The sequence below is a fragment of the Castor canadensis genome, chromosome 16 (assembly GCF_047511655.1).
Source record: "Castor canadensis chromosome 16, mCasCan1.hap1v2, whole genome shotgun sequence".
NCBI classification, from domain to species: Eukaryota; Metazoa; Chordata; class Mammalia; order Rodentia; family Castoridae; genus Castor; species Castor canadensis.
The window spans coordinates 20,078,675-20,150,763 of NC_133401.1; the positions used below are offsets into that span (position 1 = coordinate 20,078,675).

General features: G+C 38.1%; 1 protein-coding gene, 1 non-coding gene and 1 pseudogene across 2 annotated transcripts; all 3 read left to right on the plus strand.

Moving 5' to 3' along the window:
• Positions 1 to 12,223: 12,223 nt before the first annotated feature.
• On the plus strand, positions 12,224 to 38,066 carry LOC109702824 (vomeronasal type-1 receptor 40-like). Its single transcript, XM_020188081.1, has 2 exons — positions 12,224 to 13,096; positions 37,995 to 38,066. Exons 1-2 carry the CDS (start codon positions 12,224 to 12,226, stop codon positions 38,064 to 38,066), a joined length of 945 nt encoding a protein of 314 aa, XP_020043670.1.
• LOC141418262 (U6 spliceosomal RNA) lies at positions 19,108 to 19,214 on the plus strand. Its single transcript, XR_012442946.1, has one exon. It is a non-coding gene; the product is annotated as a U6 spliceosomal RNA (small nuclear RNA).
• Positions 38,067 to 68,053: 29,987 nt separating the features above from the next.
• On the plus strand, positions 68,054 to 69,013 carry LOC141417893 (vomeronasal type-1 receptor 3-like; annotated as a pseudogene).
• Positions 69,014 to 72,089: the final 3,076 nt, after the last annotated feature.

The following is a 72,089-nucleotide window of genomic DNA, read 5'->3' on the forward strand; positions in this document are numbered from 1 at the left end:
TGTGGGACTTCATAGTGCAGAACACGCACACCCAACAAGAGACAGAGAGAGACAGAGAGAGAAACTGTACCCTGAGGATGGGGAAAGAACCACTCAAAAGGATTAGAGGGAGCCAAACCAGAACTTGTCCAAGGCAAGGAAAGTTAATTTGATTTCTGCACCCAACTCAATAAAACCCAGTCATGAGGCCTGTGATTGGCGGCTGGGAAATGAAACAAACTAGCTGTGCAGGACATGCTGCTCGAGCTCCAACTCACAAACTAAAGATAAAAACAGGCAAGGATCAAATAATTTCCCACTCAAAACAAAATTCAGGAATAATTGTAACAATTGACTATATTTTCAGAATAACGGAAAAACACATAATCAATGTGATATCTCAATAGGTGCCTGAACTGGAAGTGAAAAATTCCTGTACTCTGTCCTCTTCATGTTTCTGTGGGAAGAAGGGATGGGGCTCCTTCAAATTCCAAACAAGATGCTATCACAAGAGCCTTCCCTTAATTCTTGGAACTCAGCATAATGATAGACAGCAGGAAGTTTCTGGTTTTCTCCAATAAGTTTTGAATTTAAAAACCACTATCATTAACTAGAAAAGAATGCTAGACACAACTCTCAGTAATGTGATTATTGGTAATTTTTTCAATTGAATGAAGTATCTGTGAAGCTTGTTTACAAATATTTGTAATTTTTATAAAGACAAATTCAGAAAATGAATATTATAACTTTCTACTCTTTACCATATCTTCCCTTAGATTGTAAATGTATTTATTCTTGACAATATGCTTGAATTTTTAAACTTGGCAACCACAGATACAGGATAAATAAATATATTACTATAAATAATCTATATTACTCAACATCTTGTGTTTGAATCTCCTTTATGGTACTTGATAAAATGATAGCCCTTCAATAGGCCAGAGAACTCAGTGCATTTCAGCCTACTGATACATAGACCCTAGCTAGAATTCTGAATTTGTATTAATGTTTTGAAATATTCTTTACTAAACACACACACACATATGGTGTATACAGTGGGGACAGAGAAGCACTGAGGTCTGACTGATGATGAGTTGTTGTTAAGTAACTGTCCAGGCTGTTTTCACCCTGAGGTCATCAGAAGTTCCCCTCAATAGAGTTCTCGGCTCCATTCCTCACACAGGCTCCCGGCAACTCAAGCATTCCCTGGAGTTTCAAAATTCTATTAGCATATATCAATTGTACAGAATACTGCACCTCATTAAGACATATTCACGCATGTATATAATGGATTTGAACCTATTCCCCTACCTCTTTTTCCCCTCTTATTCCTCTCCCTGGTCCAGTTCTTCATATATACTCTGCTTGTACCTTCGCGTCTTTTTCTCTTAAGTCTAGGTTCTGCATATTTAAAACATGCAAAATTTTCTTTCAGGATCTGGCTTGTGTTGCTTAACATGACCTCAGCCACATATATCCATTTTCCTGAAAATGATATTTGTTCTTGTTTATGGTTGAGTAATACTCCATGTGAGTGCATACATGTGGATAAACGTGTGTGTGTGTGTGTGTGTGTGTGTGTCTGTGCTTACACCCTTAGCAAATTCTGCTGAGCGAAGTGGTCTTTCTCTCCTGCTCCTCTCTCCAAATTCTCTATATTTCTGATGAAGTTTTATCTGTCCAATATTGAACCTTCAGTGTCATTCCACTGGGGGAGTTCTCTCTCGCTGCTCTGTCTCTACCCCAGAGGTGCAGCAATAAGTTAGCACCACCAGTGTGCCATCTTCCCTTTTCATTCACTGGAATTTCTTATGGAAGAATTTTTGCTGTGGAAATTTCTGGATGTTTCAATTTTATCATGAATAATGAATGAATTATTTTCACTCATTTTTCCTTTTGCAAGATCAGTCTTCTAGCAATTTGCTCACATCTACTAAATTTCCAAAACCTGACATAATTAACTGTATTATATTCTTATTTTTATATTTGCACTTCTCTGTGGATCTCCTGCCACCTTTCTTAATGCAAATAGTATTTCTGTATTCATTTGAGGGGGATGGTAAAGTCTCTGTAGATTTCTGAATTTTAATATTTCTTTCAAGGAAAGATGGCATATAATTTCTGTTTCCCTTTTATTCTGAGGCTTGCTTTTATTAATTTCCGTTTGCCTGCATAAGTTCCATTATTCAAATTTTAACATTCATTTTCTATCTCTTTTCTAACGCAATCCTTTCTTCTATGGGTTTCTCTAGTTTTCACAGTCGTGTCTCCAGTGAATTTTCCATGATGGATTTCCACCGAGGAGATTTTTTTCCTACAAATTGATCAACTCTTCCCTCTGTGTTGCTCAGACTGGGTACTGCTTCATCACCCATCTTCCAACAAACTGAAATAATCAGTTTGCATCTGTTCTTATCCAGTTTTTAGTTTTGGCTCTTGTATTTTTCAGTTCTAAAATGTCCCTTTGCATTTTCATTATATTACATATAATCCTTTCTTCATATTTGTGTGAAGTATTTAAATTGCTTTCCTGAATTACTTTAACTTATTTAAGCATTTAATAATATCACCTTTACCTTCTTTGCTAGATATTCCAACCCACTAATGACCTATCATTTGGTGTGTATTGGTTATGTTTGTTCAACAGGTGGGGATTTTAGGGCTCCATTTGTCCCCAGTGTTCATGGAGCTCCTTCTGTGTCCCTTCTCAACCACAGTCTTCATCAGTGAGACCACAGGGCCTCCCATCCTTGAAGTCTGGCTTGAGACCTGCCCACTTTCCATAGACATCAGTAGCAGGCCACCGCCTGACCACAGAGGCCTACGACTGGGCAATATAGATTCAATCACACTATGTTGTAGTCCTAGAATGGTTAGTCTATACCACTTTTAATGCTAGTACAAAATTCAGCTTGATTTTCTGAGTAATATTGGTTTTGATGCTGGTCGTATGGATGTTATTTTTCAAGACCCTATGTCTAATTGATCTCCAATAAAGGACATGGATTTTTTTTCTGTACCTCTTCTATTATCTTCGGTTACAAAGTCCCTTCAAAGTCCACGTGTGTGCATGTGGGATTGGACATGAGCTCAGTTCTCACATTCTGCAGTAGACTTTGTAAGATCAGAGTCTTCATGCACTAATTGGGGTTAAGCACAGGAGTCTATAAATGACTTCACAGCATCCTGCTTGGCGCTACCCCATCTCCACCTATGGCATATTTGTGATTTTTGATATCTTACCATTAAGCAGAATCAAACTTTTAAATTTGAAGGTAGATGATTCCATTTTACCAGAGCTCAAATTCCTGATATGCTAAAACAAGACAGAAGAACAAATGATGAAGAGTAAGAGAAATAAACTGAGTTCATTAAGATTACAATAAAATTCTGTACACATGAATGTAAATGGAAAATACACTTGTAAAAACTATTCCAGGAATGGGGGGAATAAAGGAGAAAGGTGGAGGAGGTGAATTCAACTTGATATATTGTAAGAAATTTTGTAAGTGTCAGAATGTATGCCCAGTATAAAAATAATATCAATAAAGTATAAAGAAGAAAGATTAAATTATTAAGTGTCATTTTTAAAAAATGCCATACACAATTTTCAAATTGCAAGTGATGTTTAAACACACAATGAACTACTTAGCATCACTATAAAAGTAAAACCCCATGGTTAAACTGGGCAGTAGTTGACAGAACTTTCCACAGTATCACTCTGAATAGACAGTGAACAAGTTAAATTTTCAGCTTATAGCAATCAGGCACTTTATGAAAGGCCTTACAAAATAGAATAACTCAATTCTTACCAGCTGAAGAATGGAGGGAAACTACTGACGTGTTCATAAAATGGAATATGATGCACTGTGAAAAATGAATTCACTATAATCTCAAAACTGGTTTCCACAAGTACTAATACATGTTTTACAAGATGAATATTTAAATTGGGGAAATTTTTACATTTACTATGTCATTCACACATAGGAAAATCCAAACAGTGTACACAGGCATTAAATCTAGGAAGTAAAGAATATATGAAATATTCAGGAATGTTCATCCCTAGAGGAAAGGAGGTGCAATTCTATGGGCTTGGAGTTATTGGCAATATTTTGTTATCCTGTATTGTGTGTGAGTGTAAGTTTATTTTATTACATTTTAAATTACATCACATGCTGTTTTGGAAATGTTTAACAGGACAATTCTCGTAGTGATTTGAGTTTATACCATAGCAAGCACATTTAACATGAGAAACAGGTTCCACAGCAAACCGTGTGTTACAACCATGGCAGACCCCTGGGCTGGGCGTCACTCACTCTCACAGCCCTGCATGACTCTGTGCTCTGTGGATAGTGAAGGAAATTTCAGCACTGTAAGAGCAGCAGGCACATGGTCTCAGTGGACGGTGAGCTTGGTGTCTGGAGTCCTGCTTTGTGCTCAGGTTGTACCAAAGACTGTGGTGATGTCCACCAACTTGTGAAAACTTTTAATGACTTTCTGGATCCCAAAGTTTACTTTTTGATGTATTTCAACTTGGGAAAATGTTTAGCCTCAAATGCAGATGCTGCACCCTTATAATTAGCACTAACACAGTTGTAAGGTTTATTTTGCATGTGGGAGAGTGAATTATCGCTCCTATGGGTGCACGGAAATAATGCACAATACAAAGGCCATTGAAACAGCAGGTGACGAGGCGATCGATGCCCACTGGGAGAAGTGCTGACGTCTTGCCCCTAATATACAGCCATGGCTGGGCAGATGCAGAATTTCTGAGATGCCTTACTGTTTCAAAGAAGCCACCTACAGAGTAAGGACCTTATCACACTCAGCCTGAGATGGAGAGAGAGGTAAAAATCCTTGACAGCAAGCTCACTCTCCACAGAGAACTCATGGGTTTTTTTCATGTTTGCCTTTCCAGGTTTTTTGTTGTTGTTGTTGTTATATTGTTTCTTTCTCTGTTGCTTTATTGTCACTGTTTGTCTTTTCTTCCATAGAAGTGACTTTATGATTGCTTTCCTCCATTTCTTTTATATTATCTCTTAGTGCTCTGCAAAGCTGCCATCAGCTTCAGTCACCTTAGATTTCTTTAAAGTGTCATATTTTCTTCATTACATTTCTTATTTTTCAATTGGTTGTTAGCACATGCTTGAAAATTCCTCCCGACACCGTAGAGTAAGTTATTATCTCTCAGGTTGTTTACATTTCTTTCACTTTGTCCTCTCTATCCTCAAAGCCTGAATCTGAATTTAATCATATTTGAGAACATTCAGCTCTGCCTTTGCTTTTCTTGCTCTTTAACTGCATTTTTGTTTTTCTCACCTTATTTTTAGACAATCATGCTATTATTACAACTAACATTCTTTATTTCAAATTGTCCTCTACTCCTTTCATCATGAAAGCTTCAATCCCATGGCAAACAAAATCAGGATTACAGTGTTCAAAGACAGCAATTGAAACATGCAAGTATTTAAAAGAATGATACTGTAAGTAATAATTACAAAAATTCTGCAATTTGAGAGATTGAGTAAAAATACCAGAATGATGGAGAACATCATTCTGAGTGAGGTTAGCCTGGCCCAAAAGACCAAAAATCGTATGTTCTCCCTCATATGTGGACGTTAGATCAAGGGCAAACACAACAATAGGATTGGACTATGAGCACATGATAAAAGCAAGAGCACACAAGGGAGGGGTGAGGATAGGTAAGACACCTAAAAAATTACCTAGCATTTGTTGCCCATAATGCAGAGAAACTAAAGCAGATACCTTAAAAGCAACTGAGGCCAATAGGAAAAGGGAACCAGGAACTAGAGAAAAGGTTAGATCAAAAAGAATTAACCTAGAAGGTAACACCCACGCACAGGAAATCAATGTGAGTCAATGCCCTGTATAACTATCCTTATCTCAACCAGCAAAAACCCTTGTTCCTTCTTCTTATTGCTTATACTCTCTCTACAACAAAATTAGAAATAAGGGCAAAATAGTTTCTACTGGGTATTGAGGGGGTGGGGGGTAGAGGGAGGGGGCGGAGTGGGTGGTAAGGGAGGGGGTGGGGGCAGGGGGGAGAAATGACCCAAGCCTTGTAAGCACATATGAATAATAAAAGAAAAAAAATAAAAATTAAAAAAAAATACCAGATGACTCAACTCACCAAATTAGTTGTGACAATGATGGACAGACACACTGGTGCAATGATCCCCATGACAAAATATACATTTTAGCATACACTATGTTTTAGGTTTAATTATATGAAATCAAAAGGGGTCATTCTTTAAATTGACTTGCAAAGGTATTTTTGTGCTTGAATACACAAGGCCACATGTTTTCTCTACTGATTTCATTGCAGTAACCTTGAAAATATTTCCTTGTAATCCTGATAATTTAATTCCTGTGCACATACTTTCTGAGAATTAAAGTTTCTTGGAGACTAGAGATGCACTTCTCTGATGGAGAACTATCCTAGCCTATATGAGTCTCTGCTGTCTATCCCACACTCCTTAGGTTTTTTTTAATTGCCTATAATTTACATACTGATCAGTGATAAAATGTACATTTACACAGTGAAGGACAGGAATGTAAAGCAGGTCCTTAGTTGGAGGGGGCAGATGAAGAGTGTAAAGGAGAGTGAGCATGGTCGATGTACTTTCTGTACAGGTATGGATATGGAACATGAAACCTGCTGAAGAAGGGTGGTGGGGGAAACCCTTTAAAAAGGGTAGGGGGGAAAGGGAGAACAATGGAGGGGATGAACCAAACTGGGACATGTATATATGTATATATGAATATGTCACCTTGAAACCCTGCACAACTATCATATACTAAGAAAGATGATTTTAAATGTAATGTTACCTCTCTCCAGTTTTACAATTTTTTTCATTACAGAAAATCCTACTTTCTCCAAAAATATAAGGATTAGGAGTCTTGTTGGCAGACACTATGAGGTATAGCCAATCTGAAGGGAACAATTTACAATATGATATGATACTATTGTCAATGTAGCTTAACAGTAAAGTAAATTCAGTGTTCTCAGACATCACTGTTACTATGCTCACAGTGAGTGTGGAAGGATCCCTTTTCACAGCATTCCTATCACCTTTATCATTTCAGTTTTAATGCTATGAACACTTACATTGCTTCAGACTAAAGACTAATCATTCATAAATGTTGACTTTTGTCACATGATTATACATCTGTTAGGCAATCCTATTTCCTTGCTCCGATAATCTGCCCAGATAGTAGCAATCAAAATGGTGAGGTGTCTGAGGTGAAATTTAGCTCACGTCTTTAGACTCTTTCTCTTAATCAATTGTTTGAGTGTTTTACATATAATAGAATCTGTTTTATCAAAAATTGTGTATGGGATGATTGCATTTGGCTCATAGAATAGTCTTGGGATTATGGTTTTTCACACTACCTTTGCTATGTTTTATCACAAAGGAAATAGTAAACTCAGGATGGGGTTAATAGAATTTTCCCCTTCTCCTGTCCTTAGGATGAGGTCATACATTTTTTTAACTTGTGTGTCTGGCAGACTTCATGATTAAAGCACTCATTGAGATTGAAGGACTGATACCTCCAATTGATTTTGTCATGGGGAGCATTGCACCTGTGTGTCTTTCCACCATTGTCAACTAATTTGGTAAGTTGACTCATCTGGTATTTTTACTCAATCTCTCAAATTCCAGAATTTTTGTAATTAATACCTACAATATCATTCTTTTAAATGCTTGGATGTTTTCAATTGCTGTCTTTGAACATTATAATCCTGATTTTGTTTGTCATGGGACTTTTGTTTTAAATTTTTTGATGGCTCCATGATAGGTCTGTCTTTTTTCACTTGACATAATCTCCAGTTCTATTCATTTTCCAGGAAGTGATGTAATTTCCTTCTTCTTTATTGCTAAGTAAACTTCTATTGTGAATATATGCATCTCACATTTTCTTCATCAGTCTTCTGAGGATGCTCACCTCAGCTGATTCCATGCATTGGTTATCAAGAACACTGTGATAAACATGCACGCAAGTAAACATGCTGAGCTGATTTCACGGTTTGGGGTATATACACACAAGTGGTTTGCTTTGATCATGTGGGAGTTCTATGTTTAATTTTGGGGGGAAACTCCATCCAGATTTTCATAGTGTCTATGAATAAGAGGTTCTTTATCCACACTCCCTCTCCAGAATTTGTTCTACAGTTCTTGACAGCCTTTCTAACTTTTGTGAGATGGAGTCTCAATGTACTTCTGATTTGCATTTCCTTTATGGATACGTATGTTGACCATTTTTTTCAAGCATATATGTGCCATTTGTATTTCTTCATTTGAAAGGTATCTGTTCAGTTCATTGACCCATTTTTTGTCTTTATGAGGATAGTTTGTGGACATTCTTTTGTAATTTCATTGTATTTTGAAATTAGCACACATTAACAATATGAGGGGATTCCATTGTGATAATTCCATACATTCATACAGCATACCTTGAACAGGTTCAACCCCTACATTATCTTTCCATTCCCCTCTTTCTTCTCCCCACTTTTTCAAACAGTGTTTGGTGGGATTCATATGCGTGTATTGATTGGATTATTTGTTAGAGTGGCCTTTCATTTTACATTGATAAATATCACATGAATAGCTGGTGAAGATTTCTTCCATTCTGCAGGCTGACTTCTACTCTATTGACTATTTACTTCTAGTCTATGCAGTAGTTTTTAATTTGATGTAATCCCATTTGTCAATTCTTTCTCTTATTTCCTGAGCTATTGGATTCCTACTCAGAACATCTTTGCCTAGCCCTGTGTCTTTAACTATTTCCCTATCCTTTACTGTCATAGTTTCAAAGTTCACGTCTTATATTGATATCTTTGACACAGTCAGGATCTGGTGACTCATGCCTGTAATCCTAGCTACTCAGGAGATAGAGATCAGGAGAATCGCAGTTCGAAGACAACCCAGGCAAATTGTCCCACAAGACCCTATCTTAAAAACTCCTTCACAAAAATAAGGCTGGTGGAGTGGCTCCAGGTGAAGTTCAAGCCCCAGTACCACAAAAAAAGATCTTTGATCCAGTGTGAATTGAATTTTGTGCAAGGCGGGAGACAGAGATATAGCTTCAGGCTTCTGCATGTAAATATCCAGATTACCCAGCACCACATTTCTTTTTGTTCTATATCTTCCATTCCATTCACATGGGTGTCTGCTATGTGCCTGCACATATGTTTCTACATCTCTGCAGTGTAGATTGAAAGAATATATTACAACACCTCCAGAATTGCATTTTGCTCAGGATTACTTGAGCTACTCAGCATCTTTAATGTTTCCACATGAATGTTAAGATTTTTTTCTATTTCTGTGAAAAATATCTAGATTTTGATAAGGATTGCATTGAATTTGTATGGCACTCCTATTAATATGGTGATTTTAACAACATTAGTTCTGACAATCCATGAACTTGGGAGGTGGTTCCATCTTCTAGAGTATTCTACACATCATTTACTCAGTGTTTTATAGTTATCATTAGAAAGCAAGTTAACTTCTTTGGTTAAGTTTATGTCTAGATGGTTTTAGTGGAGACCATTATAAATGGCATTGCTGTCAGTCTACTTTTCTCAGCAAAGTCATTGTTCATGCACAGAAAAGCTACTGGTTTTCATATGTGGATTTTGTACCCTGCTAATTTGCTGAAAGTACTAATCTGATTTAAGTTTCTTCAGGTTCATTCTTGGGTCATATAATATAGGATCACATCATGCTTGCTCATCACTGATCTTATCAATATTGATCACATCAATAATTGTTCATTATTGAACTCTTTATTTGTATCTTCTTGTGTCACTTTTGGTGGCTCGTTTGTACCTAGAAATTTACCTGTTTCCTCCAGATTATTCAGTTTACTGGGGTATAAGTTTTCAAAATTTTACTGATGATCCTCTGGATTTCAGAGGTATGTGTTGTGATGTCATCTTTCTTGTCTCTAATTTATTAATTTTGGTCTAGTCTTTCATTCTTTCGTTTACTTTGGCAAAGGAGTTGCCTGTCTGGTATATCATTCAAAGCCCAACTCTTTATTAAGTCATTCTATTGCTCCTTTAGCTTGTGCTTTGTTCATTTCAGCTCTGATTTTATTAATGCTTTCCTAATTCTTACTTTGGAATTCGGTTTATATTGAATTTCTAAAACCATGAGGTCCATCATTAGAAAATTTATTTGAGAGCCCTCTGTTAGCATAAGCATTCAAAGCTGTGAACTTCCCTTTTAGAGCTGGTTTCATTATATCCCACATTCTCTGGCTTGTTGGGTTCATTTGCTTCTAGGAATTTTTTCTCTTCCCACTCACCATTTCCCTGAGGACCCACTGGTCATTCAAGACTACTGTTTCATCTCCTTGTGTTTGTATATTTTCTGTGGTTTCTTCTCTTGATGTCAATTTCTAGTTGATTTGCATTTTATTCCATTTTCTCATTGCTCCATTGTGTACATCCTGTAAGGTTACTGACAGCTGATGCACTCAGTTTAACCTCTCCTTTCTGTCTGCATCTTTGCTCCATCTTAAACCTACATACATGGGAGCCAAAATTTCAATTCTTCCACCATGCTTAACCACCTGCTTTTATCTCTGTTACATAATTCCCTTTATGGAACCTGATAGAATTTGAAATGATGGGAAATCTGTGTGAATTTCTCCCTAAATTAAATTCTTAGAAGGGCAGTAGTTCAAGGTAAATTTCCTATAAAATTTCAAAAATTCTTCCAGGATATCATTGAGTTTGATCATGAAATCTTCATAAGTAGTTTCCTTTACTATGTTCTTCATTTTCTGTGAGCCAAGACCCATGAAGTAGAGCAGAGAGAAGCAAGGAGCTGTGTGCAGCATGGAGCTCTGTGAAGCATGGAGCTCTGTGAAGCATGAAGCTCTGTGCAGCATGGGGCTGTGTGCAATGTGGACAGCTGCTGCTCCTCCTGTTCCCACAAAGTATTCTAGAAAGTCCCTGGGATTTTTTAATGTAACAATGTTGACATTTGTCACATGAGTTTCTGCATTTGAGAGATTATCATATATTTTAGTCCTTCACTCTGCATAAAGAGGGAGTAGAAAAGGTCTCTTCAGGACCTCGTATGGGATGGTTTGTTGACTCAGGTAAATGCACATCTGTTAGCAGGTCCTGCACAGAGGGAGAGTTTCCCAACTGCAGTCTGAGAGTGTGGAGCTGACACTGGGCCTTCAAATCATCTGAGATGGAGAATGCAGGTCCATCACAGAGGCTCAGACAGATGGGAAAATTAGGGCTGGAGAGATATGGGTGATTTTCATTATGGGTCCTTGTGCAAGCAGTGTTAACCTTATGAGGGTCTGAGTTTCAGGACAATTTTCAGGTCCACTGGTAATACCAATACTAGTTGTTAGAGACATCTTTCTGTCAAATCAAAGAAGAAAACAGCTCTTCATATTCTTGGTGGACATGGCTTTGGTTGCAGGCTGAATGCCAAAGGTGTAATAACTACAGACATTGGGTAATGGGACCATTTCCACGTTTGAAACTCTGAGCACTGTAATATCCCACCTGGTTCAGACCTGCACCCTCAAAATGACCCACCTGCATCTGCACTCCATCTGGACTTCTCAGTTACCTGAACCCCAAAACTCCTGAATAGATATGTTTCCTTTCTATCTGAATAGATATTTTTCCTTTCTATTGTTTCCTTTCTAGGATTGGATGACTTCCTTACTCTACCATATTACTAACACCATTGGATGGATGTTTAAAGTGCTCAGGGTCTTGATACTTTATACAATACAGCACAAACTAAAAAAGGAAGTTCAAATACCTGTCATACTCTTCATAGAAATATGATGTTGCATAAGACATGATATGAAAAAATGGTTTACAGAAAGAAGACAGTCTAATACTCAAAAGAAACAAAACGTATTATGCATGGTCTGCAGCTGTAATAGTGGAAATGCATATTCAGGTGATAGATAACAAAGCACATTAACATTGAAATTTCACTTACTTTATCACTGCTGTTTCTCTAAGGTTCTGAAGAATTCATAAACACAAGTCCTGTAATGCCCCACCTGATGCTGAAGTATAGACAGTTTGGACATTTGAATGGCCTCTCATCTTTCTGAACCCTTAATCATTACCCTATCCACACGCTCCATCATTTATGACTTAGCTACACAATCTAAGTACGTGTTATGGATGCCTGGCTTGCTTAATTAAATCACAATATACATCACTAGAATAATGTTACAAACTGACGTCATCTTTGGTATTTTCTTCATATCTGAATGTTTCGTTGGGTTCATTGGGAACTCCTTGCTCTTCATATTATACATGTACATCTTCTTAACCCAACCTCATCTGAAGAAGCCCATAGATGTAATTTTCATATACCTCACTCTGTTCAATTTTTTAACCATCATGATCAAGCTCATTACAAATATCACATTGTTCTTTGGAGGAAGACTTTTTTTGGATGACATTGGTTGTAAAGCCATTTGGTACACATACAGAGTTACCCGGGGTCTTTCCACCTGCACAACTGTACTGCTGAGTGTATTTCAAGCCATCACTGTCAGTTCTACTAATGCTAAGTGGGCCTGGCTTAAACCTAAACTAACTAGCTGCATTTCTCCCTCCTTCCTTTTCTTCTGGATCACCAACTTTCTAATAACTATCCAAACCATCCTATTGACACGAGCCAATAGCAATTCCACTGCTCATCTTTATGGGTTTTCTCAAACTTCCTGTCAAATTCAACAGTTGGGACACAGCCATTCAATAGCATTGACAAATATCGTGGTGATTCGAGATGTGCTCTTTGTGGCCCTCATGATGTGCACCAGCCTTTACATGGTTCAGCTCCTCTACAGACACCACAGGAGAGCCCAGCATGTCCACAGCCCTAGCCTCTCCTCCCAATCATCTCCTGAAAACAGAGCCACTCACACCATCCTTTTGCTACTGAGTTCCTTTGTGTTCTTTTATTTTTTACACAATGTTATTGCCTTGTATAGGTTTCATAGACCTGAAGAAAACCCACATTTGGAGAAAGTTATTGGAATTCTTTCCTTATGCTATCCAACCATCTGCCCTTTTGTACTGATGAAAAATAATAAATTCTGCCCACTGTCATTTCTTCTCTTTCAAAAATGAGTGTTAACCTTTCCTCAATGAGCATTCAGCAGCTGAATGACAGCCACGGAATTCTTGAGCCACAGAGGCATCTGAAAAGGGATTTTTTGGAGGAGAAATGCCATCTGACTGAGAAGAACATAAAAGTGCTTGGCAGGACACATGTGTGTTCAACATGTAAATTAGACAAGGAGCCATACCTTACCATGAACAATGCAACATAGAGCTCAATAAATACCAAGGTTATGGATTGCATGTTTTACAAAAGTATATTTTTTACAAAGTGTATGTGAGAGGAGGCTCCAAGATGGTGACTGGGACACAGCCGTAGATTGCATGAGCTCTGTGAATCAGGGATCTTGCTGAGATGCTGGAGACACGCGTGGCTGAGGTAAAGCACCAGGGAGAGCTGAAACTTCGACACTCCAAAACCCTAGCTCATGGAAGGCTTATATATCCCAAGTGATATGTTAAAGCTAGGGTATGTATCCATGACCATAATAGAGAAAAAATAACTAAGGATATTACATACAATGTTTGTTCTATAGAATTAGTCTAAGTACACGATAAGAACTTTAAGTTTACATCAATTAAAGAATATTGGGGCAAATGGTGGTTGAAAATCCTGAGTTTCAGGTTATTCCACACACAAAAAAACAGGTGTATTAATCTCAGTGACAGTGTGAAGCCGTCCAAGATTATAAAATCCCACTCATGCTGTGCTGATTTGTAAAGAGACACTCTGCTATGATAATCTCAAATAAATGCAAACCTTCACAAGCAATGATTTTTCATTTGAAATGGCAGGAAATTTTCCCAGGCTATTTTGTGCATTTGGTTTTACTATATTTAGTCACAACATTTTTGCTCATCACCTTTCCTCCAATTCTCATATTCCCATAATGAAACAAATCTATTAGGATCAATTCATTGTTTAATTAATGTCTTAGAATTCTGATCCAATTGATGCGTAGTTCAAATGCACACTTTATCCTCCATGTGAATGAGGATTGTACCATGACTGGCCAAATATTGAAGATTTTGGTCCTATTTCTACAATAGTTAACTTTTTGGTCATTCAGATAAGACATTTAAGACTAGAGACTTTGACTTTCCCAATGGGATTTTCAGCATGCTCTGTGGGTTCCAGTATGTGAAACACCAGTGCACTTGCCTAGTGCTGCTCTTCTATGGCCACAGAGGACCTGGCTCACCATAGACTGGAGATGCATTTTGAGTAAAGGCATGATGTCACCACACTCTCCACTGCTCTCTAAAGATCAGAATATTTTTCCATTGTTTACCCTTCTTTCATTTGAAAAACATTTACCAGGAAAGCACGGGTGCAAGATGCACATCTTCCTGAAACAGGGATGTTGTGATGACTGGGTCTGTGGATTGATGTGGCAATTCAACAGAAGTTGAATAATCAGAATCCCCAATTGGTACCTGGAAGAGCATGGGAAAAATAACTTCATTCTGGGATGGCCACCATGAAGACTGAGTTGATGTAAAAGGCAAGGGCCACAAAGATCCTACAACTTCTTATCACACACTGTGGATGAAGTATAAGACCAGCAAGATTGAAGGTCAACATTGTTGAGATACTTCGTAAAAATGGCGGCTCTTTGGCTCCATTTGACAAAACCTTCCACCAATGTGGAAAGACTTCAATGTCTTCACTATCATCTGTGCCTGCCTTATCAGGTTTAAAAATAATTTCAAGTTTAGGACTTTAATGTAACTAGGTCCTTTCTAAAGCACATTTATTTAAATTGAATTTTAATAATTTGTTTAGCATAAATGAATCATATAAATGAATTTCATTGTGACATTTGCAACAGGTACTCCATCTTAACAACACTCCTTTCTCCCTCCTCCTTTTAACAGTGTGCAGTGAGTTTTATTGTACAATTTCATACATGTATACAATTGTACTTATATAGCATGGTTTGATACAATTTTTAGCCTTCACATTGCCTAACACTGGATTCCAATGAAAGTAGAAAGATTCTAGGAGCATGTGTTCCTTCCTCAAAGAAATTTCCTAAACAGGAACAGAGAACTGCTCTACTTAATTGGACTTCATTAGGATATTAATGCTCCAAATGTGGTCCTTTTCTTCTAAAAGAGAATTAAGCCATTTCTGTTGCTATCACAGATGAGAAGAGCTACCTAAAGATGCATAACTGATCTTTATCTTGTGCTCTACCGTTCCATCTTTCCCAGTGAACTTCCAGCTTAATGTTGAAATACTAACTTCTTGCTTCCTCCTCTTCTTTTTTTGCTCTCACTTTCCTTCTTCTGCCTACCTCCCTTTCTCTTTCCCTCCCTCCCTTTCTTCCTTCCTTCATTTCTTTTTCATTCTATATTTATTGATACTGTGTTTAACTATGTTGCCCATGGTGGCCTCAAAGTAGCGATCCTCCAGTACAAGCTTCCAGAGTATAAGGATTACCAGTGTGTGCACCACATCCAGCTCTCATTGCAAAGTCCTCCTTTCTCTGGTCAATGAAATGTTACCTCACAAACATACAAATTTTATTTGTCAATTAAATCTAAATATGTTTTTAAAATACGATAAATTGAATATTAATAAAATCAAAAGTTGTGTCTAATTTCAAGAGACCACTGAATGACTGGATACAACCCAGAGTTCATTCCTTCAATCACTATGACTCCAAAGTCAAACAACAAGACAGATAAATAAAACACAGATAGTGTAAATGAGAGAATATTTTGTCCCATTGACCCCAGACTTGGTTCATCCCAAAGCCTTGCTTTCTCTGTTGCTCTGGCTGCACAATACTTACCAATCTTTCTTCCAGTACATTGACTTTCTCAGTTATTTCTGTGTTCTTCTGAGATCATTCACAGAATTGTTAGCATCCATCCTGCTGTTTAACAGCTCTAACATTTCATTTATTTTTCCATTGGATTTTCTATTTCATGGCTTATAATCCTTTCCCAACATGTATAAAGTGTTAAAGCTGTTTGATATTTTTACCTTCATTGAACATTTTTATTATATCTCCTTTAGCTTCATTGCTCAATAATTCCAACATATTTTGACTGACTATTTAGTGTGCATTGATCGTGGTTCTCCATGCAAGTGAAGACTTTTGACTCAAAAATTAAAACCCATAACAATGGTGCCTTCAGCCAGGCACTCTCAACACAGAGCTCCATAGGCCATCCTGTCCTGAGCACAGGGCCTCCCCAGCATGGGGAAGTCTGGGTTTGGAACCCAACACATTTGTACGCAAACCTGAGTAGCAGTCTGCCTTGTGACAATAGAAGCCAATGACTGGTAATTAGGTACATTCAATCATACTGTTTTGTTGTAGTGAAATGGTTGTGTATAAATGTTTTAATGCTAGTTTGATCTTTAACATTTTGTTTTCAGCAATACTAGTTTTGAGACAAAACTAGACAGATATTATATTGCAAGACCCTGAGTTTTATGTGTGTCCAATGAAGATGTGTTTTTGCTTGTTTACATCTTCACTGATCTCTGGTTCCACAGTCAATTCAAACCCTTAGCTGTGGTATTCTCATCCATCCCACACATGGAACACATGGAATTAGAATGGGATCTCATTAGCCTTGCTCTCACATTAGGACAAGAGTCAGCATGAGTATTGGGATGAGATACATGCATTCACAGGTTGGAATTAGCACAGGAGTTCATAAATGATGTCATGGAATCCTAATAATAACTACTCAATCACCTCTGTTGTTATGCTAGAACAATGACATTTTGTGACATTCTATATTCTAATGTGAAACAGAAATGAACATTTAAATTGATACTGCAAAGATACCATCTTACCAAATCCATCTCATCTTCCCTAAGTTTTAAAAAAAGGACAGAAGCACAAATGATGAAGATTTAGATAAAGTGAAGTTGTTTTTTTACTTCCAGTAATCAGCTAGTTTGTATTAAATCCATTTTATATTTATTGAATTGAAATACTTATGTCTCTAATTCTTCATATTGTTGAGCATGTGAACAACAAAAATATCTAAATCTACTTATGTCTTATGTAAAGTTGCCCTGTAATATTATTTCAATTCCCACTGCAATTAAAGACCTTTAGGCCAGTAATTTATTAATTACTATTTCATATACCCTAAAAAGAAATGCACTGTGTGGAGAACCAGGCCTTATGGAAGTCCACCCCACAGGAAATGAGTAGAACAATTCAAAATCTACCACCTGAAGTTTGGAAGAAAACCTCTGACATATTCAGAAAGTAGAATACAATGTAATAGAAAAAAATAAGCTAAGGACAACTCAAAACGAGGCTCCTACAAACCACAAATATCTATTTTCAAGACAGAAGTGTCAATGTGAGAAAAACTTATACAACATGATGCCATTCACAAAGAGTAAATCCAAATAGAAGATGCTTTCAAATGCAAAACCTACACAGGTGTTAAATCTACAAAGTGAATGATATGTGAAATATTCAGCAGTTTTTGTCTCTTCTCTAGGAGAAGGCAGGATAAATTCATTTTTTAATTTTTATTATCATATTGTTTGGTACATTGTGACATTTACAAAAGTGCTCACAATATATCTTAGTTAAATTCACACTTTCCATCATTCTTCTTTGTCCCCTGTCCAATTCTCAGAATACTTTCAACAGGTCTCATCTTTCCATTTTCATACATGAGTACTGAATATTTCCACCATATTCACCACCTATATGCTTTCCTTATATCCTTCCCCTGCCACTGGTACCAACCCCCAGCAGGAACAGTTTTATCTTCCTGCCATTCCTGCTTGTAAAAAAAGACATTTGTGTTTGTTTGAGAGATCTATACAGAGAGTTTCATTGTGACATTTCCATGTGTCTAAGTATTGCATTCCAATACTCCATTTCATTCCCTCCATTCATTTCCATTCATTCCCTCCATTTTTCTCCTTTGTACCTTAGTACATTTCTTGTTAACTTCAGCAGGTTTAAAAATTCTATTTTCATTCTCATATACAAAGTACATCATATTTTAGTTATTCAAAGTTATTGGAAATATTTTTAGTTAACATGTGTCTTGTTTCTATATATGTTCCATCCTGTTGTGTTAGAAGTGTTTAACAGTTTCTGAAACAATTTCAAACTTTGTATTATGGAAAAAACTTTTAAAATGAGAAATAGATTCCAGAGCAAACTAGAAGTGTTGCAATCATGACAGATCCCTGTGCTGTGGGGTCACAAACACTCCCTTGTCCTGCATGACTCTGTGCTCATGGAACATGAAGTGAAAACACTGTGAGAGCAGGATGCACAATGGCCTCAGTGAAAAGGGAGTCATTCTCTGGGGTCAAGTTGTACCAACGGCTGAGATGATTTCCTCAAGCCCACTGAAAACCAACTTTTAATGACTTTATAGATCCTGAAGTTTATCTTATGATGTATTTCAATGTAGGAAAATCCTCAAGGGCAGACTTGACACTTTTAATTACTAAACCTAACATATTTACCAGACATTAATTTTGCATCAGGAGAGGGAGTTCTTTAACCTCTGGGTGCATCAAAATCACGCACAGTAAACAAGGTCATTGAGGCAGCAGGTGACAGGTGATGGATGTTCCCCTGGGAGGGAAGTCCTGTCATTCTGTCCCTGATATACAGCTGTGACTGGGCAGGTGCCATCTTTCCAAGATGGCTCACGGTATCAGGAATGCAACTGCCCTGACTCTTGGTTCTTCAGTGCTCCACCTGAGACTGAGAGCAGGTATGAAAACTTGCTCCTACACCCATCCCTGGTCTGTTTCCTTACACAGATCCTTTTATTTTCTGAATTACTTCTGATCTATTTCTGTTGTGATAAATTGATGATTGCAACTTTGGTACTCTGTTGTCACTCATCACTTTTCATCCATGTGTTTCCTCTTTTTCATTGTCCCATTTCTTGTCTAATACTTTCTGCCTAATCTGCCTTTACTTTCAATCATCTTCATTTTATTTTAAAAGTGTCATGCCTTTATACTCACTTCAGCAGCACATATACTAAAATTGGAACAATACAGAGAATATTAGCATGGCCCCTGCACAAGGATGACATGCAGCTTTGTGAAGCATTCCATATTTTTAATAAATTTCAGTTTCTAAAATAAAAGTTTCATGCTTTTAAGCTTTGCAGTTTTTGAAAATATATATATATATAGGAGGATCCCAACTCTTCTACTTTTGTTTCAGCACATAGGAGAGATGACAGGTACAAACCACATCATCCAGCCATTGGTGAGATGGTGTCTTGCAAATTTTTTGCCTAGACTGACCTTGAACTGTGAGCCTCCTGATCTCTGCATCCCGAGTCCCTACGATTACAGGATAGAGCCACTGGACCTGTCCTATTTAATTTAGAATACCATCTCTACTGCTTTATAAGGAAAGACTGTTATCATTCATATGAGTTAAACTTTATCCTGTGATATTGTGCAACTACTCAGATGATTGTATATCCTTCCTTCCCTTTTGCAATAGAGTTAATAATCATCAGATACATGAAGGTTTTAAAGTTAAATTTGACTTGGGTCTTTGGAATAATTCTCTCAACTATGTGTGTGACTCCTTTTACATATTCTGGGGAATTTTACACTTTGTTCTTGGTACTGTGAATTGACCCCAGGACTGAGCACATGCTGTTAACTGTTCTACCTGTTCAGTTCTGACCACAGCCATTTTGCTTCTAATTTGCTTTTGAGATAGAGTCTTGCTACATTTGCCTGAGCTGACCTCACAATTATTAACCTTCAGCCTTCCCCTCCAAGTAGCTTGGATTACAGGAGTGAAGTGAAATACCAAGTTCAATTTACAATTACTTTGTATAGATTAATTTCCGTTTGGTTCATTGAGTAGTCTTGAGATTGTCCTTTCCATGATATCTTTGTTATGTTTTGCTACAAAGGAAATAGGAAGTCATAACTGAACTCATTGTATGTCTCCTTGCCCCATCCTAAGGACGTGTTCATAGATATGTTTTTATCTGAAGTGTTTGCCATATTGTATCATTGAAGCATTCTACAGGATTTATGGACAAATGTTCTCCTATTCCATTTCATCATGGGGAGTATTGAATATTTATGAATTTCTATGATTATCCTAGTTTTCATGGTAAGTTGAGTCTGTAAGTTATGACCACATCTCCTAGGTTTCCAGGCTTATTGGCATGAGTAATCAAAACATCGTGTTTTAAAAACAATTTACAGATTCTCAACTGCTGTCTTTATTTTCATTCAAGAAATTTTTAAAGGAATATTTACCTAAAAGAAGAAAAAGAAAATAATAACATGTTAAAATGAGAAATATTAAAATAGTGAACAAAATTATGAATGATCAATATAATTGAAAGCTATTTTGCAGAAAAATTACAAACTAAGACATTTGACTAATCTGACTAAAAATTAGCTGTAATAAACATTAGAAATCAAAGGGGCATAAGAAATGGTAAGAACCTACTATGTACACGTTTTCCCATATGCCTAAAATGGGCTACTTTCTTCTTTTAAATTCATTTACTCACATGTACATACATTTTTTAGGTCATTTCTCCTCCCTACCCCCCACCAACACCCTCTCCCTCCCACTTCCCCTCACTTCTAGGCAGAACCTGTTCTGCCCTTATCTCTAATTTTGTTGAAGAGAAGACATAAGCATAATAAAAAAGACAAAGCTTGAAATATCTATAGATGTAGGCTGAGTTTCCCAGGTCAAGGAGACTGTTTTCAGAAGACAACCTCTTTCCAGATCACAGAAGTGATTTTCCAATATGTTTTTAAAAATGAATTTGTAGAGACCACCTAGTGAAAAAAGTCCACTTTGGAAGGGCCTTGTGGAGAAAGCAACAAGACCAAGAGCCCTGAGGTATTACAACTTGTTGCAATTAGAGGGTGAAGGAGAGGGCTCCTTGCTGACCATCTCCTGAACTCAAAGTGGTCTGTATTTACTTACTTGATTATTGATACAGTTGGGTTTAGGGTTCTGTTATTTATTTTCTAATACATATTCAGGTTTCTTTCCTTTGTTCCACTCTTTCAAGTTACTCTTTATGATTTAGATTCTAGCTCAACCTTTTATCCCTTCATCCCTGCCTTTCCATGTGTGTTTATCTATCTGTCTACTTATATGTCTATCAAACTATCTTTGATCTATCTAAATATCATCTGTCTGTCTTAAATCTCTCTATATTGGTCAAAAGACCACAGTTCCTTTTCATTTGTCATTTACTTATGTCTTCCAGGATCTAACATGAGATCTGTTATTATCTGTAACCCAACAGAAAGCATTGCATTGACAAGATTGTAAAAGGGATAAACCATACAGAAGCAAAACCATATGAAACATTTTATATCTACTATTGGAGAAAAGATTTTTCAAGTTTTCAGTTTCTGAGGGATAAGCTTACCTTATGTACAGAAGCATGACTTTTCAGTTTTCTTGCTCTAGAAGGAAAGTAATCAATGTTTTTGGTAAGTTCCCACATGTGAGTAGTGTGTTTGATTCCAATTTGTCAACCTTGCACACAGTCTTCTTAAAGCTCAAAAGCACTAAATATACTTCCCTGTAAATTTCTAGGTAAGTCTGGGCCAAAAGAGTTCCCAATTGGGATTGGGAGAGAAGGAGGCAAGTTGAAGCCTTTGATATTTTTAATCACGGTGACACACCAAGAAGCTTACAGAAAGCTCCAGCTTACATCTGGTACAGCAGCAGTGGCCCCATGCCACCTACTGAAACCATAATCTCCTTGTGATATTGGGGCCTGCCATGCAGGCTAAGGATAGCCCTGATAGCTCAGTGGAAAAGCACAGAGTTCCTGATTCATGCTGTGATTTCAGGCCAATGAACCAATGCATGAAATGGGAGATTTGCGTGGACTGACAACCTCCACTTAGCCTTGCTGGATTATGTATTTAGCCAGAGGATCCTGGTTCCCAGTTCTCATCTCACTGAGTTGAAGAATGAACTTCACAGACAATGAGAGTGACCAAAGTGGGAGCATTTATTTAGATCAAAAAACATAATGTGGGAGGAGTAGAGCCCTCCAGCATTGGGAGGGGCAGTTTTAGGAGAGAGTGAAGAAAGGCAGAAACACCTGAGGCACAGAAGGGCCAAGGAAACACTATTCACAATAGCCAAGTTATGCAAACAGCCAAGATGCCCCACCACTGACTAATGGATTAAGAAAATGTGGTATCTATACACAATGGAATTTTATCCAGCCATGAAGAAGAACGAAATGTTATCATTCGTTGGTAAATGGATGGAATTGGAGAACGTCATTCTGAGTGAGGTTAGCCTGGCCCAAAAGACCAAAAATCGTATTTTCTCCCTCATATGTGGACATTAGATCAAGGGCAAACACAACAAGGGGATTGGACTTTGAGCACATGATAAAAGCGAGAGCACACAAGGGAGGGGTGAGGATAGGTAAGACACCTAAAAACTAGGAAGCATTTGTTGCCCTCAACACAGAGAAACTAAAGAAGATACTTTAAAGCAACTGAGGCCAACAGGAGAAGGGGACCAGAAACTAGAGAAAAGGTTAGTTCAAGAAGAATTAACTTAGAAGGTAACACACATGCATAGGAAATCAATGCAAGTCAACTTCCTGTATAGCTATCTTTACCTCAACTAGCAAAAACCCTTGCTCCTTCCTAATATTGCTTATACTCTCTCTTCAACAAAATTATAGATAAGGGCAAAATAGCTTCTGCAGGGTAGCAAGGGGTAAGGGGGTAAAGGAGGGAGCAGGGTGGGGGTAAAGGAGGGGGCGGGGGGAAGTGGAAGAAATGACCCAAACATTGTATGCACATATGAATAAAAAAAAGTAAGTGGGGTAATAAATGAAATTACATAGAAACTATTTCATAAATCAAAAAATATCAAGACTTTGAATGAAGACAAGTGCATAAAAGAAACCACAGAATAAAAAGGACCTAAATTCACATGTGATATTGTATGGAAATTTCAAATTGTGTTAACCATAAACTGAAAATAAAATGATAAAATGAAGTAGCCATGACAGTTTTAAAACAATAATTAAAGACAATGACAGATTTGAAGAACTGTAACAGTCAATAAAATATTAAAGAAATAATATAGTCAAAGATACACAAGTAAGCCTTTATCTGAACTGCTCACCTCACTCCTTGAAGTGTAAATCTGCTTTCCTAATAAGTCACTCTTTATTATGATATTTTAAAATATATGGAAAAATTAAGAAAAAGGGAAAGTATAGATATACAGTTACAGAAAAAAATTAGAAACAAATATGAAAAAGTCAAATCTGGGGAACAGGAATACTGAAAAGGTCTTCCTACCTCCATCTCATTCTCAATGCTGATGCTGCAGAATCCTCCTCAAGGTGGTCAGCTTCTCTGAGAAGGGAAAGGCTGCATCTGCCCAGCCATGGATGTATATCAAGGATGGATGATAGGACTTCTCCCACTAGACATCCATCACCTGTCACCTGCTGCCTCAATGACCGTGTTTACTGTGCATCACTTTGATGAACCCACAGGAGCCACAATTGCCTCTCCCACATGCAAGATGAATCTGCTGGTGAAAATATCAGATCTGTTAATAAGGTGAGCAAGATTTCCATGTGAGGATGCAGGTTTCCCCAAGTGAAACTACATCAGAAAGTAAACTTCAGAATCTAGAAAGTCACTAAAACTTACTCTTCACACAGTTGGTGGAAATTATCACAGTCTAGATACAACTTACCTCTGGCCAGGACCTCAGAGAACAACTCACTTGTCCACTGGAGGCTGTGGTGCCACCAGCACTTACAGTGTTTTCACTTCCTGTCCATTCTATGGAGTGCCAGCAGGGGGCAGGGCAGTGGGGTTAATTGTAACCACAGCACATGGACAAGTGATAGTTATAAACAGGCATGGTTTTTTATACAAGCTATTTCTCATTTAAAATTTCTTGCCACCAACTGAAATTGGTACACTTTTGTACTTCTAGGTATTTCTTGAGTAATATAGAATGGAATATAAAAGTAATGAAACCAAGTACTATTCATATACAATACAGGGTAATAAGTAGAAAACTACTTATAACCCTAAATATGTAGAAAGGTGTCCTTCTAAATTAATATAGTCTTCTCTTTCTCCTCTGACCAAATACTCCTGTATGTCTAATATACTCTTTAGTTGTTTAATACAGACTTTATTCACCTACAAACCAACACATAATATTTTGGTTCAGTATAAATAGTCACATTCTAAGGATGGTATCAGTCTTCTATTAATGCTTTTCAAAAGTAAATTTTACCTTGAAATATGAATCTTTAAACTGGTAGGAAATTGTTATGCAGCTACTGCTAATTCATATCCTGTCATTTTGTAAAGATTGTTAAATTCTAATTATTTTTATTACTGCGAATTAATTGTACAAAGGGTTTTCACTATGGTGTCTCCATATTGTGTACCTTGAACAATTTAACCACCTGAGCTACTCCTTCTCATCCCCCTCACTCATTCTTAAATTAGAAAATGTTTAATTATATCTACTTATTTTCTCTGGCTGAAACTTTCAGAAGGAATTGCTCTTTGTGATTTTATAAAGGAACATTTTGAATTTGTGGGATCCACTCAAAAGTGACTGTTTAATGACATTAAGATAGATGTATCATTAATAGCTGTATCATTTCAAGTAATTTTACAAGAGCATATTTACATAAAACTAACAGTATGAGGTTTGTCAAAATGGTGGATTACTGACACCCAGCACTTTCTAGAATATTCATGTCTGAAGTAGATCATCAGTGCATGGTTGCATGGGGAGGAGGTGGTGTGGCAAAGCAGGCAAGTGCAGCAGAAAACAGCACACAGATGTAGGTGGAGTGAAATCCAGAAATATTGAATGTTAGATGTGCAAAACACACAAAGAACCCTATATGACACTAGTGTATACTGTATGGAAGGAGGAAAAAACCCTCAGCTGGGTTTTAATCAAAAGGAAATCCTTGGTGAGTAACAAAGGGGCATAGTTTGCCACTCTGAGAACATAAACTTCATTCAGAAGATCTGTGACCCCACAGTGAACAAGCTCTAAACAAGGGCCCCTCCATTTCCTACTTTGCTGGCTGTGTCTTTGTGGGCAACCATCATAGGAAAAATCTTACAGTCAAAGTCTTGGCTTGGTATAAGAAGCAGAAGTTTCTACATTTTTATATCTTTTTAATATAAGCAGGCTCAGAAAGACAAATATCATGTTTCTTTCAAATATCATATCTAGCCCTAAAAATAGAAAAGGCAACATGAAAGTAAAAACAGAGGGTGATGCAGGTGAAATGATCAATGTACTCGATATGCATGGGTGGAAAAAGAAAGTGAAGTCCACTAAAGAGGGGAGAAGTGACAAGAGAGTTATAGAAGGGTGAATGGTGCTCCGGATGCATGTGTGGACACATCAAAAGGAAATGCATGGTACAATTAAAATGTACTGTTAAAAATATGGAGACATAGTAACAAAAACAACAACGTACAAAATAGACAGGAAGACAAATGGAGGAGAACAGAAGACATGGAAATATTCTCACACAACTGCAGCCATCTGATTCTTAACAAAGGAGCCAAAAACATACATTGGATAAAAGAATGTCTCTTCAACTAGTGGTGCTGTAAAACAGGTTTTCTACTTATAGAAAACTGTAACTGAACTCCCAAATCTCACCCCATACAAAAATAAATTAAAAATGGATCTAAGATTTTAATAAAAGTTTGAAACTATTGCATGAAAACATAGGGAAACCCAGGAAGGCAAAAGGAGAGGATGATGGAGGGTGAATATGACTAATGTGCTTTATGTGCATTATGAAAATAAAATAACGAAACCCATTTATAATTATTTTCTAAGGGTTCAAAAGAGTAACAGATGGTGTGATTTTGATCAAAGCACATCATATGCATGTGTGGAAACATCACAATGAAACCACTTTTGCAATTCATAGACATTGATAAAAATCAGCTAAGATAAAAGTAATAAGAACAGAGTGAAAAGAGAGAACACAGGGAGAGGGAAAAAGTAAGGAGCAAGGTGGAATAACAGTAAAGAAAAAGAATAAAAAAGGAAGAATGTGAAGGTGACAAAGGAGCAAGACAAAAAAACTGATTACAAAATAAAGAGGAATTAAACTTAACAGAGGAATGAAAATAGCAACATAAAAGATTTTAGTTTTTTATTTATATGTGCATACAATGTTTGGGTCATTTCTCCCCGCTTCTCCCTGCCCTCTCCCCTACCCATTGTCCCTTCCCTCTCCCCATCTACCCCCTTGCTACCAGGCAGAAACTATTTTACCCTTATCTGTAATTCTGTTGAAGAGAGAGTATAAGCAATAATAGGAAGGACCAGGGGTTTTTGCTAGTTGAGATAAGGATAGCTATATAAGGAGTTGACTTGAATTCCATTCCTGTGCATGTGTGTTATCTTCTAAATTAATTCTTCTCAAACTAACCTTTGCTCTAGTTCCTGGTCCCCTTCTCCTATTGGCCTCTGTTGCTTTAAAGTATCTGCATTAGTTTCTCTGCATTGAGGGCAACAATTGCTATCTAGTTTTTTGGGTGTCTTACGTATCCTCATACCTCCCAAGTGTGCTCTTGTTTTATCATGTGATAAAAGTCCAATCCCCTAGTTGTGATTGCCCTTGATCTAATGTACACATATGAGGGAGAACATATGAATTTTGGTCTTTTGGGCCAGGCTAATCTCACTCAGAATGATGTTCTCCAATTCCATCCATTTACCAGCGAATGATAACATTTTGTTCTTCTTCATGGCTCCATAAAGTTCCATTGTGTATAAATACCACATTTTCTTAATCCATTCATCAGTAGTGGGGCATCTTCATGTTCTGGAGGCTTCCTGCACCTATATGGGTAAGATTTCTCTAGATTTGGGAAAATTTCTGTTATATTTTGTTGAACGTATTACACATTCCTTTTGCTTGCACCTCTTCTTCTTCAATGCCCATGATTCTCAGGTTTGGTCTTTTTTTTTTCATTTTTCTTTTATTATTCATATGTATGTGCATACAAGGCTTGGTTCATTTCTCCCCCCTGCCCCCACCCCCTCCCTTACCACCCACTCCGCCCCCTCCCTCTACCCCCCCTCAATACCCAGCAGTAACTATTTTGCCCTTATTTCTAATTTTGTTGTAGAGAGAGTATAAGCAATAATAGGAAGGAACAAGAGTTTTTGATGGTTGAGATAAGGATAACTATACAGGGCATTAACTCACATGGATTTCCTGTGCGTGGGTGTTACCTTCTAGGTTAATTCTTTTTGATCTAACCTTTTCTCTAGTTCCTGGTCCCCTTTTCCTATTGGCCAATACTCAGGTTTGGTCTTTTAATGGAGTCTGTTAAGTTCTTGCATTTTCTTTTCACAGGTCTTGAGTTGTTTAACTAACAGTTCTTCTGTTTTTCCTTTAATTACCATTTTGTCTTCGAGTTCTGAGATGTTGTCTTCTGCATGTTCTATTCTGCTGGATTGGCCTTCCATTTTGATTTGCATTTTTGTTTCATTCTTTTTTCTGAGGTTTTCTATATCCTGAGTCCCTTCCTCTTTGATAATGTCTATTTTCGTTCTGAGTTCATTTATGTCTATTAATCGTGTTCTTTGTTTCACTTTGGTGTTTATACAGTGCTTCTATAGTTTCTTTTATTTATTCTTGTGTTTTCTCAAATTCTCTATTTTTTTGTCTTTGAATTTCTTGAGTGTCTCCTGTACATTTTGATTAACCATATCCAGTATCATTGCTATAAAATTCTCATTGATTACTTGGGAGATTTCCTCTCTCAGATTGTTCTTGTGGGCTTCATTGGGTTCTTTGGCATAGTTTATCTTCATTTTGTTGGAGTCTGGATCTGGGTATCTGTTTTCTTCCTTTCCCTCTGGTTCCTATAATGATTTATTATTGGGGGAAAGTGGTTTCCCTCTTTTTTCCATCTTCCCATCATTGCCCTTGCCATTATTACTGTCCCTGTACGTGTAATTCCTTATTGTCTAGGTTGTAATAATAGCAGTGGTGATATCTAGAATGGAAGGGTGAGAGAAGAGAGAAAGCAAAGAAGGTAAAGAAAAAGGGGGAAAAAATCCAAAACGAATAAACAAACAGACACACACACACATGAAAGAGCCAATGAAATATACAGAGAGAGGTAGTGTACTAATCAATGGTGAGCTATACAGGCATTAAAGAGACAGAGAGATGATAATAAAATGGAAAAAGAAAAAAGAAAGAAAATCCCCAAGTTCAAATGCAGTAAGTTTCAGTCTTAATAATTTTGGTGTTAGTCCTTCATCCTCCAGCATCCAGTCCTAGTTCTGTCGTTCTCTCATCAAAGGACGAAAAGAACAAAAAAAAGAGTCTTGAGACAGCTTTGTGAATGTCTATCTGGGGCTGTGGCTCACCTGCCACCTACTGTCAGCCTTCTGCTATGGGAGGGTTTACTTATGCAGATCTCAGGAGTGAGCTTTATGCTCACCTAGCCCCACAGGCTTTGTTTGTTTAGAGTTCTCCTGGCTGCATGCCCCTTTGGTTTTCTCCAGTATGCAGCCTGTTACAATTGCAGTCTTTTTTTATTATTTAGAGTCTGTGTGGGGAGGTGCTCCTCCCCCACTCTCCAGTGGGGTGTGCTATGCTTTAGCCTCTTTTGCAAGCCTTCCCCTCTTCAAGCACACTGGGGTGGGGGAGGTGCTGCTGCTCCTGCCTTCTCCCACCAGCTTGTTTATTCACAGTTCAAGTGGGGATTGCTCCTCTCCCACTCTCCGGAGCTCAGGGCACCCCCTGGGTGGGGGTCAGTCTGTCCAGGGGGCTATGCTGATTTACTGTGTGGTGCTTAGGTAACCTGGTGATCTGCGTCTTCTCAAGCAGTCTGAGAGCTGGCATCTGGCAGTGTGGGAGTCCTCCTGGTTTCTCCATTTCATGTGGAGTGGGGATGCTATGCATGGGCTGGGGGTGTGGAGGAGTCCGAGTTTTGCCTTTTCTTGGTGGTTTTTCCAGCCAGGCATATCTCCATTGTCTCTCCAAAATTTTACTTTAGGAAGCACACTTTCTGCTTCCTCCCTCTAGTTGCCATCTTTGAATCTTCAAAAGATTTTAAAATAAAGTAAAAACAATACTGTAATAAAGTGAGAAGGAAAAAATTAAATGACAAAGAATTAGAGACACTTCATGTTCCTCTGAAATTGTGCTAAGATGAATCTTGGCCCTTGTAGCATTTCTAATTATTAGTAAGGCTATAGGAAAAAGCTGACTCCATTTTCCAGAGGTCTCTTGGCAAAATTTAGCCAAGGTTCATGTGATTGTTTGGCCCTTTCTACCTTACTGAAGAACTGAGGTCTCCAAGCTGAATGTAAATGATATTTAATCCTAAAGCCTGGGCAATTCCCTGGGGGACCTGTGAGACAAAAGCTGGTCCAGTACACTTTGGAGGATTTGGAGCAGGCCAAACCCACATATAATTTCTTTTTTTTTTAATTTTTACTTTTTTATTATTTATATGTGCATACAATGCTTGGATCATTTCTTCCCCCTGCCCCCACCCCCTCCCTTACCACCCACTCTGCCCCTTCCCTCTCCCCCCACCCCCTCGATAACCGGGAGAAACTATTTTGCCCTTATCTCTAATTTTGTTGAAGAGAGAGTATAAGCAATAATAGGAAGGGACAAGGGTTTTTGCCAGTTGAGATAAGGATAGCTATACAGGGAGTTGACTCACATTAATTTCCTGTGCATGTGTGTTACCTTCTAGGTTAATTCTTTTTCATCTAACCTTTTCTCTAGTTTCTGGTCCACTTTTCCTATTGGCCTCAGTTGCTTTTAAGGTACCTGCTTTAGTTTCTTTGCATTGAGGGCAACAAATGCTAGCTAATTTTTTAGGTGTCTTACCTATCCTCACCCCTCCCTTGTGTGCTCTCGCTTTTAACATGTGCTCAAAGTCCAATCCCATTGTTGTGTTTGCCCTTGATCCAGTGTCCACATATGAGGGAGAACATACGATTTTTGGTCTTTTGGGCCAGGTTAACCTCACTCAGAATGATGTTCTCCAATTCCATCTATTTACCAGCAACTGATAACATTTCATTCTTCTTCATAAAATTCTTCTTGCATAAAATTCCATTGTGTATAGAAACCACATTTTCTTGATCCATTCATCAGTATTGGGGCATCTTGGCTGTTTCCATAACTTGGCTATTGTGAATAGTGCTGCAATAAACATGGGTGTGCAGGTGCCTCTGGAGTAACCTGTGTCACAGTCTTTTGAGTACATCCCCAAGAGTGGTATTGCTGGATCAAATGGTAGATCGATGTCTAGCTTTTTAATAGCCTCCAAATTTTTTCCAGAGTGGTTGTACTAGTTTACATTCCCACCAACAGTGTAAGAAGGTTCCTTTTTCCCCACATCCTCGCCAACACCTGTTGGTGGTGGTGTTACTAATGATTGCTATTCTAACAGGCAAACCCAGGTATAATTCTTTTAGAAGAGCCTTTGCCACTTTGGAGGCTCTTTCCATTTGAGTGGGAAAGGCTTCAATCCACCCTGTGAAGATATCTATAAAGACTAGCAATGGTTTATAACCTTGGCAGTGTGGCATGTGAGTGAAATCTACCTGCCAATCCTCTCCTGGGTATGAGCCTTGCTTCTGCATTGGCCCAACCAGAGGGAGGAGCTTAGGACCAGGGTTATTATAGGAGCATAAGGAGCAGTCCTGGCAGACATGTTTTAGTGTAGACTTTATTCCAGTCCCCACAAACATCTTGCTTGTTAGCTCCTATGTTGCATCTCAGCCAAAGCAGAAAGTGTCATGTGTAGATCTTATAACTTTCCATTGGGTTGCTTAGGCCAAGATTAGTTAACCATCCACACCCTACCAAGCTCCTTCTTTATGTCCTCCCTTCAGTGCAGCCTCTTTTTCCACATCATGGGGATATTTGGGATATACAGGCAGCTGCGGGTGAAAGAGAGACAGGATGGAGGCTTGGAGAGCATCTAGAGGCTGCAGAGCCTTTGTTTAGCCTTTTGGTCTGCCTGGTTGTTTCCCTGTGTCACCAGAATTGGGTCATTTTGATGTCCTTGTTAGCGGATCACTGCCACTTTCTTGGTAGGTGGATAGCCTATAATAACTGGAATTTCATTTCCATGTTTTATTGGGGATTCCTTCCCAGAGAACAGGCCCCTTTCCTTCCATTTAGCTGCATGAACATGTAATACCAGGAAGGCATATTTGGAGTTGGTATTGATAGTCGGTCTTTTATCCTTTCCCAGAGTTAGAGTTCCAATTAAAGGTATTATTTCAGCCTTTTGGAAAAAGTCCCAGCTAGCAAGGTCCATGCCTCTAAGACTTCCTCATGACTCACCTCTGCATACCCTGCCTTTCTTTGTCCATTTAATACAAAGTTACTTCCATCAGAAAACCATTTGATCTCAGGTTTGAGCAGTGGCTGATCTGTCAGGTCTGGGTTGCTGGCATAGGTGTATAATAACCTACTCACAAGTGTGCTCAGTCATTAGTTCAGGAGGCAGCAAAGATGCAGGATAAAGACATTACAGTTTTATATGGTCAATTCTGGGGTTTCTAAAAGAATGGCTTGGTATTTACTCATCCTTTCTTTAGGACAGCCACAGAAGACTTCATAATACTAGTGTGGCTCTAACCTGGTAGGGAGTTAGAATTTCTAGCTTTGGGCCCAGGGTTACCTTCATTTTCTCCTCCACTAACACTAATGCTTTTAGACATCCTGGCCAACCTAAGGCTGTCCCATCTAGTTTCTTTGATATGTAGGCTACTGGATGTGTTTCTGCTCCTAATTTTTGAGTTAAGACTCCCACAGCAATTCCCTTTCTCTCTGACACTCATAGTAGAAAAGGTTTTGCTAAATTTTGAATCCCCAATTATTGGGCCTAAATGAAGGCCTTTTGTTAGCGTTTTATAGGCTTGGCTTGTTCCTCCAATCCATTTTAAAGGCTCATTATCTGGTCCCTTTGTGGCCTCACATAGAGGCTTTGCTATGACTCCAAAGTTGAGTGTCCAGATCTGGCAGAACCCTGCCTTTTCCAAAAATGAATGGAGATGACATTTAGTCAACGGTACCTATAGGGTACAGATGGCCTCTATATTCTTTCAGTAGACAGTTTCCAGACCACAGGGGTAAGGATGTAACCTAGATAGCAGACTTTCTGTAAGGAGATTTGTGCCTTATTTTTTGAAATTTCGTATCCCCTATCAGTTAAGAAATTAAGAACCAAAACAATGTTGGTATTTAATACCCTGAGTGGACTATAGATCAGGAGGTCATCTACATATTGAAGAAGTCCCCTTCCTTCAACTGAAGGTCTCTTAAGTCCTTTCCCAATGGCCTGGCAAACAGGTGAGGGCTATGTCTAAATTCCTGTGCCCATAATGTCCATGTATACTGTTGTCTTTCTCTTGTGAAGTGATCTTCCCACTCTAAAGCAAAGAGGTATTGGGAGTCTTGATACAAAGGGATGGTAAAGAAGGCTTCCTTTAAGTTCAAGGCTGTGAGCCCTGTACTGTCTTCAGGTACTTGGGATAGGATGGATATGGATCCACCACTAGAGGGTGGATGGGGACCACAGCCTCATTTCCCAGTGGCAGATCTTGTACCATCTTAGACTCTTCTGTTGGTTTCACTACAGATAAGATAACAATGTTACAGGGAGATTAGCAAGGTTTTAACAGTCTGTGTTTTAGAAACTTTTTAATAATTGGGTGTAGTCAGTCTTTAGACCCATGCTTAAGATGATATTGCCTACAACTGGGACAGTTGCATCTTAACAGGGATGGTTGTTTTTGTCCTCCAGGTATCCCATTGTACCAAGTAGAGGGTCTTACTTGTTGGCCCACCTCTACAAGAATTTTATGGGATCATTTTGCATCCTTCTGGCAGCATTAGGAGTCTTGGTAAATGGCCCATTAGCAAGATCACAGCCAACTTTTTCCTGACTCAAGAGTGGGGTAGGGCAACTAGGGACTATAAGAAATCTATGCTTAAAATACTGAGTTTCAATATGGCAAGGGAGGGGAAGAATGAATTTTTTTATTTGTTTTTTCATCAGCTACTACTACAATCATGGTCTGAGACAAAGACTTTTCTGCAAAAGCAGGGAGAATGGAGTAATTTGCCCTCGTGTCAATAAGGAATAGAATTTGCTTACCCAAGACTTCCAGGGACACCTGAGGTTCATCATAAGTAATGACAAACTTATGCAGGGGCTGTTGAGAGCACCCCAGGCCTCCTCAGTCATGTGCAGTTTCAGCTAATAAACCCAGAGTCTTGACTGACAGGGCCCTTTTTTGGGAGTAGGGACAATCCATCCTCCAGTGCCATTGGTATCCTCCTGTTTTAGAGAATTCATGACAAGGTCCCAGCGGTGGCTCTAGGCAATTCCTTGACATGTGACAAAGCTTCTTGCATTTGAAGCACAATAGCTTTCTGGACTTTTTTTTCTGAGGATGTCTGTTGGGCATTGGGGTCATCCCCAATTACAGCAACCTTGAGTTTGGCTTGCCTTCCTTACTTACTCTGTTCTTTTCTCTCCTCTTTCAGGTCAAGGTTGTTATAGACCTGAAAGGCAATGTGTACCAACTGAATTCTGTTGGTTAGGGGTCCCAGATTTAGCTTCTGAAGATTTTGTCTAATATCTGAAGCTGATTGATTGACAAAACAATGATTTAGCAGGGCAGCCCCTTCAATAGACTCAGTATCAAGAATGTTTTCTAAATTCTTCCCCTAGTCTATCATAAAAGGCTGTAATATTCTCCTTTTGCTTGTGGATGATTCCTTGGACCTTGCTATAATTTACAGATTTTATGGCTCCAGGTTTCATTCTACAAAGGATGACCTACAAGATTTGGGCCCTTTTTTTGCATTCCTCCTGGGGTGTTATAATCCCAGTGAGGCTCAGATGTTGGGACAGTGACAGCCCCTTGATGTCAGCTTATGGGATCCCTAGCAAAGTCCTCATTGACATCCCCATTGACAACAGCAACAAAATTTTCCATTTCTGTAGAAGTGCAACAGTCAGCCAGAAGGAACTGAATGTTCCTCCAAGAGAGATCAAAGCCTAATGCCAAGGTCTGAAATTCAATTGTAAATTTATCTGCATCCTCAGTATACCTCCCCAATTTTTTTCCTACACTGTCGTATATCATTTACTGTGAAGAGCACATGAACACAAATTGATACCTTGGACCCTGACACTTCTCATTACTGGAGCTCTGTTTGAGGAGTCTCTTGAGTAAGATTTCCCATTTTAAGTATGTGGCAGACTTATTTTCACTGGGGGTGCCGACAGAGGAGGACTTGAGGGAGAAGATTATGGTGGATGTGATGTTGGTCTGGTATCAGGCACTCAAAAGAGAGGTAATGGGAGTTCCACTTTTGAGGCATGTGATGTTCTTTGTAGCAGAGGACCGTCCAGGATATCTATGTCTCTTTCCTTAAGAGACATAGGGGTTGGTAAATTCCTTACAGAGGTTTGAGTTTTGATATAGGACCATGAAAGATTGCATGTACAGTATCTCTGATCATGTCTCTATTTTATACAACACCAATCTAACTGTAAGATAGTGTCAAACTCAAGACTCCCATTTTTCAAACCACCTTTTAGACCACAGCTAATATTAGGGTCAAACCTCATTACAGTAATGAATCAAATGTTCTATATTAGGTTAGCCAGGACAAAGCATTCCCAGTATTTTTGGATACAGCCAAGTGGGGAATCCTTGGAACTTATTGGCTTAACCCCATGTCAGCCTGTAGAGAGAAAGAGGGAAATGGAAAGGAGGAAATTTACCCTTTAGAAGAGAGAGAATTTCTAAGATCTGTGGAATGTCTCCCATATATCTAGGCAAAATCAAAAGGTCCCTCTGACCTTTTCCCATTGTATACCCCTGGAGCGAGTGTGTGCCAGGGTATCCTGTCTTGTGAATCAACTTTTCTCCTAAGGGTCAGTCTCTCCATCCCTATATGAGGGTTCTTGAATGCTAATCCAATTTTTACCCTAGTGAGGAGAAAATGAAGATAAGAGAAGTACACCAAATAATAGAAATGCACTAAGGAAGATTTGAACCCATGGCCCTACTTCAGTTAGGCAACGATCCCATTGCTAGAGTTCCATTGGCAGCCTCTATTAGTTTCCCTAAAGAAAGGAGACATAGGGACCTTCTCTAGAACCTAGAATTTAATCTCATTAATCCCAATTGTAAAAAGTGCCAACCACTTGTCAGTAGGTCCCTGGCATATGCCTCTGAATCAAAGAGGTTTGACCTTTAAGTGAGTGGGAAGCATGGGCAAGAACTGGAAGGGGAGGCTAAGGCAGATGGGCATGTCAGGTAGGCAGGCAAGGAAGTGCATCAGAGGAGGAAGACAGAGAAAGTTAAAGATCTGAAGAAGGCAGTTTGGTTAGGCATAGGACCTTGATTACCTGAGGTGGCGCCCTCCCCTCCTTTTTTTTGTAAAAATTTTTTTGTCCACACAGAGGGGGTTGTGGACCCAAGTCTTGGGGGCATGTAGCAGTCTCTTGTCACCACTGTTGCCATGGGGCTAGGGAACTGTTCAAGGCACAGCTGGGGAGAGCACATGTGGTCCCAGTGTGCTGCAAGGCCCTCACCAAACTTGTCCCCGATGCCCCAAGCTTCCCTTCTGTGCCTTTGCATTCCCTCTCTCAGCCACCTCAGGCACAGGTAGCCTTTCAGCTGAAAGTTACTGGACAGAGGCTGCTGGCCGTGCAGTGGGCCCAAGAGTGCACATTTGTGCACAGAGGTGCTGTAGCCCCTTTTGTGTGCTGCAGCTCCAGCTGTAACTATTGTAACACATATGCCACCACCACAGCTGCCTCTTTGGTCACAGTTGCTACACTTTACCACTGGACATCATGCCTCATGGCTGAGTAGATGAGTCTTCCAACCTATGCTGAGAAGTGGGACCAGGGCCTGTGCCACACTTGGCCAGAGGAGAGGACTGCACCAGGCAGCAGAACATGGAGCAGGACACCAGTGGTCCCTCACTATGACAGTGGGAGTTCCAGAGATTCTATGCCATGAGGCAGGAAGTCAAGCCCCATTCATGGTTGCCCCCAGTGGCAGGGCAGGAAGCTGTGTGTGCATGCCAGAACCCAAGTGTTGATGACCTTTGTGATGCTGCATTCCAGATGGGGAAGTAAGGCTCTTTTCACTAAACCATCAGTGTGTTCCCTAACAGCTGCAGTTCTCTGTCCCTGGGGATGTTTGCAAGGGACATGCAAGTCTCCCAACCCACAGAAAGCAGACAATTTGCTCCCTGTTTGCATAACACCACCCCACATTTCTCTGAGCAGCCATGCTTTCCCAGGGCAGGCGTCAATCAGCCCCTCTGGAAACAGTCTTTTTCTTTTTTAAAAACAAAGCCTGTGGCTGGACGGGCTGAGCAAAGCATGCCTCCCATGTGTTGATTTAAAACTGCTGAGTAGGGGGAGAAAGAGAAGAGGAGAAGAAAAGCAAGTAGGGTGGGCAGAGAAACCCAGGCCCTATAGCAGGAGCATTTTTTATTGTCCCTTGCCACATGGGGAGTTAGAGACCTTGGAGTATGATAGTCCACATTGCAGTGAAGGAAAGAATGGGGGAGGGGATTAACACTTAGGGAGGGTATGTTTATAGAAGGGTCAGCTAGTTTTAATGTGGTCCATTCCCCAGGGCAGAACCCTGTGCCTTTGGATGTTCACAGGAGCTCATGTGTCCTGTGGGCAAATGTTTCATCCAGCCAATCAGGGTGCAGTCTGTCTGTGCCAAGGGCTCCAAACAAGTCCCGAGCTTTGAAAGAACATACCAATGAGATTGTCCATACCACCCAAGCCACAAGTGGTGTTTGGTTCTGAAACATCAGGTGGCAAGGCATGGGACCAGAGGACAGAGAAAGATGGATTGAAATGAAAAGGATGAGCAGAGATAGCTTATTGTCACCTCACCCCTTGGTTGCTCCTGCCTGGCTTACCACAAATATTATCAGCAAACATTATTCACAGAAGATCTTGATTCTTGTGCTCCAAATGGAAAAATCCAAACAGAACATGTGAATGGGGTGAAGTAGAACAGCTTGATTGAGGAAAAGGGAGTCATCTGTTCTGCTAGGTGAGAGAAGGGAAGAAGAAGGTCTGGGGTCTATTGGTAGTTTGTTTTTATACCACCTTGAACTTGGAGGTGGGGAAACATTACATCATCACCTGGTTCCTTTCACCAATGGGCTAGAGGGAGGAACCCTTGGGCCAAGAGAGGGAGAACCTAGCTGGGGGCCAACAGAGGCTATCTGTAACCTAGCTGGCCTCAAACTGGGCAGTATTCCTGCTAGGTAGGGTCTACAGCCCCTTGTCAGCTCAAAGCACTACCAAAGATGGACCACTCCCCTTCAATAACCCCAAAGGAGTAATTTTTGGAACATTGTTCCTCAGGGGGAGCTTGAGTTCCTGGATTTTCCCAAGAATACTGTCAAAATATTCAGGTTCAATATCACACTACAGTGTTATTTTTAAATGTGAGATTGATTCAAAATCTGCTGTTTGTGGTATTCATTGTATGTAACAGCCTCTTCATGGTGCATCTCCTCTATGGATACCTCAAAGGAATCCAGCATGTCCACAGCCCAGACTCTCTTCCTAGCTACCTACTGAAAATGGAGCCATCCACACATACTTTTCCTGGTAAATGGCTTTGTGAGATGTTACCATTCAAACAATTTCACTATCCTTCATAGTTTTATGAACCTGAGAAAACTCTAGAACAGATTTGACAGATATAGTAGAATTTTATCATCAGTCTATCCAACCATCTTTCCATATGTTTTGATGCACCATAAGAAACTTACTTCCAAATTTATTTCTTCTTTATCAGAGATGGAATTTACTTTTTCTCAGGTTAATCTGACATAACTCAATTCCTCCTGCAACAAGGAAGTTGTTTATAACAATTTCCACAGGCAAAACCTGTTGCTCTTAAGCACCTGCAATTTGGCTACTGTGAATTTGAATAAGCAGTAAATTATTTTTTAAATCGCAGATTTTTCAAGCATTAATGAGAATAAAAGCACATAAACATCAACTTGAGTGGATTAAGGGGTTTATTCCCTTGCATAAAATAAAATAAAGTGTCTGTCTCTCAATGTATGCATAGAACCATTTGGGTCTATAATCTCACATATGTCATTTGGATGTAATTTCAAATTAAATAAATGCTATTAAACTAGGATCTATTGAATGAATTTAATATATTTAATATATTAATAATATAATAAACATGAAGGGCATGGTCTTGTTATGAATCTAGCTCAGGCTGGCCTGAAATCCTCAATTCTCCTTCCCAGACTCCTTAGTGTCAGGATTAAATACCAAGTTCCTTATTGTCATCCCAACACTAAGCTAAGCAGCAATCTGATTTTATTTTCACCTTCTACTTTTTGGTGGGACTAGTGTTTGAACTCAGGGCTTTGCATCTGCAAAACAGATGCTCTATTGTTTGAGCCACATCCCCAGTCTTCACCTCCCAGATTTTGTAGGATAGTGTACTAGCATTGTGTTACCATAATGAAATGCTGAGTCAAATAAATTATAAAAGGAAGACACTGTTTGAAAGGTTCTCACTCCAGATCAGTTGGTCACATTGTTTTGGACCTCTGGAAAGGGTAGTACATCATAATAGGAGTGCATGGCTGGGAAAACCCCTAACCTTAAGAGGCAGGAAGCAGAGAAAGACATCCATAGACCATTGCACACAATAGCTGCAGAACACACATTCTTCTCAGTAGCCCAGGAGACATTCCCAAAATATATATTATTTTAGGACTATACCAGGTCTTAGCAAACAGAAGAAAGTTTAAATAGTCCTTGTATTTTATCAGATCACAAAGGAGTAAAGCTGGGGATTCCAAGATGGCAGCTAGAGGTAGGAAGCAGAAAGCGAGCCTCCTATAGTGAAATCTTGGAGAGACGCTGGAGACACACTTTGCAGGCATAATCACTGAGAAAAGGCATAACTTTGACCCCTCCACACCTCCAGCCAGCACAGAGAATCTCCACTTCACGTTAAACGGAGAAACGAGGAGGGCCCCCGGGCCGCCAGTGGCTGGTACCCACTGGGAAGACGCAGACCAGGTGAGCTTCACAGTATCGCAGTTCTCCCACAGACAAGCCTGGGCCAAAGCAGCATAGCCCCCTGGACAGACTGACCTCCACCCAGGGAAAAAGGGAAAAAAAGAGAAACTGAGTAATAAGCAATAAGAACAATTAAGGCACGCTGGAAAGAGGGTGGGGCACCCTGAAAGCTAAGATTGGGGGAAGGGAATCCTTCCCGGGACTGTAAATAAACAAGCTGGGTGGGCGGGACAGGCTCTGGCGGGAGCAGGGCACGCACCCAGCAACCAGGAGTGGGGAAGCTTATGAGAGTGGCAGAGGGAGAAAAACTCCACGGGAGAGGAGGGAAGACCTACTTCCCGTGAACTGTAAACAAACATGGCAGCTGGCAGGAGCAGCAGCACCTCCCAGTAATCAGGAGCAGGAAAGCTTGTGAAAGTGGCAGTGGGAGGAAAACTGCACAGGAGAGGGGGGAAGACCCACCTCCCACATGAACTGTAAATCAACACGCAGGCCTGATAAAGCAGGGGCAGTGTCACCTTTCCCAGTGCTTGGAAAGGGTAAAGCTTGTAGCAGAGGCTCCTGCACAGGAGAACTCTGAACAAACAAAGCCTGTGGGACCAGGTGAGTGCTAAGTTCACCCCAGAGATCTGCATAAATAATGCCACCAGCTACAGCAGGCTGAGAGCAGCAGGCAGGCAAGCCACAGTTGCAGATACCACTCTCAGAATGGTCTCCAGACTCTTTTTTTTTCTTTTTCTCCCTACCTTTGATGAGAGAACAACCGAATTACACCTGCAAGCCAAAAAACTTACTGAAACTGTATTGCATTTGAACTTGGGACACTTGGTGGGGCTTTTGTGTGTGTGTGTGTGTGTGTGTGTGTGTGTGTGTGTGTGTACTTTTGTTCTACTTTATGCATTCCCTTTGATGAGACAACTACAGAACAACATCTGAGGCACCAACTCCAGGACTAGAGATTGAGACAGACACCCAAATTATTAAGACTGAAGCTGCATTGCATATAAACTTGGAAGTTTTTTGTTTTTTGTTTTTTGGGGTTTTTTTTCAATTTTCTATTTTCCATTTTATTTTAATTCATTTTTATATATAGATATTTCTTTCATTTACTTATTTTTTATTTTTTTATCTTTGATTTTTACTCCTCTCTCTGTCTCTCTAATGTCTGTTCAGCTTACTGTCAATTAATACACTAACACTCCCTGTTTATACCTTTAAAACTCTCTTGTCTGATACCTTGTTCTGCTTTCTACCTCTTGTCTGTATATTTGTTTTCCCCTTTTCTTTAACTTCTTGCTTTCCATCTCAGCTCACCCTTCCATTCTAAATATTACCATTGTTATTAATACAAGCTAGAAAATACTTAATTTCACACAGTACAGGGACAGTAACAACACCAAAGACAATGACGGGAAGAAAGAAAAAACAGGGAAACCAGTTTCCCCACAGCAAAAAATTAGTACAGGAACCAGAGGGGAATGAAGAGAACAGAAACTCAGATCCAGACTCCAACAAAATGAAGATAAACTATGCCGAAGGACCCAATGAAGCCCACAAAAATAATTTAAAAGAAGACATACTACAAGTACTCAATGAGAATTTTATAGAGATGATACTGGATAGGGTCAACCAAAATGTACAGGAGACACTCAAGAAATTCCAAGACAACAAAAATAGAGAATTTGAAAAAGCAAAAGAAGAAATAAAGGAAACCATAGAAGCACTGTATAAACACCAAAGTGAAACAGAGAACACAATGAATAAACGGATAAATGAACTCAGGACAAAAATAGACAACATTAAAGAAGAAAACTGCCAGGATATGGAAAACCTCAGAAAAAAGAACAAAACAGAACTGCAAAATAAAACGGAAGGCCAATCCAGCAGAATAGAACAAACAGAAGACAGAATCTCAGAACTTGAAGATGAAATGGTAATTAAAGGAAAAACCGAAAGACTATTAATTAAACAACTCAAGACCTGTGAAAAGAAAATGCAAGAACTCACTGACTCTGTCAAAAGACCAAACGTGAGAGTCATGGGCATCAAAGAAGGAGAAGAGGTGCAAGCGAAGGGAATGCATAATATATTCAACAAAATAATAAAGGAAAATTTCCCAAATCTAGACAAAGATATTCCCATACAGATGGAAGAGGCCTCCAGGACACCAAACAGACCAGATCGAAATAGAACTACTCCATGACAGATCACCATTAAAACAACAAGTTCAGAAACTAAGGAAAGAATATTGAAGGCTGTAAGAGAGAAAAAACAAGTAACATACAAAGGTAAACCCATCAAAATCACAGCAGACTTCTCAACAGAAACATTAAAAGCAAGAAGAGCACGGGGTGAGATCTTCCGGGCACTGAATGAAAATAACTTCAACCTCAGGATACTCTACTCAGCAAAATTATCATTCAAAATAGATGGAGCAATAAAAGTTTTCCATGATAAGCAGAAACTAAAACAATATGTGACCACAAAGCCACCATTACAAAAGATTCTGCAAGGGATTCTACACACAGAAAGTGACATCCAACTTAACCATGAAAAGACAGTCAGCACCAAACCACAGGAAAAGAAAAAGCAAGACAGTAGAGAGTAACCTCAACTTAGGTACACACAATCAAACCTTCAAACAACTAAGACAACTAATGGATTAAAAAAGAACTAACAAAACGAAATGGATTAAAAAAGAAGATCCAACAATTTGTTGCTTACAGGAGACTCATCTCACAGACAGAAATAAGCATATGCTTAGGATGAAAAGCTGGAAGAAGATTTTCTAAGCCAATGGCCCCCGAAAACAAGCAGGAGCAGCAATACTTATCTCTGACAAAATACACTTCAAACCTACATTGATCAAACGAGATAAAGAAGGACATTCCACACTAATAAAAGGGGAAATAGACCAAACGGAAATAATAATCATCAATCTGTATGCACCCAATGTCAACGCAAGCAATTTCATCAAACATACCCTGAAAGACCTAAAAGCATATATAAACGCCAACACAGTGGTTGTGGGAGACTTTAACACCCATTATCATCAATAGATAGGTCATCCAAACAAAAACTCAATAAAGAAATCCAAGATCTAAAATATGCAATAGATCAAATGGATCTAGTAGATGTCTACAGAACATTTCATCCAACCTCTACACAATATACATTCTTCTCAGCAGCCCATGGAACCTTCTCCAAAATAGATCATATCCTAGGGCACAAAGCAAGCCTCAGCAAATATAAAAAAATAGAAATAATACCGTGCATACTATCTGATCACAATGCAGTAAAAGTAGAACTCAACAACAAAAGTAAAGACAAAAAACATGCAAACAGCTGGAAACTAAATAACTCATTACTTAATGAAGAACGGATCATCTATGAAATAAAAGAGGAAATTAAAAAGTTCCTGGAAGTCAATGAAAATGAAAACACAACCTACCAGAACCTATGGGACACAGCAAAGGCAGTCCTGAGAGGAAAGTTTATAGCCATGAGTGTATATATTAAGAAGACTGAAAGATCCCAAATCAGTGACCTAACGATATATCTCAAACTCCTAGAAAAACAAGAACAAGCAAATCCCAAAACAAATAGAAGGAGAGAAATAATAAAAATAAGAGCTGAAATCAACGAAATAGAAACCAAAAAACCATACAAAGAATTAATGAAACAAAAAGTTGGTTCTTTGAAAAAATAAACAAGATCAAAAGACCCCTGGCAAACCTGACTAAAATGAGGAGAGAAAAAACTCAAATTAGTAGAATCAGGAATGCAAAAAGGGAGATAACAACAAACACCATGGAAGTCCAGGAAATCATCAGAGACTACTTTGAGAACCTATATTCAAATAAATTTGAAAATCTAAAAAATGCACAGATTTCTAGATACATATGATCATCCAAAACTGAACCAAGAGGAAATTAATCACCTGAATAGACCTATAACACAAAATGAAATTGAAGCATCAATCAAGAGTCTCCCCCCCAAAAAAAGTCCTGGACCTGATGGATTCTCTGCTGAATTCTATCAGACCTTTAAAGAAGAACTGATACCAACCCTCCTTAAACTGTCCCATGAAATAGAGAGGGAAGGAAATTGCCAAACACATTTTATGAAACCAGTATTACACTTATCCCAAAACCAGGCAAAGACACCTCCAAAAAGGAAAACTATAGGCCAATCTCCTTAATGAACATTGAAGCAAAAATCCTTAACAAATAACGGCAAACCAAATTCAACAACACATCAAAAAGATTATTCACCACAACCAAGTAGGCTTCATCCCAGGAATACAGGGGTTGTTTAACATACGAAAATCAATAAATGTAATAAACCACATGAACAGAAGCAAAGATAAAAACCATTGATCATATCAATAGATGCAGGAAAAGCCTTTGATAAGATCCAACATCATTTCATGATAAAAGCTCTAAGAAAAGTAGGAATAGAAAGAAAGTACCTCAACATTATAAAAGCTATATATCACCTATAGCCAGCATTATACTTAATGGAGAAAAACTGAAACCATTCCCTCTAAAAGCAGGAACCAGACAAGGATGCCCACTATCTCCACTCCTATTCAACATAGTACTGGAATTCTTAGCCAGAGCAATTAGGCAAGAAGAAGGAATATAAGGAATACAAATAGGTAAAGAAATTGTCAAAATATCCCTATTTGCAGACAACATGATCCTATACCTTAAAGACCCAAAAAACTCTACTCAGAAAATTCTAGACATCATCAATAGCTACAGCAAGGTAGCAGGATATAAAATCAAAACAGAAAAATCATTAGCATTTCTGTACACTAACAATGAGCAAACTGAAAAAGAATGTATGAAAACAATCCCATTTACAATAGCCTCAAAAAAAATCAAATACCTCGGTGTAAACCTAACAAAAGATGTGAATGACCTCTACAAGGAAAACTATAAAGTTCTGAAGAAAGAGATGGAGGAAGACTATAGAAAGGGGAGAGATCTCCCATGCTCAGGGATTGGTAGAATGAACATAGTAAAAATGTCTATACTCCCAAAAGTAATCTACATGTTTATTGCAATTCTCATCAAAATTCCATGACATTCATTAAAGAGATCGAAAAATCTACCGTGAAATTTATATGGAAACACAAGAGGCCATGAATAGCCAAGGCAATACTCAGTCAAAAGAATAGTGCTGGAGGTATCACGATACTTGACTTCAAACTATATTACAAAGCAATAACGATAAAAACAGCATAGTATTGGCACAAAAACAGACATGAAGACCAGTGGAACAGAATAGAGGACCCAGACATGAAACCACACAACTATACCCAACTTGTCTTTGACAAAGGAGCTAAAAATATAAGATGGAGAAATAGCAGCCTCTTCAACAAAAACTGCTGGGAAAACTGGTTAGCAGTCTGCAAAAAACTGAAACTAGATCCATGTATATCACCCTATATGAAGATTAACTCAAAATGGATCAAGGATCTTAATATCAGACCCCAAACTCTTAAGTTGATACAGGAAAGAGTAGGAAATACTCTGGAGTTAGTAGGTATAGGTAAGAACTCTGAACGAAACCCCAGCAACATAGCAACTAAGAGATAGCATAGATAAATGGGACCTCATAAAACTAAAAAGCTTCTGTTCATCAAAAGAAATGGTCTCTAAACTATAGAGAACACCCAAAGTGTGGGAGAATATATTTGCCAGCTACAAAATGGCAAAAAAACACATGAAAAAATGCCCAACACCTCTAGCAATAAAGGAAATGCAAATTAAAACCACACTAAGATTCCACCTCACCCCTGTTAGAATAGCCATCATTAGCAAGACCACGAACAACAGGTGTTGGAAAGGATGCAGGGAAAAAGGAACCCTCTTACACTGTTGGTGGGAATGTAAACTAGTACAACCACTCTGGAAAAAAATTTGGAGGCTACTAAAAAGCTAAACATTGATCTACCATTTGATCCAGCAAAACCACTCTTGGGGATATACCCAAAAGACTGTGACACAGGTTACTCCAGAGGCACCTGCACACCCATGTTTATTGCAGCACTATTCACAACAGCCAAGTTATGGAAACAGCCAAGATGCCCCACCACTGACGAATGGATTAAGAAAATGTGGTATCTATACACAATGGAATTTTATGCAGCCATGAAGAAGAACGAAATGTTATCATTCGCTGGTAAATGGATGGAATTGGAGAACATCATTCTGAGTGAGGTTAGCCTGGCTCAAAAAACCAAAAATCGTATGTTCTCCCTCATATGTGGACATTAGATCAAGGGCAAACACAACAAAGGGATTGGACTATGAGCACATGATAAAAGCGAGAGCACACAAGGGAGGGATGAGGATAGGTAAGACACCTAAAAAACCTAGCTAGCATTTGTTGCCCTTAACGCAGAGAAACTAAAGCAGATACTTTAAAGCAACTGAGGCCAATAGGAAAAGGGGAACAGGAACTAGAGAAAAGGTTAGACCAAAAAGAATTAACCTAGAAGGTAACACCCATGCACAGGAAATCAATGTGAGTCAATGCCCTGTATAGCTACCCTTATCTCAACCAGCAAAAACCCTTTTTCCTTCCTATTATTGCTTATACTCTCTCTACAACAAAATTAGAAATAAGGGCAAAATAGTTTCTGCTGGGTATTGAGCGGGGGGGAGAGGGAGGGGCGGAGTGGGTGGTAAGGGAGGGGGTGGGGGCAGTGGGGAGAAATGAACCAATCCTTGTATGCACATATGAATAATAAAAGAAAAATGAAAGAAAATAAATAAATAAAAGCAAACAAAGAACAAAACAAAATAAACAAAAATTTTCAGAGACCACAAAAAAAAAAAAAGAAAATGTGGTATCTATACACAATCGAATTTTATGCAACCATGAAGAAGAACGAAATGTTATCATTTGCCGGTAAATGGATGAAATTGGAGAACATCACTCTGAGTGAGGTTAGCCTGGCACAAAAGACCAAAAATTGTATGTTCTCCCTCATATGTGGACATTAGATCAAGGGCAAACACAACAAGGGGATTGGACTTTGAGCACATGATATAGCGCGAGCACACAAGGGAGGGGTGAGGATAGGTAAGACACCTAAAAAAATTAGCTAGCATTTGTTGCCCTTAAAGCAGAGAAACTAAAGCAGATACCTTAAAAGCAACTGAGGCCAATAGGAAAAGGGGACTAGGAACTAGAGAAAAGGTGAGATCAAAAAGAATTAACCTAGAAGGTAACGCACACGCACAGGAAATTAATGTGAGTCAACTCCCTGTATAGCTATCCTTATCTCAACCAGCAAAAACCCTTGTTCCTTCCTATTATTGCTTATACTCTCTCTTCAACAAAATTAGAGATAAGGGCAAAATAGTTTCTGCTGGGTATTGAGAGGGTGTGGGGAAGAGGGAGATGGTGGAGTGGGTGGTAAGGGAGGGGGTGGGTGCAGGGGGGAGAAATGACCCAAGCCTTGTATGCCCATATGAATAATAAAACAAAAAAAAAAGAAATAACCAGCACAAAAAGGGCTAGAGTTATGGTTCAAGTTGTAGAGGACTGAGCTAGCAAGCATGAAGTCCTGAGTTCAAACCCCAATACCACAAAAAAGAGAGCAGGCAATAATACATAAAAAAATAAGATGTCAAATTATCCCTATTTACAGATAACATGATCTTATACTTAAAAGGCCTAAAACTCGGAACTGGCAACGTAATTCAGTGGTTGAGTGTTTACCTAGCATGTACAAGGCCTTGGGTTCAATCCCCATTACTGTAATAAATAAATAAACAAACCAATATCATAAAACTCTATCAGGAGATCTTGGAGCTGAGAAAAACTTTCAGCAATATAGCAGGATAGCAAACCAACATACAAAAACCAGTAGCTTTTCTATACACCAATATTGAGCTATCTGGGAAAGAAGTCAAGAACACTTTATCACTCACAATAGCCTCAAACATACCTAGGCACAAACTCTCATATTTGTAAATTCTAATTTCTGTCTAGAATTCCTTTGTAAAAGATTCTGGTGGATATATTGAGCATTTGTTAATGTCTTAAGCAAAAGTTCTGAAAAGAACACATTCCTCACAGTTTGAGTTTTTAAATTGTAGTTATGAAAACATATTAATTGTAGATTTTAATGGAATTCACAGTGTTATTTCCATACAAGCACATAGCAGGCATTGATCTTCCATCTTCTCTGAATCCCACCCCTTTCTCTTCCCCCAGTGTATAATTCACCTTTATTTAATTCTGTCCCATCCCCTTCCCCGTCCCCATTAATAATGACCATTTTGTAATTCTACAAATTGGCCTTTTGTTTTCCTTACATGATTCAAAACATGTGGGATATGTCTTTCTGTGTCTGTCTTGTTCATAATGCTCAACACTTCATCACTTCATCCCCTCCCATATTTTGGTAAATATTAATTCACGCATGAATACCTCAATCCAAATAGCTTCAGGTGGCTCTGTTGGATTAACTGATAGTTTATAATACAATATTATGGTAATTCTTTTTATGCTTTAATTGACACAAGAATTTTTACATATTTGTGTGGACACTATGCATGATGAGGAGATCAGAATATTTTAGCATTTACAACTCCTTATGGGGTCCTTACATTTGTAGAGCTTGAGCTCCTCTCCTATAGCTCCTCTCAAATATATCATTAGTAATCAAGAAATATAGTCACAACACTGTGCTGTACAGCACTAGAACTTCTGACTCCTATCCAACTGTATTTTGGTAACTTACCCACCATTGCTGTGTCCCCTCCTCCATACACTTCCAGCCTCTAGCAATCACTATTGTTCTTTCTTCTATACTGACATCAAATTTTCAGATTCTAGACATGACAGACACCATGTGTAAATTTCTATCCTTGAGAGCTTGTTTGGAAGTTCTTGCAGAAGGGTGAAATTACTTGTATTCCCTTGACCAAAGAAGGGCCCTCCTTTTTCTGGAATTATCTTTCTCTTTGACTGAACAGGCAGTTTTGGTAGAGAAGCACATGGAGCAATGAGGGAGGAAGGTGACACCTGCCTAGCTAGCCAGATCAGCCAAATCAAATCTGGCAATCAATGGGGTGACTGATATCACAACCAGATCACCTTCACATCTGTCAATTTCTATTCTTGGGGGAGTTTTTCCACTTTAACAATATACTCCAGTTCCAGTTATATTGCTGTAAATGACAAATCTGTACTCTTTATATCGCATTTTATATTCCATTATGTATATACCACATTTTCCTTATCCACGCACACATAGATGAAAACTTCAGATGGAACCATGTCATGGTCATTGTGAATAGTAGGCAATAATAATGGGCAGTAGGTAACTCCATGGTAGGCTAATTTTGTTTCCTTTTAATATATCCTGACAGGTTGGATAGCTGTATCATAATACACATAATTTTATTTTTATCAGAAATCTCCTTAACTGTCCTCCATAATGGCTGTCCTAATTTACATTGTCACCAACGTGCATAAGCACTCCCTTCTTCTGCCACCACTTATCTTCCACTGTTTTCATAACAGTCACTCTAACTGGAAATTTGTGTTTTGATTTCCATTTTTAATATGGTTAACCCCTGTGAATATTCTTCATAGATAGATATATAGATATAGATATAGATTGCCTATTTCTATATGTACTTTTGAGAGACGTCTCTTCATGTCTCTTGCTCCTTTGTTACTTGGGTTATTTGCTTTCTTTGGTGTGGATTTTATTGTCATAAATATTCTGGAAAGTAACCTATATGCTGATGGGTAGCTGGAAAATATTTTTTCTCTTTTTCTAAGTTATTTCATCAAAGTTTTTTTCCCCTTACTTGTAAAGATGATTTGAGTTTGATGGAATCACATTTGTCTATTTTTGCCTTGGTTACCTGTTGTTTGGAGAACATCTCAAAAAAATCCTTCTCAGCCCAGGAGAAGATTCTGCCCTATACTTTTTTCTAACATTTTCATAATTTGGGGGTTTACATTTAAGTCTTCAATTTCTAGTCTGTTTTACAAGGTGAGGTTAAGGTTTTAGTCAATTTTCCAAACACCATTTATTGAAGAGAGTGTGTTTTCTCCAGTGTGGATTCTTGGCACCATTGTTAAAGCACTTAGTTCTAGATGTCTGTGCCTCCTTCTCTGGTCTCTACTGTATTCTATTGTGCTGTATGCTTGTATTTCTGCCAATACCAGGCTCATTGGGTAGTTGTAGCCATGCTGTGTATTTTCAAGTGAGGTAGTGTGACATTTGAAGTTTTCTTCTTTGTTCTCTAGACTGTATTGAATATTCATGGTCTTTAGTGGTTGCATATAAATTTTAAGATTGCTTTTCCAAGTGCTATAAAAATGTCACTTGCATTTCAGTAGAAATTATATGAATCGTCAGTATGGACATTTTCACAATAATTAGGTGTACTAGGCAACTGAACCATAATGAGACTTCCAATCCATCAACAAAGGGCATCTATCCATGAATTTTGTGCCTGTTCAGTTTCTTTCATCAATGTTTTATAGTTTTTGTTGCTACAGATCTCCTACTTAGCTGGTTAAATTTATTTCTAGATATTTTCTGTAGTTGTTATAAGTAAAATTAGTATATTTGTTTTTCAGAAGTTCACTATAGACTTATAAGAATGCTACTGTATTTTGAATCTTCATTTTATAACCAGAAACTCTACCAGATTTGCAGTGAATTCTTTAGAGCATTTCACATATAAGAACTTTTTCATATAGCAACCATTAAGATTCCTTTTTTCTAATTTTGATACCATTATTTTGTTTCCTTCTCTGATTACTCTGGGATGAACTCTACTAGTTTGCTGATAAAGGTTTGAATGTGTGCATTCCAGAAGGTAGACAGCAGTTTTCAACTTTTCCCCTTTTAACATGCTGTCAGCTGTGGATTATTCCCCTCTATAGCCTTTAACTGAAGAACATGTCTTATATACCTATTTCATTGAGAGTTACTATAATGAGTGGATGTTGAATTTTATCATACGAGTTTTCTGCATCTATTGAAGTGATCCCATGGGCTTTATTTTTCATTATGTTTACTGATGTTTCATGCTTATTGATTTGCATATATTGAACAATTCCTGCTTCTACATGAAGAGGCTCACAAAGGCTCCATGATCAGCAGGGTTCCTCAGTCTGAGTCCACAAAGGGGAAATCCCAGGTAGAGTAAATGGGATGTATGGGAAAGCCAGCGTGTGTCCTGGAACCAGATTTGAGGCATGGGTTCCAGATGGACATGCCTCCCAGAAGTGCCGTTAATTGTGGAATGCCAGCTTCAACAACAAGAAGGTATAGATTATCTCATTCAGGATCTGATATTGGATGGGGTGTTCTGTCAGGTGGATGCACATCTCTCAGCAAGTCCCTGAACAGGAATCACAATGCCCCATCTGTAAAGAGAGGATGAGGAGCAGATGCAGGGCCCTCAATCCATCTGAGGATAGACACTGAGAAGTCCATCAGAGAGGATCAGAAGAATGGGTAAATGTTGGGCTCAGAGATACAGGCAATTCTCTCTATGGGTCTTTGGGCAAGCAATATTAAATTATCAGCAACTAAGTTTCAGGATAACTTTCAGATACAGTGCCAATACCAATGCTGACTGGTACACAAAGTTTTCTGTCAAGGCACCAGAGCTCATGGTTCATCCTAGGCCTCTTGGTTGTAGGATTTGGTTTCAGATTCAAGGCCAAAGGTGTTTTAGTCATACCTTTGAGGAATAGGATTGTTTCAACATTTGAACCCAGGATGACTATCAGCACCTGGTTTTAGATCTTTATGCTCAAAACCATCCACCTGCTTCTTGGACTCCACCTGGATTTCACAATTAAATGATTCCTGAAAATTCTGAGTAGACATTTTCTATGGGTACAGTGTGTTTATTGTGATGGGAGTGTAGGAGTTGGTGGCTTCCTTACTCTGCCATCTTTCCAACATTATTAGATGGGTGTTTTAAATGAGCATATCTTTAAAGTTTGTGTAATACAGACAAAAATATAAAAATGCAGTTGAAATGGATTTCACATTCTTAATAAATTAGAAATATGTTCTATAGAAAGATCTTAATACTGAAAAAATGAGTTTACAGATGGAATGTAATCTAATACTCAAATAAAGGAAAATGCTATGCATCTGGAGTATAGAATATACATATTCAGAGAGGTACACTACACAGAACAATGTCAGCATTAATTTTTTTGCCATTTTTCACATATGTTTCTTTACAGCTCTAAAAAATGCCAAGAAACCATTCCTGCAAATGCCACACGTGATCCCAAAATACAGAAGTGTTGGACCTTGACCACCATCTCATCTTCCTGAACTCTTCATTACTACACTCTTCTGTGTGCACCATCATTTATGATTTAGCAACAAATTATGTGCCGTGGACACCTGTCTTGCCTAATTAAAGCACTTGAAACATCACTAGACTAATGTTTCAAAGTGATGTCATATACACCTTCTTAATCCAACCTCATCTGAAGAAGCCCATAGATGCAATTTTCTTACACCTCACAGTATACAATTTTTTGACCATCATGTTCAAATTGACACCAGACATCTAATAGTTCTTTGGAGGAAGACTTTTTTGGGTGACATTGGTTATAAAGCTGTTTGGTTCATGTACAGAGCAACCTGGGGTCTTTCCCTCTGCACTCCTTTGCTGCTGAGTGCATTTCAAGTCATCACTGTCAGTCCTAGTAATTCTAAGTGGGCCTCACTTAAATCTAAAGTGTTTAGTTGGGTTTCCTCCTCTTGGTTTTTCTTCTGGATCACCAACTTGCTCATGTATACCCAAACCATCCTCTTGAAACAAGCCAATAGCAATTCCAGTTGTCTTGGTTCTGTGTATTCTCAAGCTTCCTGTCAAACTCAGCCTTTGGAACACAACCATTTAATAGCATTGACAATTGTTACAGTGATTGTAGATGTGTTCTGTGTTGTCGTCATGATATGTACATGGTGCATCTCCTCTACACACACCACAGGAGAGCCCAGCATATCCACAGTGCCAGCCTCTCCTTCCAGCCATCTCCTGAAAACAAAGCAATCCACAGTATTATTTTCCTATTGAGTTCCTCTGTATTCTTTTATTTTTTACACAGTTTCACTTCCTTGTATATGCTTTATGGGTCGGAGAAAAACCCACCTTTGGAGACAATATTTCTAATTCTGTCCAAATGCTATCCAACCATCTGTCCTTTTGTGATGATAAAAAATGATAGAATTCTGTCCACCCTTATTTATCCTTCTTAATGATCTTCTTTCCTCAAAGTTCATTCAGTAGATAATGACAGTGGATAGAGTCTTGTGGAAAAGAGGCATCTAAATAAAGATTTAAATGAGCCTGACATGCCATGTTGCTGAGAACATAAATGATGTTGGCATGATTTATGTATGCTGAACAGTAAAATACACAAAGAGGTCAGACCTGACTTGATGCAAAAAGTTGGGGCCACAAATATCATCACAACATTATATCACATAGTTTGGATGAAGTACAAGACCATGTAGAAGGATTGAAGGTGACATTGTGACCATTCAAAAAATGGTGGCTCTTTGTGTCCCATGAAGAAAGACTTACATCAGTTTAGAAGACTTTTCAAATTCCTTCACTATCATCTGTGGGTTTAGTATCAGGCATGAAAATAATTGCAAGTTTAGGAATTCAATGTTACTAGGTCTTTTTTAAAGCACATCTTTTCAAACTGAGTTTATAGGGATGGTTTAATGTAACTGTTACTGCCTCCATACTTCCTTACACACAGACTTGCCAATGTACTTAAGCAGAATCTGGAACCTGTGTTCATTCCTCCACAAATTTACTAAATAGGCAGAGCATCATGCTCTACTCAATTAGCGTCATTAGCACATTAATGTTCAAAATCTTCTCCTTATGTTACTTTGGTTGGTTGTATCACAGAACAGAAAAGCTTTGTGAAGACACACAATTGACCTGCCTTTGTGCTCCTCAGAGTTCCCAGCTTAGTCCTCAATTCCTCAGTAGACTTCATAAGATCAAAATCTTGCACGACTGACTGGGGTTGAGAATAGGAGTTCGCAATGACTTCATGGGATCCAGTTTTGGAACTCCTCCATCTCCATTACTGTTATGGTGGATCAATAATTCTATGTATCCTAACTTGAAGCAAAAATAATCTTAAGTTTGAAGGTAGAATGAGTCTCTTTATGAGACCCAAGATCATCTTCCTGATGTTTCAAAGAAGACAGGAACACATAAAAACTGAAGAGTTTGATAGATTGTGGTTATTGAGAATAAAGTAGGAGTTGTGATTATAAAGCATTCCACACATTATGTCATAGAGGATATCATTTAAACATATAGTGAACAACTTAACATAAATAAACCTTGAAAAAAACCTAAGTTTAAAAATGTTCAAATGTTATTGATAATATTTTATTGGTTAACGTGTGATATGTAAATATGGCTTTTATATTACTTTTTGAAGGAGATTCCTTTTTATTTTTGTGCTAGGTACAGGTACATTGTGGTATTTACAAAATTTCATACAATGTGTCAAATATATCATACATGAATTTGTTTTAAATAGTAAATCACTTGTGTTCAAAATGTTGAAAGGGTAATTTCTGAAGCAACTTCATGGCAAGAACTTTATCTTTGAGAAATAGTTTCCACAGAAACCCAGGAGTGTTACAGTAATTGCTGATCCCTGTGCTGTGGGATCACAGACACTCCCTGCCCTGCATGACTCTGTGCTCTAAGGAACATGAAGGAAGTGAAAACACTGTGACAGCAGGATGCACAATGGCCTCCAGTGGAAAGTGAGTTGTTCTCTGGAGTCCTGCTCAGTGGGCAGGTTGCAGCAAGGACTATGGTGATTTCCACCATCTGTATGAGAACTAACATTTAATGCCTTTGCAGGTACTGAAGTTTGTCTTATAATGAATTTCATCTTGTGAAAAAAGTGTAACTTCAAGCTCAGATGTGGTACTTCTAATTAACCAACTTAACATACGAACCAGAGATTTGTTTTGCATCTGGGTGATTAGTTTTTTTTTTTATCTCTGGGTACTTTAAAATGATGCAAGGTAAACAAGGTCATTGAGGCACCAGGTTACAGATGATGGATGTCCATTAGGAGGGAATTCCTGTCATTCTGTCCCTGATATACAGCCATGGCTGGGTAAGTGCAGTCTCTCCAAGACACCTCACTATCTCAGGAAGTCAATTTGCCTGAGTATGGATTTTGCAACACTCAGGCTGAGGCTGAAAGGAGGTAAGAAGACATCAGCATCCCACTCTCTTGTCTGTTTATCTACACAGAGTTTTTCTTCTTAAATGTATTTACAATATTTCTGTTATGATGAACATATGCTTCTTCCTTGACATTGTCACTATTTTTCCTTTCTTCCATGCAAGGATTGTCACTTTCTTCATTCTTTCATTTCCTACATAATATTTTCTGCCATCTCAACCTTTACCTTGGTTTCATTTTAAAACTTCCACACTTTGTTCACATTGTTTCACATTTTTTCTTTTGATAACAAATGCTTGAAATTTTCTCATAATCAGGTAGAATAACTTTTATCTCCAATGGATACACTTTTATGTCCTATTCTTTCTTCCAATACCTGAATTGTATTTGTTTACAATTAATACAATTTCAAACTTACCCTTTTTATTCTGTTCTTTCTCCATTATCATTTTCCCACCTTTGCTTTCCTAACAATATTCTGCTTTTGTAACTACTATTCTTTCTATTAAACTGTCATAGAAACTCCTCAATCAAAAATGCTTTAATCACATTTCGATTAATTTCTTCTACCTTTTTTAAATTTGTGTATATTTTGACAGCACTGGGGATTAAACTCAAAGCCTCGCACTTGGTAGGCAGGTGCTGTTACTGCTTGAGCCACTCTGCCAGCCCTATACCACCAGTTTAAGTAGATGTTTTATATATTTTATTATATGTTAGTTCATATGCTTAAACATCTGCAATTAAGTGGCATCATTCTTTAAATTGCACTCTAAAGCTATTTTATGCCTACATATAGAAATCTAAATATTTTCCCTACCAACTTTGCTTATAGTGTGATTGAAATCTTTCTAAATAAATCAGATAATGTACCTTAGGGACACATAAGATACTTAAGCTAAGTTTTTTGTTTGGTACTGGTATTTGAACTCAGGGCTTCATACTTGCTAGACAGGTGTTCTACCACTTGACCCACACTTGCAGCCTGTTCTCTCCTGGTTAATTTTGTTTTATTTTAATATTTTTATATATTTTTTATTTTTTTAATTCATATGTGCATACAATGTTTGAGTCTTGTCTCCCCCCATCCCCCACTCTCTCCCTTGTGCCCCCCGCCCCGTCCCACTCTCCCCCACCCCACTCTCCCCCACCCCCTCGATAATCACCAGAGACTATTTTGCCCTTATCTCTAATTTTGTTGAAGAGAGAGTATAAGCAATAATACGAAGGAACAAGGGTTTTTGCTAGTTGAGATAAGGGTAGCTATATGGGGAGTTGACTCACATTGATTTCCTGTGCATGTGTGTTATCTTCTAGGTTCATTCTTCTTGATCTAACCTTTTCTCTAGTTCCTGGTCCCCTTCTCCTATTGGCTTCAGTTACTTTAAAGTATTTGCTTTAGTTTCTCTGCGTTGAGGACAACAAATGCTATCTAGTTTTTTGGGTGTCTACCTATCATCACCCTTCCCTGTGTGCTCTCGCTTTATCATGTGCTCAAAGTCCAATCCCATTGTTGTGTTTGCCCTTGATCTAGTGTCCACATATGAGGGAGAACATACGATTTTTGGTCTTTTGGGCCAGGCTAACTTCACTCAGAATGCTGTTCTCCAATTCCATCCATTTACCAGCAAATGATAACATTTCATACTTCTTCATGGCTGCATAAAAATCCACTGTGTATAAATACCACATTTTCTTAATCAATTCGTCAGTAGTGGGGCATCTTGGCTATTGTGAATAGTGCTGCAATAAACATGGGTGTGCAGGTGCTTCTGGAGTAACCTGTGTCACATTCTTTTGGGTGTATCCCCAAGAGTGGTATTGCTGGATCATATGGTAAATCAATGTTTAGTTTTTTAAGTAGCCTCCAAAGTTTTTTCCAGAGTGGTTGTACTAGTTTACATTCTCACCAGCAGTGTAAGAGGATTCCTTTTTCCCTGCATCCTCGCCAACACCTGTTGTTCGTGTTCTTGCTAATGATGGCTATTCCAACAGGGGTGAGGTGGAATCTTAGTGTGGTTTTAATTTGCATTTCCTTTATTGCTAGAGATGGTGAGCATTTTTTCATGTGTTTTTTGGCCATTTGAATTTCTTCTTTTGAGAAAGTTCTGTTTGGTTCACTTGCCCATTTCCTTCTTGGTTCATTAATTTGGGGAGAATTTAGTTTTTTAAATTCCATATATATTCTGGTTATCAGTCCTTTGTCTGATGTGTAGCTGGCAAATATTTTCTCCCACTCTGTGGATATTCTCTTCAGTTTAGAGACCATTTCTTTTGTTGAGCAGAAGCTTTTTAGTTTTATAAAGTCCCATTTATCTATGCTATCTCTTAGTTGCTGTGCTTCTGGGGTTCCATTGAGAAAGTTCTTTCCTATACCTATTAATTCCAGAGTATTTCCTACTCTTTCCTGTATCAACTTAAGAGTTTGTGGTCTGATATTAAGATCCTTGATCCATATTGAGTTAATATTGGTATGGGATGATACACATGGATCTAGTTTCAGTTTATTACACACTGCTAACCAGTTTTCTCAGAAGTTTTTGTTGAAGAGGCTGTCTTTCTCCATCGTATATTTTAAGCGCTTTTGTCAAAGACAAGTTGGGTATAGTTGTGTGGCTTCATATCTCGGTCCTCTATTCTGTTCCACTGGTCTTCACGTCTGTTTTTGTGCCAGTACCATGCTGTTTTTATTGCTATTGCTTTGTAATATAGTTTGAAGTCAGGTATTGTGATACCTCCTGCATTGTTCTTTTGACTGAGTATTGCCTTGGCTATTCGTGGCTTCTTGTGTTTCCATACAAATTTAATGGTAGATTTTTCAATCTCTTTAATGAATGTCATTGGAATTTTGTTTGGAATTGCATTAAAAAAGTAGATTGCTTTTGGGAGTATAGACATTTTTACTATATTCATTCTACCAATCCATGAGCATGGGAGATCTCTCTACTTTCTGTAGTCTTCCTCAATCTCTTTCTTCAGAAGTTTATAGCTTTCCTTGTAGAGGTCATTCACATCCTTTGTTAGGTTTACACCTAAGTATTTGGGATTTTTTTTGAGCTATTGTAAATGGAATTGTTTTCATATATTCTTTCTCAGTTTGTTCATTATTAGTGTATAGAAATGCTAATGATTTCTCTATGTTGATTTTATATTCTGCTACATTGCTCTAGCTATTGATGGTGTCTAGGAGCTTTTGAGTAGAGATTTTTGGGTCTTTAAGGTATAGGATCATGTCATCTGCAAATAGGGATATTTTGACTGTTTCTTTACCTATTTGTATTCCTTTCATTCCTTCTTCTTGCCTAATTGTTCTAGCTAAGAATTCCAGTACTATGTTGAATAGGAGTGGAGATAGTGGGCATCCTTGTCTAGTTCCTGATTTTAGTGGAAATGGTTTCAGTTTCAAATATAAATATATTTGTCATATAATGCTTTTATAATTTTGATGTACTTTCTTTCTATTCCTAGTTTTCTAGAGCTTTTATCATGAAATGGTGTTGGATCTTCTCAAAGGCTTTTTCTGCGTTTATTGAGATGATCAAGTGGTTTTTGTCTTTGCTTCTGTTAATGTGGTTTATTACGTTTACCGATTTTCATATGATGAACCACCCCTGCATTCCTGGGATGAAGCCCACTTGGTCATGGTGAATGATCTTTTTGATGTGTTGTAGAATTCGGTTTGCCATTATTTTATTGAGGATTTTTTCATCAATGTTCATTAAGGAAATTGGCCTATAGTTCTCCTTTTTGGAGGCGTCTTTGCCTGGTTTTGGGATAAGTGTAATACTGGCTTCATAAAATGTGTTAGACAGTTTTCCTTCCCTTTCTATTTCGTGGAACAGTTTAAGGAGGGTTGGTGTCAGTTCTTCTTTAAAGGTCTGATAGAATTCAGCAGAGAATCCATTAGGTCATGCACTTTTCTTTCTGGGGAAACTCTTGATTGCTGCTTCAATTTCATCTTGTGTTATAGATCTATTCAGGTGATTAATATCCTCTTGGTTCAGTTTTGGATAACCATATGTATCTAGAAATCTGTCCATTTCTTTAAGATTTTCAAATTTATTTGAATATAGGTTCTCGAAGTAGTCTCTGATGATTTCCTGGACTTCCATGGTGTTTGTTGTTATCTCCCCTTTGGCATTCCTGATTCTACTAACTTGAATTTTTTTCTCTCCTCATTTTAGTCAGGTTTGCCAGGTTTGCTGAGGCTTGCTTTGTGCCCCAGGATATTTTGGAGATGGTTCTGTGGGCTGCTGAGAAGAATGTATATTGTGTAGAAGTTGGATGAAATGTTCTCTAGACATCAAGTTGGTCCATTTGATTTATGGTTTATTTTAAATCTAAGATTTCTTTATTGATTTTTTTTGTTTGGATGACCTATCTATTGATGAAAATTGGGTGTTAAAGTCTCCCACAACCACTGTGTTGGAATTAATATATGCTTTTAGGTCCTTCAGGGTATTTTTTATGAAATTGGGTGCATTGACATTGGGTACATATAGGTTGATAATTGTTATTTTCTTTTGGTCTATTTCCCCTTTAATTAGTATGGGATGTCCTTCTTTATCTCGTTTGATCAATGTAGGTTTGAAGTCTACTTTGTCAGAGATAAGTATTGCTACTCCTGCTTGTGTTCAGGGGCCATTGGCTTGGTAAATCTTCTTCAAGCCGTTCATCCTAAGCCTATGCTTATTTCTGTCGGTGAGATGGGTCTCCTGTAAGCAACAAATTGTTGGATCTTCCTTTTTAATCCATTTCATCAAATGATGCCTTTTGATGGGGGAATTAAGTCCATTAACATTAAGCGTTAGTACTGATAGGTATGTGGTATTTCCTGCCATTTAGTTGTCTTAGTTGTTTGAAGGTTTGATTGTGTGTACCTAAGTTGAGATTACTCTCTACTTTCTTGCTTTTTCTTTTCCTGTAGTTTGGTGCTGCCTATCTTTTCATGATTAAGTTGGGTTTCACTTTCTGTGTGCAGAATCCCTTGAAGAATCTTTTGTAGTGGGGGCTTGGTGGTCACATATTGTTTTAGTTTCTGCTTATCATGGAAGACTTTTATTGTTCCATCTATTTTGAATGATAGTTTTGCTGGGTAGAGTATTCTGGGGTTGAAGTTATTTTCATTCAGTTCTTGGAAGATCTCACCCCAAGCTCTTCTTGTTTTAAATGTTTCTGTTGAGAAGTCTGCTGTGATTTTGATGGGTTTACCTTTGTATGTTATTTGTTTTTTCTCTCTTATAGCCTTCAATATTCTTTCCCTAGTTTCTGTACTTGTTGTTTTAATGATGATATGCTGTGGGGTAGTTCTATTTTGATCTGGTGTGTTTGGTGTTCTGGATGCCTCTTCCATCTGTATGGGAATGGATTTCTCTATATTTGGGAAATTTTCTGTAATTACTTTGTTGAATATATTACACATTCCCTTTGCTTGCACCTCTTCTTCTTCTTCAATGCCCATGATATTCAGGTTTGTTCTTTTGATGGAGTCAATGAATTCTTTCATTTTGTTTTCACAGGTATTGAGTTGTTTAACTAATAGTTCTCGGTTTAACCTTTGATTACCATTTCTTCTTCGAGTTCTGAGATTCTGTCTTCTGTTTGTTCTATTCTGCTGGACTGGTCTTCCATTTTGTTTTGCAATTCTGTTTCATTCTTTATTCTGAGGTTTTCCATATCCTGAGTCACTTACTCTTTAATGTTGTTTATTTTTGTCCTGAATTCATTTACCTGTTTATTAATCATGTTCTCTGTTTCACTTTGTGTTTATACAGTGCTTCTATGGTTTCCTTTATTTCTTCTTTCACTTTTTCAAATACTCTATTTTTGTTGTCTTGGAATTTCTTGAGTGTCTCCTGTACATTTTGGTTGACCACATCCAGTATCATCTCTATAAAATTCTCATTGATTACCTGTAGTATTTCTTCTTTTAGATTGTTCTTGTGGGCTTCATTGGGTTCTTTGGCATAGCTTATCTTCATTTTTTTGGATGCTGGATCTGAGTATCTGTTTTCTTCATTCCCCTCTGGTTCCTGTACTAATTTTTTCCTGTGGGGAAACTGGTTTCCCTGTTTTTTCTGTCTTCCTGTCATTGCCCTTGGTGTTGTTATTGTCCCTGTACTGTGTGCAGTTAAGTATTTTCTAGCTTGTAATAATAACAATGGTGACATTTAGAATGGAAAGGTGAGAGGAGATGGAAAGCAAAGAAGTTAAAGAAACAGGGAAAAACAAACAAGTAGAAAAAACAAAACAAACAAACAAAAAAGTTTCAAATATATAAACATGGAGAGATATTGTACTAGTCAACAGTAAGCTGAACAGGCATTAGAGAGACAGAGAAAGGATTGAAAAAATAAATAAACAAATAAATAATAAATAAATAAATGAAAGGAAAAAAATCTTCACTTCAAATGCAATACAGTTTCAGTCTTAATAATTTGGTGTTAGTCCCACAGCCTCCAATCCTGGAAATGGTGTCTCAGAAGTAGTTCTGTCATTGTCTCATCAAAGGGGAAAAAAACTAAAACAAAACAAAACTAAACAAAACAACATAAAACAAAAAAACACCACAAAGCACCCCAAGTTCAAATGTAATACAGTTTCAGTAAGTTTTTCAGCACACAGGTGTAGTTCAGTTGTTGTCTTATCAAAGGAAGAGAGAAAAAAAGAGTCTGGAGACAGTTCTGTGAATGGCTATCTGAGGCTGCAGCTCACCTGCCCACTGCTGTCCACCTGCTGTTGTTGGAGGCTTTATTTATGCAGATCTCAGGAGTGAGCTTAACACTCACCTAGCCCCTCAGGCTTTGTTTACTTAGAGTTTTCCTGTGCACGAGCCACTGCTGCAAGCTTTCCCCTTTCCAAGCACACTGGGAGAGGTGACACTTCACCCACTTTCTCAGGCCAGCATGTTTATTTACAGTTCACATGGGAAGTGGGTCTTCCCCCCCCTCCTGTGGAATTTTCCTCCCACTGCCACTTTTACAAGCTTTCCCACTCCTGATTGCTGGGTGTGTGCTGCCGCTCCTGCCTTCTCCAACCAGCTTGTTGTGAGGGATTTCCCCTCTTCCACTCTTCAGTGCTCACGGCACACCGCCCTCTTTACTATGTGTCTTTTTTGTTGTTATTGCTTATTATTCAGTTTTTTTTTCTTTTTCCCTGGGTGGAGGTCGGTCTGTCCAGGGGCCTATGCTGATCTGGCCCAGGTTTGTCTGTGGGAGTACTGTGGGCCGCTTTGCTCACCTTGTGGTTTGAGTCTTCCCAAGACATTTGGGCGTGGGTGTCTGGTGGTGGCACTGGAGCCCTCCTGGTTTCTCTGTTTAACGTGAAGTGGAGATGCTATGCGCAGGCTGGAGGTGTGGAGGAGTCAAAGTTTTGCCTCTTCTCAGTGGTTTTTCCTGTAAGGTGTATCTCCAGGGTCTCTCCAAGATTTTACTTCAGGAGGCATGCTTTCTCCTTCCTCCCTCTCGCTGCCATCTTGGAATCTCTTTCTCCTGGTTGATTTTAGAGATGGGGGGGGGTATTACTTTCTTCCCAGGCCAGCCTGGACCACACTCCCTGTATTTTAAGCTTCCAGCCATTCCTGGGATGACAGGCACATACCACCACACCCAGCTTTTTTCCATTGAGGTGGCATCTCATTTTGTGCAGGATAGCCTGGAACCTCAATCCTCCTGATCCCAGGTTCCCAAATTTTGAGTTTAGAGGCATGAGCCACTGACACATGGCTTGTTTCTGAAATTTTAAGATCCTTGGGGCTGGGGTTGCAGTTTTATGGTGGAGCATTTGCCTCACATTTGTGAGGCTCTGGGTTTTGATCATCACCAAATTTTCTAATTCCTTAATGGATGTTAATTCCCATACACTTTTATTTCACGATTTTTTCTACTATAAATCTAACTTGTTCCTGACAAAGGGGAGGAATGGAAGTGATGAGGGTAAATACTAAGATTCATACTAAGCTTTCAATATTAAACTTTTTTATAGGGGAATTTAGTTTTTGATGTGCATGTGTGTGCATATATGTTTGTGCACATGTGTATGTGTGAGTATATGTGTACATGTGTGTGTTGTTATTCTGAGACACAGTCTCTATGTGTAGTCTAGTTTGGTCATGAACCTGCCTCAACTTCTCCAGAGTTACAACCTCTTGCCTCAATTTCTCCAAAGTTCGGATTGCAGATATGCACCAGCAAGTCTGGCTAATATTGAACTTTTAATTTGATACTCTTACATTGTAATTTTTATACTACTGTTAATGCTTCCTTTTGTGAGACATAATTCTTATTATGTAGACTGCCGGTGTTTAAAGGATGGATTGTTTATGCATTGATTCACACTATCCAGAGTATCCCTGTCACGGTGGTACTTCATCCTTGTCATTTTATTTGTTTTATTTCTGTTAAATTAAGAGGAAGTTGTTAAACTTCCTTGCCTCATAAAAATAAACACTTTTAATATTCGTATGGATTGCACTTTCTCACATGACATTATGGATCTATCGAGGAAATCACACATTACTGCTATCATAATCTAACAGAGATAATAGTCATCAAAAGATGAAGTTTGTGAAATTGGAATTGACTTGAATCTTTTGAATAATTTTCTTGATCACTTACATGAGTCATTTTACATGTTCTGGAATCAATTTTAAGATAATTTTCAGCAGATGGGGAATGAACACAAGGCCTCAGTCCAAGTGCCTTCTGTGCTTTCTGAGTGCTCTACTACTTGAACCATCCCTTCATCTTTTGCTTCTGGTCTGTTTTTAAGACAGAGTCTCACTACTTCTATTCCAACTGGCCTCAAATTTGTGAACCCCCAGCCCACACCAGGCTCAGCATTACAATTCTTTTGTGTAGTTTGACATCCATTGGTTCATGGAGGAATCTTCAGATGGTCCTTCCTCACTATGTCTGTTATGTTTTGCTACAAAGGAAATAGTACATTCATAGTTAAACTAACTGAATGTCCTTGCCCTGTCCTTAGGAAGTGTTCATAGATATGATTTATCAGCTGTGTTTGCCATCCTGCAACACTGAAGCCTTCTTTGGGATTTGTGGAGCAATACCACCCCCCATTCTATTTGATCACAGGGAGCACTGAACACTAATGAATGTGTACTATTGTCCTAGTTTTCATGGTAAGTTGAGTCTGTAGGGTATGACCACATCTCCTTAAGTTTCAGAATTGTTGGTATGAATAATCATAACATCGTGTTTTAATACTATTTATATAAGGAAAGGAGGTGGGAGGGTGAATATGGTGTAAATAGTATGTACTTATGGATAAAAACAGAAAAATGAGATCTGTTGAAACTATCTTAAGAATGGGTGAGGGGGATAACAGAGAATGATAAAGGGTGAATACAACTGTGATACGTTATGAGAAATTTTGTAAATGTCACAATGTACCCCCAGCACAATATTAATATGGTAATATAAAAGGAAAAAAACTATTACAGATTCTCAACTGCTGTTTTTGAACAGCTTCATTCAGATATTTTCTCCTGGAAATGATGTGATGTATTTTCCCTCCCTCTTGTAGCTCTTTCTTGAAGCACTTTTATATATGAATCCCAGCTCTGCTTACTCCATGTGCAGCTATGGGCAAGTTATTCACACTTTCTAGCATCAGTTTTCTCAGATTTAAAATGGAAATGATATCAACCTGACAAGATTGTACTAGTTTGTAATGTATTGATAGTGCCTCAGCTAGAGTGAGAACTCAATAAATAATGGCTAATAACTTTAAAAGAAAATTCAGATATTCCATAAGCCTTCCTATTGAGTCATGGTGCTGTCTCATAGAGAGCTCTGCATTTATTTTCTTTATAAGGAAGGAAAGTTGGACCTCGTGTAAATGCCCAGTTTTGGTCCATATTATATTCTTCTGTTTTGACTGGCTTCAGTGCTATTTCTTCTTTTCTTTCTTTTTGTTTAGCATTCACATTGCATTCCTTTTTCTAATACCATCATTAATTCAAATGTTCTTATTTAGAATTTACATTTATTTTCTGAATGGACATACTGTAAGGCCATTTAATAATGGACTTTTTCACTAAGTGGTTACTACAAGTTGCTGCTATTTTGAATGTCTAGATGCCCTGAAGGAGGCTGCCTTCTCAGAATGGCCCCATTGAATGAGGAGTGCTGGGGTCATCAACCTCTCACCTGGTTCCCAACAATCCCACCTAAAATTTGATCTGAGTAAATTTGCCCAAGTTCTGTTGTTGTTACAGATCAAGAGAAGACCTCCTACACCACCTATTTCTGAATTAATTTTTGTCGGGTTTAACTTACTTTGGTTGATGATGTATATGAATTTAGGTTTTTGTTATTTGTTTTCTATTGTGTCTTCTGAAATTTTGTCTTATTTTTTTCAACTTTCTGTTTATTGTATTATTCCAGCTCCACTCTCCATGTCCCAAAAACCCTGTGTTTTTATGGACAACTCTATCTATCTATCCATCATCTATCACTTATCTATCCATCTATACATCATCTTTCTTCCTCTCAATCAATCTATCATATATCTATTATCCATCCATCTATCTACCCCTCTCTTTCTATCTATGTACATACTGAATAATGGTAAAATTATCTTTTTTACTCCATGTATCCCAAGCCTAACGAGATTGTTAATAATATTAAACCCCAGAAAAAGAGCTTAATTTAATTAAAAGAGTTAAATTCACTTACAATGTCCAACTTAAAAATGGTAAAAGGGATAACCACACAAACTCAACCATACTGGACTTTTTATATCCATTATGGGAAACAGGATTTGCCAAGTTCTCCATGGTGTGAGGGATTATTTTATCTTTATTTATGAAAGTGTGAGTTTATAGTTCTCCTTACTTCAGAGGGAAAGAAGTGGATACAGCTATCAAAATCACAGGTGAGTAAAGTGTGTTTGATTCCAGTTTGGCATCTTCACACACTCGGTTTTCTAAAGCTCAAAGCCACTTTTCACAGTTCCTGGTAAATTTCTGGATTGGTCTTGACCAAAAGAGGTTCCAATTGTGTTTGGGAAGATAGGATATAGGCATGGTCTGTAGCATTTATTGTGTTATGTCATTTGACTCTGTGAGAAGCAGAGGCTCCCATAGAAGGCTGCAACTTAAACTTGGTATGAAAGCAATAATCGTAAGCCACCTAGCATGTGCCTGACTGCAGTTGCCTCAGATTTAGCAGCTTCTGGAACATCTCCATGAGTGCCCTGTATTAAATGGTTCTCTCTTTTTATTAGAGTACATTAATTGCACAAATGGGTTTCATTGTAATATTTCCACACAGAGAGTTTACTCATTGAAAGACAAAACTCTCAAACACATGTCCGTGGCTTTAGGATTTCCCCACCAGCTCCTCCATCCTAACTATGCTGATGCCTTTGTTTCTCTAATTCCTGTTTCTAGACTTTCACTGAGCACCTTGCACATTTTTGCCTGTTCTCTAAGTATCCTGAATCCACACCCCCAAAAGCTTTGAGTGACATGATGTTATCCTAGATACTTTAACTCACTACACGCTGAATGTATCACTGGAAAAAATCTTGCTATACTTTTGTCTTTCTCATCATTTCAGGTTACTTGTTTGTGCACATTCTAATCCTTATTTTCTTTTATCTAATGTCAAATGCAGTACACTTTGGACTATAAAAGTTAGAGATGGTGTTTTCTTCCACTGTAAATTGTTCGATTTTCCCTCTGATCATCATAGGTTGGGGCTGTTACTAGTTTTCCAATAACATGCTGTGCCCCATTGAGACTGGTTGTATTCAGGTGTGAGCCTTGTTATGTTATCCATGGTCTCTACCCTAATAGAAAAAATTTGAAGTGAATTTGGGGATTTGAACTTGATAATGATATTATGAAAGAATATGGGTTTCTAGGATAAGTTTGTGGGACAAGCAGACCAGAAAACTGAAGGTAAAATACTAGTTAATGACAAGGAGTGAGAGAGGTCACTCCAGAGTACACAGGCCAGGAACAAAATAAACAAACAGGTTGAAGGTCCCGCACATAACAGAAAAGACACATGTTCAACAACTAAAGTACAGTCAGAAACAACAACTATACTGAGAATGACAGTTTCAAACAGTTATACTAAGGAATAGCATGCTACAAAAGAGTTAGAAGAATGAAATGAGATTTTAAGATATAGTGCTTTGACTCTGTTGGGTGTTTAATAAATACTTTAGATACTCTTGCTTCTTGCTTGATAACTAGAATACCATTGGTGTAGCAGAGATGGATACCAGTAAAAAGAAGTTTTATTGAAGACATAGAATATAATTTCCTATATTCAGGATATCTTTATAATAGTAGAAATAGCTTTAAAATATTTAAGGAGATGGGGGAAAGGAAAAATGTGATGGATTCATTAGAATTTTATTCACCAAAGAAGGATTATGCTATAGATGAAACCACTGGATGGTTAGAAGAATGAACTTCAGAGTGTGAATTTCACATCCAATATATCTAAGTGATTTGATGCATTTACAAATTTGAATAACAACCTTAATGAGTGCCATTTCACTTCTATTCTAATTATATTGGTGAATGTGCTGATAATTATCTTTCTGCAGCCATCACAAGAAAGTTAAGACTGTAATATGGATTTCAAATGCCCTTCAGTTCAGAAGATGTATACACTCTCAGACATTCTCTCAACCATAGTTAAGAGCCAAAAGCAACCAGAAATTTTCTAGTTATCAGTGTTGTCCTGTGCATTGTGGATCATATAAAAGCTATCTTGGCCTGTGCATGTGGCATTTGCTTCTGTTTCATTTGCTTCTGTTTCCTTTTGTGAAGAAAATATTTTTATTTCCAACAGCAACATTTTCCCAATGAGGATTGGTTGGTGGGAGACTAAATGGCCCTGACTGGATAACTCAAGTTAGATAAGTACTTAAATGATCATTTCTAGGAAGAGATGAGAAATACAGTCAAAATAGCAAAAGAAGTATAAATAAATATGCTATTTTATGTTTTATAAACATAATGCTACTATTGAAGAAACACTGTGCACATGAATATCTTATCACAATGAAATCCCATGTATTATTTATGTATGGTAATTTAAAAATAAAATTAAGTAAGCCCCCCAAAAGAAGGGAAAATACAAATGCTTCACAAAGCAGAGGATTATTGATAAACTTGTGTTTACTTATAATATGAAAATAGAATTCTCTGAATAAAAGATTGCAAACAAAGTTGAACAGCAATTTTTCTTTGATATGGGTCAAATATGACTTGGTTATGTAATGTAATTCAGGAGACAGCACTGGAAATTTATCTTCTCTGTACTCTGTAGTTCCCAACTGACCATGGAATCTACACATCCAGAAGGGCTGGACATTCCACCACCCTCCCTTATACCGAGCTGTCAGGCACTATTCCTTTTCAACCTCCATTAATATTAATTCCAAAATATACTCTCTTTATGTTTTGTTGAAAGACTGACTTATTCTGTTAAAATATGTAAAGCCACACAGAGAAAATGTTTCCTAGTGACCTAATTTTTGGATTTTTTCTTGTATCCGAAATTTCCCTTGGATTCATGGGGAACATATTGCTCTTCATATTATGTTGTACACCATATGGTTTCAATACCATCTGAAGAAGCCCAGAGATGTGATCATCACACACCTGTCGCTAGTCAATGTGTTGACCATCCTGTTCAGGTTAATACCAGACACCATGTCATCCTCTGGAGTTGGGCATTTTTCCAATGATGTGGGTTGTAAGGCAGTTTTGTACACCTACAGAGTTGTGGGGTCTTTCCATCTGCACCACCTCTCTCCTGCGTATATTTCAAGCCATCACTATCAGTCCCAGTAATGCTAAGTGGGCGTGGCTTAAATCTAAACTCTCCTCCTGCATCTTCCCTTCTTTCTTTTCCTTCTGGATTATCAACATGCTGATTTATATCCAAGTCATTGAAACTGTAATAGCCAGCAGCAATTCCACTATGGTTGGTTCTGGATATTTTTGAGGATACTGTAAAACTAATGGCTTTCATCAACTTTTACATGTATTTTTTAGTGTCATGATTATTTGTGATGTACTCTTTGTGGTTCTCATGATTGGGACCAGTCTGTACATGGTGCATCTCCTCCACAGACACCACAGGCAATCTCAGCATGTCCACAGTGTCAGCCTCTCTTCACAGCCATCTCCTGAAAACAAAGCCACCCACAGCATCCTTTTGCTTGTGAGTTGCTTTGTGGTTTTTTATGGCTCAAACAACCTCATTACCTTTTACTGGTTTAGACCTGAAAAAATACCGAGATTTCAGAGAATTAGTGGAATTGTTCCATCATGTCACCCAATCATTTGTCCTTTCATTCTGGTTAAGAATATGAAAATTATTTCCACACTTATTTTTCCATTTCAGACACAAAATGTCTTCCTCCAAAGAGGACTCAATGGCCATTCTGACATCACACAGTTCCATTAGCCAAAGACGAGTCTTCTTTGCAATTTGTTTGAGGAAAGCAAGCCAGACAACTCCCAAACCCCTGGTATGTGGCTGTTATGATTTTATACACACTGTACATTTTCTGAGTTATTCAGAGTTTGATGTTAATAAAGAATAAAAGTACATAATGTCAAATTAATAATTTTACATGATTATCTGTTAAATTATTATACTGTGCATATTGCTATTTTCACATATACTCTTTTACAACTATTTCTATCTGCTTCACTCATTCTTTTAAAAATTTTAACATTTAAAGCTCTAATACTACACTTGTGGGTAATATTACTTTCCTATTTAACCGTGTTGCTTTGGTATAATTCAGATATCCATTTAAGAAGCATATATTCATTTCTTACATGTTATAGGTAATATATTGAGTGCTGGGAATAAATTAGTGATCAAAAGGAAAAAATAAATTTCAGGAGATCATATACAATATTTGTGTTAGAAGCAAATATAAGTTAAGTACATGGAACAGAAGCTGTGGAAATAGAGAATTGGAAGTCTTCATTTATTCCTTAAAATAGAATGAAGTGAAATTGTAGCTTTCACTGCATGCATGAATCCATCCACAAGGATATCTCCAACCTACTATGTTGCTGTGTCTTTTGTTTAGATTCATTCTATGAGAATGCTTTCAATTAAATGCATTTGTTCAGATTCAACAATTGTTCATAAGAAATACATAATACCTTCCAAGGCTACAGGAGTCATTTTATTTACTTATATTTAAGTTTTGAAATTAATTTACATATTTGTATAAACACTGGGCACTGGTATCATTCTTGTTTTCAAATAAACTTTATAGTAGCAGGGTGAGAAAGTGCTTAATTATTGCTCATAGTAATAAACTGTCAAAAACAAATGACCAAAATCCATCAAGAAAAAGATACCAGTATAAAAATGAGTAAGTAATTAAATAAGTAAATAAATTAATAAAATTGTTCACCCATTCGGACTTCTTCCTTTGAAAATCTCTGTTTAGTTCATTTGCCCATTTCTTCATTGGATGTCTTTGATTTGGGGAGAGTTTAGCATTTTGAGTTCCATGTGTATTCTGGTAATTAATCCCTGCAAGATGTGTATCTGGCAAAGATTTTCTCCCATTCTTTGGGCTACCTTTTCAATCTGGTGACCATTTCTTTTGTTGTATAGAAGCTTTTTAGTTTCATTTATTTCCACTTGTAATACTTTCTCTTAGTTGCTAATCCACTTGAGTTCTATTTTGGAAGTCCTTGCCATGCCTAATAGTTCCAGTGTATTTCCTGCTCTTTCCTGCACAAGCTTCAAAGTTTCAGGCCTTACATTTAGGTCCTTACAGCACTTTGAGTTGATCATTATACAGGGTGAAAGAAATGGATCTAGTTTCAGCATTCCGCATGCAGACATCCAGTTTTCCAGCAACATTTGTTGAAGAGGTTGCATTTTCTCCTTCGTATTTTTGTTGCCTTTGTCAAAAATCACAGTGGGGGGAGGGTACAGCTGCATGAATTCATATTCGGGTCTTCTATCCTGTTCCACTACTTTTCACGTCTGTTTTGTTACACTATCATGCCATTTGTATTGTTATGGCTCTGTAGTATAGTTTGAGGTTAGGTATTGTAATACCTACAGCATTGATCTTTTTGCTCAGTAGTGCCTTGGCTATTCGTGGTCTATTGTGCTTCCAAATGAACTGTATTATTGATATTTCAATCTCTGTGATGAATGTCATTGGGATTTTGAAGGAGATTGCATTGAACACGTAGACTGCTTTTGGTAATATAGCCATTTTCACAATGTTAATTTCTGCCATTCTATGGAAATGGGAGTTTCTTTCCATCTTCTGTAGTCTTTTTTGATTTATTTATTCAATAGTGTATAGTTTTCTTTGTAGAGGTCTTTTACATGCTTTGTTAAATTCATCCCTAGGTATTTTTTGAGGCTATGTTAAGTGGAATTGTTTTCCTATATTTTTCTCAGCCTGTACATTATTTGTATATAGAAAAGCTGCTTATTTTTGTGAATTGATTTTGTATCCTGCTAGTTTGCTGAAGATGTTTATGGTGCATAGGAGTTTTTTGGTAAGTCTTTTCAGTATAAGATCACGTCATCTGAAAACAGGGATAGCATGACTTCTTCCTTTTCTCTTTGTATTCCTTTTATTTCTTCTTCCTATCTGATTATTCTGTCTAAGAATTCTAAGACTATGTTGAGCAAGAGTTGAGAGAGTGGACACCCTTGTCTCGTTCCTGACTTTAAGGGAATGGTTTCAGTTTTTCCCCTTTTAGTATGAAGTTGAGTACAGGCTTGTCATATATAGCCCCTATTACATTGAGGTACATTCATTCTATTCCTAGTTTCATCAGAACTTTTATCATGAAAGGATGTTGAATTTTTCCAAGGCTTTTTCTGCATCTATTAAGATGATCAAGTGGTTTTTGTCTTTGCTTCTGTTAATATGGTGTATTTCACTTAATGATTTACATGTGCCAATCCATCCCTGCATCCCCAGGATAGATCTGATTTGATCATGATGTATGATTATTTTGATATGCTGTTGAATTCAGTATGCCAATATTTTATTGAGGACTTTTGCACCTATGTTCATTAGGTTGCAATAATAGATTGGCCTATTATCATTTTTTGTTGTGTCCTTGTTCAGTTTTGAGATTCATGTAATACTGGCTACACAGAATAAAAGCAGTGTTCCTTACTTTTTGGTTTCATAGAAAAGTTTAAGAAGTATTGGTATTGGTTCTTCTTGAAAGGTTAAAGGTGTGATAGGATTCAACAATGAATATATCAGTTCCTGGACTTTTCTTGTTGAGGAAATGCTCAACATTCCTGGCCATTCAAAGGAAATTCCAATCAAGGAAATTCAAATCAAAACCGCATTAAGTTTCCACCCCACTCCTGTTAAAATGACTGCCATCGAGAATACAAACAACAGCAAGTGTTGGTGAGAATGTAGGGAAAAAAGAACCCTCACACACTGTTGGTGGGAATGTAGGTTAGTACAACCACTATGGGAACAGTATGCAAGATCTCCAAAAAATACAAACAGAACTTC

What these genes read in the sequence shown, in the direction of transcription:
- LOC109702824 (XM_020188081.1), top strand. Translation starts at nt 12,224, where the DNA reads ATGTTACAAACTGACGTCATCTTTGGTATTTTCTTCATATCTGAATGT. An exon ending in TTGTACTGATGAAAAATAAT is followed by an intron (nt 13,097 to 37,994) that starts AAATTCTGCCCA and finishes ATGCACCATAAG; the next exon opens with AAACTTACTTCCAAATTTAT.